The sequence below is a fragment of the Lemur catta genome, chromosome X (genome assembly GCF_020740605.2).
Source record: "Lemur catta isolate mLemCat1 chromosome X, mLemCat1.pri, whole genome shotgun sequence".
Lineage (NCBI taxonomy): Eukaryota > Metazoa > Chordata > Mammalia > Primates > Lemuridae > Lemur > Lemur catta.
This window is the reverse complement of record NC_059155.1, coordinates 5,917,885-5,989,973: the sequence shown is the minus strand read 5'-3', so window position 1 is coordinate 5,989,973 and position 72,089 is coordinate 5,917,885.

Here is a 72,089-nt window from a genome sequence, read left to right as displayed (position 1 = left end):
CTGGAGCACCGGCCAGTGGGTAGAGTGGCCCGAGGGGCTTCTGGGGCAAGCCTGGGAGCAGGCAGAGCTGCTGCCACCGCACCTGGGCAGGGGCAAGAACCCTGGGTGTCTGCGGACAGAGGGCCCTGGCCCCCGAGTGTTGAGAAAGCCCCCCCCTCACTGCTGCAGGTCACTTGGAGTCCCCCAAAGAGGAGGAAGAGAGAGGGAGGGAGAGGGAGGCGGGGAAGAGAGAGAGAGAGAACTCTTGAGCCAGCCTGCCCTCCCCGCACTGGGCCCCAGGCTGACCCTGGCTCCAGCAGGCCCAGGGATGAAATGCCTTCCAGCGGAGGGTCCAGGAGGCAGCAGGCGGGAGGGGTGTGTTCCTTCCGTTTGTTACCCACGAGGGGCCCTGGGCTTGCAAGGCCCCGTCCTCCAGGGGACGGGCAGGTGGTGAGCGGGGCTGGCGCTCCAGCCTCTTCACTGCCATCTCGGCTGGGCACACAGAGAGGGCACACAGAGGGGAAGGGGCCAGTGCCCGGGGCTCGGAGCCCACAGTCTCCCAGAGCAGGGGCAACGGAGGGCTCGCCATCACCCTGACACAAGTGGTGGTGGCAGGGACAACAGTGGCCGTTGTTGAGCACTGGCTACTTGCTGAGCACCTCCTTAGGACTTTGCACACATTGGTGCTTGCTTTACCTGTGGAGTCCTATGTGCTTTGGTGGGACGGGCACATGGCGCTCAGCTACATGTGTTTCGTGTGGGGTGGGCATGCGTGCACTGGGCCAGCCCGGGAGCAACTTGCAGACACAGAACTCAGTCTGGGGGGTCCATGGGGCTCCCTAGAGCAGATGCACTGTGAGTTTGGTTTTAAAGGCTAAAGGGAGGAGGACAGGGGAAGAAAGTGTCATCAATGTCAGCAGCAGGCTGCACTGGGAGAGCAGTAGTGATGGGGGAGGCTGGAGAATCACAGGTGGTCCCGCAGTGAAGGGTTTTCATAACAGGTAGGGCTGGCTTTAAATATGCTGTGGAAGTGCATTCTGTGGAAAAATACACAAGTGGTGTGCATCAGCCAAGAGCTTGCCGGCCCAGCTGTTGCTAAGGGAACCGCTGCAATTACCAGTCAATAGTGGCTAGAAAGCAATTTGGAAGGGTTGAGAGTTTTTGAGACTAGAGCAGAAAATAATCCTCTGGGAAATGAAAAATAGGGTCCCCAAAGATGGCCTCCAGAGAAACACCACACTGCCCTTTGTGGTAGGCAGGCTTCTGGGCCCCTAACCTTCACCTCCTGGTGTCCCACTTCTGAATCTCTAAGGTTACGTGGTGAAGGGGACTTTGCAGAAGTAACTGAGGTTCCTAATGAGTTGTCCTTAAAGCAGGGAGATTAGCTTGGGTTTTCTGGTGGGTCTGGTGCAAGTCATGCGAGGCTTTGCAAGCACAGCTTTCTCCCTGCTGAATGCAGACGGGGAACTCAGAGAGATTCGAAGCATGAAAAGGACTCAACAGCCGCTGCTGGCTTCCAGAATGTGGGGGAGGAGCATGCGCGGACCAGAGAGAGGCCTCTAGGAGCTGAGAACAAGTCCCAGGAGACAGCTGGCAAGGAAATGGACACCACAGGCCCACAAACTCAGGGAACTGAATTCTCCCAGCAACCCTAGTGAACCTGGCATCCGATTCTCCCCCAAGGCCTTCAGATAAGACCCCAGACAGCCAACACCCTGACTGCAGCCTTGTGAGCAGAGAATCCCTTTAACAAGGCCTGGTCTCCTGCCCGAGAGCAATTGTGTGATAATGAACGGGCGTTGTTTGAAGCTTCAGCATTAGTAGTAATCAATGTGAGGCTGGAGTAAGTAGGTGGCACAGCATGGTGGCTGTGGCCCTTCTCATCACTGCCAAGGCCATGAGGAATGCTGGGTGCTGGGCTCAGTGGCCCTCAGTCTCCTGGTTCCCTTTGGTCACCTTCCAACTAGGTTCCTGGCTCAACTCACTACTGTGGTTGCAACAGCGCAAAATCTGGCAGTGGTTTTTTCCTCATTTTGTCTTTCTTGACACAGTCTCATTCCCTAAATTAACACTTCTCATTACTGCAAGCTGCAGCTTTGAGTGGCTGTGAGGTCCCTGGTTATAGAAGATCTGATTTCTTCTTCTTTCTCCTCCTTTTCTGGACTTTTGGAGCAAGAGTCTTGGAATTGATTCTAAAACCTGTAGGACCAGATCATTCTCCCCACCTGCATCATCTGAACGGGCCTGTCTTAAAAGAATGTAAAATACCTCCCCCAGCTCTTCACATCTAAGGCCCAGTTCCTCCAGTAGCATTTTCATGCATGTGGTGAGAGAACACTACACAGCAAGAATTGTAAGGTTTTCCCCTGGAAACCTCCTCTAGTTCTTTATTACCATGGACCAAGATATCAAATTGACTTTCTTTATTTGAGACCCATAAATCTATCCCCTACCCTTCTCTTTTATCCTTTCTCCAACTTGTGTCATTGCCCATTGTTATGGGTTCAATTGTGTCCCCACCAAAAAAAGATGTTGAAATCCTAATCCCCGAAGTACCTCAGAATGTGAGCTTATTTGGGGATCAGGTCTTTACTGAGGCATTCAAGTTAAAATGAGGTTATTAGGGTAGGCCCTAGTTCCACATGACTGGTGTGCTTATAAGAGGAAATACAGAAACACACATGCACGCGTGCGTGCACACACACACACACACACACACACACACACACACACACACACACACACGGAATGCCGGGTGCAGTTTTGGAGTTAGGAGAGAGGCCTGGAACAGCTCCTTCCATAGAGTCTTCATAGAAAGCAGGGCCCTGCGAAGGCCTTATTTCAGACTGGCGGCCTTCAGCGCCGGGGGACCGTCAATTTCTGCCGCCGGAGCCCGCCACTCCGTGGGACTCTGTTACAGCCGCCGCAGCAAACTCACGCAACCCGGTCCTTGATCTCAGGCAGTTTCCAAGCCGAACCCATAATTCCTTATTTCTGTTGCATTTATAGACCCTTCTCATATAAAAACAAAGAAAGAGGATTTCAAAACTTAGGGCATAAAATTGTTAGTGTAACTCTCTGACGTTCTGTGGTACCTGCACCATCGTTGCAGAGGGAAAGCACAAAGGCATCTTTGAAAAGGTAAAGACCCCTCCAACCTAATTGCTGTGGAAAGCTTTCTTCCTTCATGCCGTTTGAGAGCATCCATGGAGCAATCCTAATTAGCAGTTCTCTAACACCAGCAGCTGTCAAACCTGTTGGCCTCGGGACCTATCTATATTCCGAAAGTTCGTTGAGGACCCCAAAGAGCCCTGTTTCTGTGGGAGACATTCATATCTGTACAGCTAGAGAGATATGCACACAGTGCACATCTGACTGGATAAAAAATTACAAGGAGAAATTTAACAAATAGTTATTCATTTATTTCAAGATAACAGTAATAAAAGCATTACATATTAACAGGAGCAACCTGTTACTTTGCTGGCTTTTCCTATCTGTTTCTGACGTCAGTGTGCCGTGATATCACACTCAGGCAGCCTCTGGAAACTCCACTGTACCCGTGGGAAAGAAGGAGACAGTAAAAGGCAAAAACAGCATCATATGGAAGCAGATTTGATCTTTTGGACCCTGCCTGAAAGGGCCTCAGGGAACCCCTCAAGGTTCCCCACACCCCACTTTGAGAACTGCAGTGCTATTCCATACTGCTTGGGTCCGGTGTCTTGCACCAACCCGGCTTGCTGTTAGCATTCATCGTGAGCTTTATGTCTGTGGCTGCTCTTACTGCTGGAAAGCAAGCGGGAGCAGCACGGCCGAGTCAACACGTACTGAAAGCTAAGAATACAACAGTGGCTGGGCCAAGGCTATGGAGGGACTTGAAAGTTAAACATTTCTGCGGGCTGTACTTGCTACTGGGCATAACAAAGATAAATAGGACAAGGTCACTTCCTTTGGAAAAGTAGGAACCCAGCTTGGATACAGATAAAGACAAAACTAAGTTGCACAATACACCGAGAGCCCAGCTCGGAGCGCAGATAAAGAGACACTAAGCATACACAATGCACCGAGGTCTTTGTTACTAGAGTAGCAACAGAATGTTGGGGTGGATTGCTGCAGGGGGAGGACGGGTGGCAGAGAGAGTCATCTCCTGCGTGTGAGCGTATCTGAAGGATTTCAGTAGGGTGACTAGGAGGGGGACATTCCAGGCAGGACAAAGGATGTGCCCAAAGCACACAGGCGGGACGGGGGTCTGCAGTATTGAGAGCGCAGTGGGAGATGAGGTGGAGATCTGGGGACAACAGCCTTAGTGTCTCCTTCAACTTTCAAAAATACAAAACTCTCTCCAAGTGGCTCTGATGTGGAAGAAAGTTCTAGAGTCACTGTAGCCCAACACTGGCTTAAGGGTGCAGAGTTTTGTGTGACTGGGTTCTAAGCCCAGTTCCACCACTTGTTAACCTTGTTACTCCGAGCCATGCTCTTTAACCTTTTGCAACCTGTTTCCTCATCTATAAAATGACCCTAATAAAGATATCCAACAGGAGTGCTGGGCCCATGAGCACCATGGGACCGGGGAGTCTGCTCTGGCCTGCCCTTCATCTCCACATGGCAGCCTTGGCTATGGAACTGGGCCAACCCAGGCATCCTCCAGTGCTCAGGTGACTTACTTTTTGGTGATTACACATTTCACCTCAATAAACACCATTCTCTTCCCCTTCCGGGGCCTCAGTTTCTTCATCTGTAGAATGGGAATCAAAAAATGTGCTCTCTGATGGAGTAACAGAAAAGTGAAATTATAAGAGGCAGTCTTTCCTGCACAGACATGGTCATCCCTCTCTTGGTCCTTTTCATTGATGCTGGGATTGTCCTTCCTCGTGTCCCTAGTTCTCACCCTCCTCCACACTCATACTCTACAGCATGCAGGGCAACCATGGGACGAAGCCATGCGGTTTTCCCGGAAAGGCCACGGCCCACAGCCCCACCCTGGCCCTGCCTCCAGGCACCCCAGCTGAGCTGCATTCCTTGTCCTGCCAGCTCCCCTACTGAGCAGGGGATACAGCCAGCGGGGATCCAAGTGGGCCAGGTGGCCTGTGACCATATGGGCAAAGGCCAGCCGGTGGGGTCTGGAGCCACTAAGCAGTCCGACCCCAGACCAAGGCTGTGCAGCCCTGGATTCTGATAGAGAGAGGTGCCCCCCATTCCCCTGGCCCCTCACAGCAGGGCTTCAGGGGCCTAGGAAAATGCAGGTGCCCGGGATTCGGCCCAGATCCCCGGAATCAGAATTGCAAAGGTGGGGCCTTAGAGTCTGCATTTAGTCACATGGTGAAGATGATGCTGCCATTCCAGGGGCAGGGGGCAGCCCAGGCAAGGTAAAGGCCATTGAAAGATCAGGCAATTTTGGAATTGACCAAGACTGCAAACTGTTGAGTATAATTCTGAGCATAATTTTGGTTTTTCATCATGTTCAAATCCTTCGGAATTACAAATCTGTAAGTGATGTGCTCCATGGTCAGGTAACCAGGCGTGCTTGTTAACTACAATGCAGGACACGTGGTATGGATGTACGACTTAGCATGGGCCTCAATGCCCGGGCTGTGAGATGAAGGGGCCAGTAACTATTCGCATATGTGCTAAGGGGAAACACCATGAAAGTGTCACGGGATGAGAGACTCATTGCTGAGTACGTGGAGGAAGATGGGAGAAGTTGGCCAGTTTGAGGTGGCATGGAGGCAAGGGCAGGCACAGGTGACATGGACTATGACTAAACCTCATAGTATCAATACTTACAATAACAGAAGCAAACACTGATCATGACTCATGTATTAAACATTCTGTTATATAATAGGTCATTTCATAGACACCTCACCAGAATCCAGAAGGACCATTTTTCAGATGAAGAAATGGAGACAGGTTGGGTGACTTGCCAAGGCCACGCAGTTGCTCTTTGGTAGGGCCAGGAATTCAAACCCACTTGATGTGTTGCATTGGCATAATTTTCCTTCCTGGACATTACTTCCTGAGCTAATTCACACTGCAGTCATTTGAGAACATATATGACTTAATAATAAGTTCAACTCCACGGGTGCCAATTTACTGAGTGCTTGTTCTGGCGCTCGGCACTGTGGGAGATGTCAGACTGACAGGTGATGCTGCCTGCTCACTCTCAATTATCAGCAAGTACTTGCTATTGAGCGCCACTGCGTGCCAGGCAGCATCAGCCTCCCAGGACACTGCAGTGAGCACGGCTGGCACAGTCCTTTGTCTCATGCAGTCTGCAGGCTGATGGCAGCGAGAGAGAGACATGACTCATAACTGCAGGATGTGAAATTGCTCAGGGCAATGGGGCGCATGAAGGGACCTGTCCTGGCATGGGCAGTCTGGAAGTCACCCCCCCCCGCCCCCCCCGGCAGATTTGGACACATACGTACAGTGTGTGCACGTAAAGCAAGGAACTAGCTTCTTTTTATCCATTCATTGAGCACCCCCGGGTCCTGACATCTCCACTCCTGGAGAAACATGATGGCTGCCCCCGAAGAGCCCACCACTCAGTAGGGAAGGCTGATGGGAAACCTGGACAGGGCTGTTTAGTTGGCCCGTTGGAACAAACAGGAAGAAACGGTTAACTTGAGGATGTTCAAGGATGACTTCGTAAGGCTATAACAACAGAGAAATGTGAAGGATGTCCTGGTTAGCTCCCTCTGCTTGTCCTTGTCCCCTTCTCTTCATTTGGCTCTCTGCTGAAGGCACACCTGTGACTTTGCTAGCCAAGGAGGGCCCTCTTGTTCCGTGCTCCCCTGCCACCCTGTCCTCGCCTGTGGAGCACTGCTTCCTCCATCAGATGGGAACTCTCAGGAGGGCACCTGGAACAGTGCCTTTCACATAGCAGGTGCTCAACAGCGCTTTGCAAAGTGAATGGATAGGACGAGGACAGCTCACTTGGAGATCCGGAGAGGTGACAGGGCATGACAGCTTCCGGGGGCAGCTACGGAGGAGCACTGGGCCAGATCACAAAGAACTATGGAGGCCACGTTCAAGACTTTGGACTTGTGTCCTGTAGGCAGTGAGAATGTTTGGAAGGCTTAGAAGCAGTCATGCATCAGCAAGATTTGCTGTCCTGAAAGCTCAGCTTGGTGGCCCGGTGGAAGATGGGGTAAGTGCTGCAGAGGGTGGATTCAGGGAAACATGTCGGGACTATTGCAAGAATGTATGCTGACGTGTTTGTGTCTGTCCTAAGGCAGTGCGCCTGAAGACCAGGGCATGTGTTCTAGACCCATTTAGGAGGCAAGATTGCCAGGACTTGCTCAGGATTGGATGGGGGGTGTGAGGGAGAAGAAGGAGTCAAAGATGATGTCCTGATGTCCCAGCATGTAACCTAATGATTATAGCCCTTATAACTACCCCTCAGGTTCCCAGTTATGCCCCCTGTTTAAGGACAAGTAAACTGAGGCTGGTGAGCCAAAGAGTGAGATTTCAGCAATTCTAACCAGGAGGCTTTGGAGGTAACATTATCACCCCTGCTGTCAGGCCTTCAGGCAACATGGCAAGCTTATGGGGAAGTAGCAAGGTCGGTTTTAAGTGTGTTCTGGTTCCAGGGGATATCCCGAAGGAAATGCCTTCTAGACAGCTGGACATGTACGACGAAGGGTCAGGAGAGAGTCTGAGGCTGAGGGAAAGATTCGAGAATCGCTGGAATATGAGCGATGGTGGAAACCTCAGTACCAGAGTATTTCCAGGGAAGGGCGGGGTGGGCCTGAGTGGGGCCAGGGCAGAGGCCAGCAGTGAGGAAGGGGCGCCGCCAGTGGAGACTCTTTCATTAGGAGTCTGGCTATGAAGAAGGTGGGGTGTTTGCTAGAGGAGACAGAACGGAGGGAAGGAGTATGGTGTGGTGTTTGTCCATCGGTCTGTTTCTAAAGCATGGGGAGCCTTGAGTGGCTTTATTGGCTGAGGAGAGCCAATGGCCAGGAGGCCATGGGTTGTCTTCTCATGTACATTTGAATTGATTAATTTCTCTCCAAATGACTGAACTGAATGGCTGTGTAGTGGAGCTTAGGAGGAGGTAGCGGTCACCTGCATGCATGCGTTGGCTCTTCTGCTCTCGTGTGTCTTTCTCAAGACAGTGAAGGACTTCATCATTCATGGATAATTAGGTAGCTTAGCTGTAACTCACAGCTTCCAAAGAGTGCAGGAGGCTGTAATCTCTAGAGACAGATTGCTTTAAAGTCAGCATGGAGGCTGGTCCCCAGGAACTTCTCTTGTTCTATTCCCACGTTAAAAATGCATGGCTTTTCATCCCCCGCAGCACAGGGGCACCCAGATCCTGGTTATACTCATTCTGTCACATTCATTCACCAAAACGTGCCAAGCTCCTTCTGCATGCCTGGCACGCCAGCCTAGGCTCTGGAGACCTGGTAGCCAACAAAACAGGCCACGATCTTTGCCTCACGGAGCTGACAGGAGGCAGGGGGGAGACAGACAATAAAAACTTAGCAAATCAATCAAAACTGGACATGTCAGGAGGGGGGAAGTGCTATGAAGCGACAGCTCGGCAGAGTAAGGGGCTGCTGGGAAGGTTGCTATTTTACTTCATAAATGGTGGTCAAGGAAGGCCCCCAGAATGTGGCATTTGAGCAGAGAGCTGAAGGAGGTGGGGACAGCTGGGCACATATTGAGAGAAGGGTGATCTAGGCCAGAGGGACAGCAAATGCCAAGCCCTGGAGGCCGGAGCTAACTAAAGCAAGAAGCCATTTGAAGGCCCGACAAATGTATGTGATCCTCTTGTCTCTTAGTCGCAGCGTGGCTCTGTTGTTCTTAAACTTCTCTCCAATTCTTGAATCCATAGGGCAGAGCTTTGGAGCAGACGAACCCGGTTCAAACCCCAGCTTTGCCTGTTCTTACTTATGTTGCCAATGGGGCCACCTGCTGGGGAGCATCGCAGATTCTTTGAGCACCTTTGAGTTGGAGGGGCTCTCAGGCATCTCCCTGGTACCCCCGTTTTATTTGCAAGGAAACCAAGACCCAGAGAGAGATGTTCCTTACCTAAGGTCACATGTGGTAGCCAAGTAACACATTTTCTTTGTTTTGTTAGGAGATAAGATATCTTAATTAGTTCCTTCATGATCTCCCTGGCTTCAGAACATCATTATATTTAGAAGTGATTCTTTTTGTGTCTCTTTGAACTCTGTCTTAGTCTATCCTGTCTTCTAGAATACAGTTTTATTTTTGTATTCTCTTTCTAGAGCAGATTCCAGAAGCGTTCTGGCCAAATGGTGAGAGTGAGGGCCATGGTGACTCCAGTCACCCCACTTTCTCACTTCTTTACTTGCCGTTATGGGTTGAATTGTGTCTTCCCAAAAAGATACATTAGAGTCCTCAGCCACATGCCTCAGGATGGGGCCTTATCTGGAAATTGTCTTTACAGAGGTGATAAAGTGAGACCGTTAGGGTGGGCCCTAATCCAATGTGACTGATGTCCTTATAAAAAGCGGCACTTTGGACACAGAGACAGACACAGAGAAGGCCACGTGGAGATGGAGGCAGAGAGTGGAGTGATGCGGCCACAAGCCAAGGACACCTGGGGCCTCCAGAAGCTGGAAGAGGCTGGAGTGATCCTCTCCTGGAGCCTCAGGGGGAGCACGGCTCTTTGGACACTGTGATTTCAGCCTCTGGCCTCCAGAACTGAGACAGAATCAAGCTCTGTTGTTTGAGCTATTCAGTTTGTGGTCCTCTGTAATGGCAGCTCTGGAAAGCTCACACACATGCTGTCCCTGCCGCCAGACTACACAGAGGGTTATCTTCTATACTGGAGGTCCAGAACTGTTTTGGATGCACAGTGCTCCTGAATAGTAGCCCTCTTGCTGGTAACCTTGAAGGCATTAAGTTGTATCCTCTGCCATAGTCTTCCTCACCTCCCCTTTGGACGAGAGTCAGTTACTCCCTGGCTGGTGGACACAAGGTGGAGTCCACCAGTGTGCCAGGGGGTGCCTGCCTTGCTCTGGTGTTGGTGTCATGTTCTTCTCCTTCTCACACCTCTTACTTTGAGCAAATCGTGTCCCTTCTACCCTGTGGAATCCATTCTCCCCCTGTGTTCAGTCAGGCAGATGTTGCTGTTCCGGGTCCCATCCTCAGCGGTGGTAAAAGTGCATTTGACAAATTTGTTCAACGTTTGTTGGCCCATCCAAGAAGAGGCTGACAGACACCACTGTCATGTGTTTAGCCCTATAGGAAAGTACCAGCGAGCCTTACTTATAGGTAACATACAAAACCTGACAGCTTATTTAGGTCTATACAAGCCTGCCCAACATTCTCCAAGGAATACAGAAACGACCTACAGAAGACCCCCGTTTATGGGACAGGCACACCACGGCTTACCAGCTGGTACCCATCTTCAGAGCGGATGGATGGGTTCAAATAATGAGGCAGAACACGCACTCCTTTAAAGCATCCAAAATCACCTCACTACTTTGTAAGACATCCAAACCAGAGGTCAGCACACTTTTTCTTAGGGGGAAGGTAGCATGGATTACGTGTCACTACCATTGGGCACTGCTCTTGTAGCATGAAAGCAGCCATTGACAATACACCACATTTCCAGAAGGGTGTGCAATTATAAAAAGGTAAGAATCATCGATTTCTGCTTTAAGTCTGAGGAAGTATTTCCCTGTACCATTTGGGAGGGCCAACCCTGGGGGGATCTACCAGGAATGTCATGGAAGCCTCTATTTGGATTACTTAACCATGCTGGTGAGACAGATGCCAAGTCTTTCCTTACAAAAAAATCTTATCTTGTATATCTCTCATTGAATCCTAGAATGAAAACTGAGTGTCTTTAAAAGCATCATGAAGATTTTTTTCTAACTTCCTTTCCCTAGGCTCGGCCGGGAGAGTCTGAGCCCCAGACCTGGCGTCCTGCCTTTCCTCTCTGCAGCGGACTCGAAGCTAGCCCCTCTCCTCAACCACTTCTGGGCACTGTGTTCCTGCCGATTCGAAACTTTTAATGAGGCTCCACCCTCTATTTGTTTATTTTTTAATGAAAACATTTTAATCAACACAATCATTATACATATTTGTGGAGTACATGGTGAGTTTCCGTACTTACAATGCACAGTGATCAGATCAGGGTAGTTAGCACATCTATCATTTCAAACATTTATCATTTCTTTGTGTTGGGAACATTCACAATCTTCTCTTCTAGCTACTTGAAAATACATAATTATTGTCGACTGCATATACCCTACAGTGCTATAGAACCCTAGAACTTATTCCTGCCTAGCTGTGGTTTTGTCCTTTAATCAATCCTATCACCCCCACCCTTCCTGGCCTCTAATAACCACTATTCTGCTCTCTACTTCTCTGTGAGATCAACTTTTTTAGCTTCCACATATGAGTGAGAACATGTGATGTTTAACTTTCTGTTCCTGGCTTATTTCACTTAACATAATTTTCTCCCACTTTGCAGGTTGTCTTTTAACTCTGTGGATTGTTTCTTTGGCTGTGCGGAAGCCTTTTGGTTTGATATAATCCCATTTTTTTTTTTGTTTTTTGTTTTTTTTTTTTTTTTTTGCTTTTGTTGCCTGTGCTTTTGAGGTCTTATTTATAAAATCTTAACCCAGATCAATGTCCTGAAGCTTCCTCCCCCTCCCCCCCGTGTTTTCTTCTAGTAGTTTTATAGTTCAGGTCTTACATTTAAGTCTTTAATCCACTTGCAGTTGAATTTTGTATAAGGTGAGAGAACAGGATCTTGTTTCATTCTTCTGCATATGAATATCCAGTTTTCCTGGCACCGTTTATTGAAGAGACTGTCCTTTCCCCAGTGAACGTTCTTGGCACCTTTTTAAAGAAACCACTTGGCTGTAAATATGTGGATTTATTTCTGGGTTCTCTATTCTGTAGCATTGTTCTATGTCTGTTTGCCAGTACCAGGCTATTTTGGTTACTGTAGCTTCGTAGTATGTTTTTAAGTCAGATAGTGTGATGTCTCCAGCTTTGTTCTTTTCATTCATGATTGTTTCAGGGTCTTTTGTGGTTCTGTAGAAATTTTAGAATTTATTTTTATTTTTTGTGATGAATGTCATTGTTCTTGACAGAGGTTGCATTGAATCTGTAGATCACTTTAGGTAGTATGGTCATTTTAACAATATTAATTCTTCCAATCCATGAACACAGGGTATCTTTCCATTTTTTTGTGTTCTCTTCAATTTCTTTCATCAGAATTTTATAGTTTTTCTTGTAGAAATCTTTTACCTCCTCAATTAAGTTTATTTCTAGATATTTTGTATGCTTTGTAGCTATTGTATATGGGATTGCTTTCTTCATTTGTTTTTCAGCTAGCTCATAGCTGGTGTGTAGAAATGCTACAGTTGAGTGAATTTGCAGCTGGTTAGGATAGTGGAGCCAAAAAAGAGGTGGAGGGGGAGAGGGAGAGAGAGCAAACACCAGTGAGCAAGGCCAATGGCAGAGCTAGGCTTGGGGGAGAGGCTTAGTTCTGCCACTTCCTAGCCATGTGAACTTTGGATATATTTCTTCACCCCTCTAAGCCTCAGTTTCCCTCCTTGTAAATGGAGACACTAATTGGGCCCTCCAGGGGCTACGGTTCTTGCCTTCAGGGATTTTACATGCTAGTGTGGATGAGTGAACAAGGATAGCATGTGATGGGATGGCATGAATGTTGTAAACTAATGTAAACACAGCACCGACTTTCTTTGAAACTTCATTTCTGGCATGCAGGGTATATTAAGTCAGTAAGTAAAATACACTTATAAAGAAATCTATTAGGAAAATTACTAATTAATCAATTTATTGCAATATACATTGATCTCGAACATACCAGGCACTAAGTTACATTGATCTGGAACATACTCATGCACTGGGAGAGCAGTACAGCCTGGCATGAAGTAATGTGCCTGAAGTCAGCCATGGTTATTGAGAGCATGACCAAGACCCTTAGGCAACCACCAACATAACAAGAAAACAAGTAAAAAATATTTACCAAAACAGAGTAGATCTTTATCGTACTCATTATGGAAAACCAAATGTCATCTATAGTCTTGAAACCTAACTTTAATGTTATTAGAATATTGTTTCTTTTCAGTCCATTTTTTTGAAGCGTGTGTGTGTGTGTGTGTGTGTGTGTGTGTGTGTGTGTGTGTGTTGTGTCCTTAAACATATTTGGGATCATACTGTATATTTGGTTTTGCTTTTTTCACTGAATGATATTTTCATGGCAATTAAAATTCTTTAAAAATTCTTTTTCATATCCAAATAATAATTCTTCCCATAGTTCTCTGACTTATTTAACCAGTGAGTCCCTTGTTGATCATTTTGGCTCAAAGAGGTAACACATTTTGAGGCTCTCTTTAAACATAGTCAGATTATTTTTTAGAAAACTTGTACCAGATTACATTCAGATGGGCAGTATCTGAGTAAGATTTCCTTCTAAACGTGCCCTGTCCAGCATTCTGTATTGCCTTCATACACTCTTTGCTAATAGGTGGAAAATGACATATCATTTGAATCTGAATTTGTGTTCAACTACTGGTGAATCTGGATATTGTTTGACATGTTAATTGGTAAATTAATCTTCTGTGAATTTCTTTTCTTTCTTTCTTGATATTTTTTTTGTTTGTTTGTTTTGCCTATTTTCCTTGTCAGGACTCAGTGGGCTTGTTCTTGACTCTTGTGAGTTCTGTACCTAGGAACAGCAGTAGGACATTTAGGTTGATTCCGTACCTTGTCTACTGTGAACAGTGCTGCAATGAACATGGGAGTGCAGACACCTCTTTGATATACTGATTTCACTTCCTTTGGATATATACCCACTAGTGGGACTGTTGGATCATATGGTAGTTCTACCTGTAGCTCTTTTCCATAATGGCTGTACTAATTTATGTTTTCACGAATAGGAGAAACACGGGTTTTGGTGCAGTGGTTCTCAGACCTGGCTGCACAGGAATGTGTGGGTGGGGCTTTAGATTTGTACCAATGCCTGGACCCCATCCCAGAGCCATTGCAATGGAATCTTGGGCTTTGTGCCTGGGGTTTTATAATTTTTTAGAGCTCCCAGGAGGCTGTGATGCATTTAGCTGGTGGAATACTGCACCTATTTCTCATGGAGATGGTCTCCAGGTTGCACTTGAGGAAACAAATGTGATAAACTGGAATTACCCAAGGGTACTTGGTCAAAATGCACATACTCAGGCCCTATGTCCAGAGAAACGCTGGGGCAATGACAGGCAAAGTGCAGCCCGGCAGGATCTCTCAGTAACTGGTTCCTTGGGCAACTTAGCCTCTGTAAGTCTCTCTCTGTCCCTATCTCTGTCCCTGTCTCTCCCTCTCTTGATTTGTAAAACAGGGACAGTTATACCTACCTTGTAGGTGAATGACATGAGGGCAGGTACTTAAAGCAGTGTATGAAAACTTCTAAGATATTGGGAAGTGGTAGATTTTGACACTCTGATTCATGGCTAACAGCTATGGACTATAGTTGTGTGTGTGTTTATTTTTGGAATATGATTTGAACTGTCAAAATCTCCATACAATTCCAAGTTTATACTGGTCTTGTACTTAGTCGTCAGCTTGAGAACCAACATAGGAAGGCTTCAGATTAAACACCTTTTGGTCTCTGACAGCCAGAGCCAGCTTTGTGCTTGGGAGTAATTGACCTCTACAACATGCAGGCACTGGGAATGTAAAGTGGCATGAGGCTGCCCACCAGCAGCTGAATGGATAAAATTGTGGTACATACATACAATGGGATTTTATGCAGCTGTGGAAAGCAGGGAATCTCCAACACATGCTACAACGTGGATGAACTTGGAAGGCATTATGATTAGCAAAATGCTGATCACAGAAGGATGAATACTGTATGATTCCACTTGTATGAGGGACCTAGAGTAGTCAAATCCATAGAGACAGACAGGGGAGTTGTTGTTTAATGGGGACAGAGTTTTAGCTTGGGAATTTGAAGATTTCTGGTGATGGATGGTGGGAATACTCACACAACACTGGGAATGTACTTAACACCACTGCAATGTAGAATTAAAAATTGTTAAAATGGTAAATTTTATGTTGTGTGTATTTTACTGCAATTGAAAAAAGACAAGGAAGCCAGTCACAAAAGTTCACACATTATATGAAGACATTTATATGAAATGTCCAGCTAGGCACATGCGTAGCGACAGAAGATTAGTGGTTGCCGGGGGCTGGGGGAGGAGTAAATGAGGAATGCCTGCTAATGGGAGAGGATTCTTTCTGGGGATGGTGAAATTCTTTTTGCAACTGGATAGAGGTGATGGTTGCACAACACTGCAAAATACTTAATGCCACTGAACTGTACACTTTAAAGTGGTTAAAATAGTAATTTTTTTATGTCAATTCCACCACAATAAAAAAGCAAGACCCCCCAATATTGTGCAGATGTACTTCTGCACAATATTGTCTAATGTCCATAAAACGTTCACAGGGTTTTGCACTAAAAAGACGCAAGGCACTGTCTCTGACCTCTTGGCCTCACACTCTTGCTGGAAGGACAAGCAGGCAGTCACCCTGTAGTGCAGATATTAATACATCCTGAAAGGTCGGTGAGCAACTTCCAGGCATTTCAAGGAGCAGGGACCACTCTTGCAGGGGCTGGAGAGTGCCTGGACTTCAGCAACCCTCTAGTAGTGCTTGTGCCAGGCGCCCAGGGTAGACATGAGGCTGGAGGGTTAGGTTGGTGGCAGGTGGCATATTAATTCCCTATTGGTGCTGTAACAAATTATCCCATATCTGCTGGCTTAAAACAACACAGATCTCTCATCTGACAGTTCTGAAGGTCAGAAGTCCGACATGGGAAGTTCTAGGGAAGATTCCTTTTCCTTGTCGTTCCTGCCTTCTAGAGGCTGCCCGAATTCCTTGGCTCATGGCTCTTCCATCTTCAAAGCCAGTGATGTCTGGTCTAGCTTTTCTCTTGCTGCATCACTCTGACACTAACTCTTCTGCCTTCCTCTTCCCCATACAAGGACCCTCGTGATGACATTTAAGGACCTGGATAATCCAGGATAATCTCCCCACCCATCTCACATCTGCCAGCTCCTTTTTGTCATGTAAGTTAACATATTCACAGCTTCTGGGGATTAGGATGTGGGGGTCTTTCGGGGCCATTGTTGTACTGCCTTGGGCGGTAAGGAGCCAGAGCCATGCCCAAGGGCTGGGTCCTGCAGACCGGGCAGGGAGATACTTCTGGGGTTCTTATGGCTCTCTCTCATTCAGGGAGCCACCAGGCAAAGACCAGACCCCACTAATCTGGGCCAGGAGCTGTCTCCTCTGCTTTCCCTGATTGCCGTACTCACTGGCCCTGCTTCCAGACTGCGAGCTCCTCGAGGGCAGGCCTGGGCTTCGTGTCCCTAATGCCTGTCATGGTGCTGTGTATGGGTGCTCAATACACTTTTGTTGAAGGAAGGGCAAGGGAGCTTTCTTCTAAGCTTAACACTTGCCTTATTTCATTCATGTGCGCTCTCTGTCTGTCTGTCTCTCTCTCCTTCCCTCCTCCTCCCTCTTCCTCCCATTTTGTTTTTCCTCATTGCAGCTTTGATGTTTTCTGCAGCATGGTTTTACCATGCCCTGATGGGTTCTAACCTATCAGGCTTAGTCAGGTGTCCTCTCTGAACTTGGCCTCTTTATATTACAGGTCTGTGATGCTGTTATTGCCTTGGTTCATTCACAATGATCTGAGTTTTGCAAATGACACTGAAGATCCATTCAAACGTGCAGATATGTTTTGTCAAAACACAGTGTTGTAAACAAGGAAATAACTAAATGTCTTTGTACCCTTCTCATGTTTCCTGCCTACTCTTAACCAGAGCTCCCTCAAACTCTTCACTTAGTGGTAGCCCATCCCAATTTCTCTCTGGTTTAGGGAATTACCTTAAGAGGTGTGAAAATTATAGATCTCAGAGCACAGATTTCTAGTTGGTTGATCCTCTTTAGACAGGTTCAGATGTATAATTTTCTCTCTCTTTAAAAAGGGAACAAGTGATATTTGTTTCCTTTTTTCATTTCCAATAGTCATTCTGAGAAGAAAAGCCAGGTGTCTATTGCAAAAGGGAAACTTGTAGAGAAGATAATCCCGTTTCCGGCTTCTCAAGGGCCTGTTTCTGGGCACCTGAGCTTGGGGAAGTGGAAGCGTGGTCAGGCCATTGGCACAGAGGGGAGGAAAGCACCATAGACAAGAGGCAGAAGCCACCTCCATCCCAGGAGAGAGGTTTCAGGGCTGTGACAACTGCAACCAGGGAATTACCCAGCAGGAGATGGTGTGTGGGATGTGAGCAAAGCTGAGATCTTAGCTCAAGCCCTGTTGTCTATCTGAGAGACAGCACTTCAGACACACAGTGGTGTCTGTCAACAGCGGGGCATTTCTGATGCAGAAAGTCCCCAGGAATGCAACTTGGGTGGGGGACTTTGGAGGGGAGGGCCCACCTGACTTACCATAGTGGGGAGAAGCCCTGCAAAGGTCATGAATGAAGAAAGGCTTCCACATGGTGCCCTCTCTGGGTCACTGTCGGAAGACTCACAGCACAGAAACAGTGCCCAAGTGTCACTGGTGTGGGCGCACCTTCCCACCTCATAGAGCAGCAAGCGAGAAAGGCTGCAGAGAAGCCTTTAGGCCAAGTGCAGTACTTGTTCAGGATAAGAGAGCTCACACTGAAGAGAAGCTGACACCTTAAAAACGTCAGAGACGTCACAGTGAAGAGAACCCTGGTGACTGCAATGAATGTAGAAAGTCCCTCACGAGATTTCAGGTCTTGTCAAACGTCAGAGACTTCATACAAGCAAAAGCTCCTGTGGATGTAATAAATGTTGGAAAAACCGTCCGAGAGCCGTCTGAAGAAATTCTGCACCTAGCATACAGAGTGGAGAGAGGCTGGTAAGTGCAGCGATCGGTGGAGGCTTTGGGGTAGTTGAGGTCTTAGCGCACCTCAGAGAATCCATACTGGAAAGAGACTTGCCCGTGGAAAGGATGTGGGAGCACTTTCCAGATGAGCTGAGAACCCACAAACGTCAGAGAACTCAGACCAAGGTGGTGGCCCGTGGATGCAGGGAGCATGGCTAAGTCTTCGGAGCCGTCGCAGGCCAGACTCCACATCAGAGGGCAACCCTCAGAAGCGTGGCCATGTGGAAGGCTTCTGCTCAGCTTGTGTGCATAAGCTGAGCGAGGGCCGGTGTCATGGTTGGATGGTGGCCCCGAAAAGACATGGCCTCCCCCTAACCTTCCAACCTCGAGAATGGGACCTTATTTGGAAAAAGAGTCTGAGGATATTGAGATGAGATTGTCCTGGATTACCTGGGTGGGCCTTAAATCCAACGACAGGTGTCCTTATATGAAGGAAAGAAGACACAGATACAAAGGAGAAGGCCATGTGGGGACGGAGGCAGAGAGTGGAGTGATGCAGCCATGAGCCAAGGAACGCCTGGGGCCACCAGAGCTGGGAGGGGCAGGAAGGAGCCTCCCCGGGAGCCTCTGGAGGGAGTGCCACCCTGCCCACACCTTGGTTTCAGACTTTTGGGCTCCAGAACTGGGACAGAACAAATTTCCATGTTTTCTTTTTAATATATTTTTTTGAGACAGAGTCTTACTCTGTTGCCCGGGCTAGAGTGCCGTGGCGTCAGCCTAGCTCACAGCAAACTCAAACTCCTGGGCTCAAGCAATCCTCCTGCCTCAGCCTCCTGAGTAGCTGGGACTACAGGCCTGTGCCACCATGCCTGGCTAATTTTTTCTATATGTATTTTTAGTTGGCCAGATAATTTCTTCCTATTTTTAGTAGAGACGGTGTCTCGCTCTTGCTCAGGCTGGTCTCGAACTCCTGAGCTCAAACGATCCACCCACCTCGGCCTCTCAGAGTGCTATGATTACAGGTGTGAGCCACCATGCCCAGCCAAATTTCTGTGTTTTAAGCCACCTGGTTTATGGTACTTTCTCATGGCAGCCATGGGAAAGTGACACAGGCAGGTATGTTAGCAAAAGGCCCCCGCTCTGCTGCAAGCATCATGAGGGCAGGGGCCATGTCATTGCATTGTGCTTGCTCTGTAACTAGGTGCTCAATCTACTGATGCTTGAAGGCAGATTTACCAGTTTTTAGATGGTTTCTTGTGGTGGCCAGCCAATTGTCCCTTTATGCTTCTTGGATTCCATCCTTCCTCCCCACTGCCCCCACCTTTGCCCAGTCCAACCACAGGCCTCGTTACTAACAGGTCTGTCTTGCACTTGCATGACAGTCACTCCTTCTTCCTCCACGGTGGGAGATAGCCTATCTCTTCCTTGCCAATAACTCTGCCTGCCACAAAGCATCCTCCTCAGCCTGGCCGAATTCCTACCTCTTCAGTGTTCCTGGCCATCGGTGGGCTCCTCCAAGGGGCAGTCTTTGCTCCTATTTCCCCTCTGGGTGGGCAGAGACCGACACTCCTGAGGCTCTCTTGGCCTCCCCACAGGATCCAACTGACATCTGCCTCTCGAATATGTGTATACTTAGCTATTTTTAAAGCATTCATGTTGCCACTGCAATATAGTATGTACTATATTATTAATATAAAACATCCATGAACTGGACACTTAAAAAGTGATGTCAGGGTAACAGACATACTATTGTCCCCTTGCTATCCTGCCTGCCACCCACCCATGGCCTGACACCCTGTTTTGCAGAGCACTGGCCTTGGAGACTGGACATGGAGTGAATGGGTGGCATTTGGAGCTGGGGGCTGTTGAGAAGAGCATTTATTCATTTGCTCATTCATTCTCCAGGCCCAACCTCGTGTGTGGGCCCATGCTGTTGCCTTCAGAGCTCTTGTCCTACCCTGGGCCATTGTTAATGACTTAGGTTTACCCTCACCTGGGTAGCTAAACAATTTTCTGAAGTATGTTTTTGGAGCCCGGCACTGTGCTAGATTCTAGGGATCCACATATGGCTGCACTATCATCCCTGTCCTTGGAAAGAGACACTGCACAGGCCACTGCCCTGGAGCACACAGGTGTAGCACTCAGCTCTGTATGGGGCTTAGGGAAAGAACTCATCATATCCCCCACACCCCAATGAAAGAAGGAAGGAAAAAAAAGCTCTTCTCTTCCTTCTACATTCCGTGTGGTCATTATTGGCATCCACACAGTGACCTGGCTGGGCAAACCCAAAGTCTGGAACCTTCCTTGACTGCATCCCCCATCAGGTAGCTCCACTCAGAAGTGCTTGCTGGCCCATCTTCTCATCCACACCCTGGTCCTGGCTACAGGGCTCTCCACCACCACTTAGAAAGTCTCTTCTATGACAGGAAGGTACGAAGCCAAACCAAACCTTGTGAGTGGCAAAATGAACTATCAGCAAAGTCAAAGGACAAATGACAAACTAGGAAAAAATATTTTTAATTCACATCTCAATGTGTAATGAACTCCTACAGAGAAAAAGTGAACCACCCAGTGGGAACAGTGGGTAAAGGATATGAACAGATTATCAACAAGAAAGGAAATAAAAGAAGCCATTGAACATATGAAAAGTTGCATATCCCAGAAATGCAAATCAAAACTGCACTGATCCAATGGGCAAAATTTTAAATGTCAGATTACACAGTATTGGTGAGGCGGAGAGGACACGGACACTCTGATTTGTTGTTGTCAGGAGCAGAAAAGATTCAAACCAGGTGTGGTGGAGTGCCTGTGGTGCTATGGGAGGCTGAGGTGGGAGGATCGCTTGAGCCCAGGAGTTGAAGCTGCAGTGAGCTATGGTGTCATCATAGCTCTTTAGCCTGGGTGACAGAGCTAAACCCTGTCTCTTAAAGAAAAATTCAAATGCACAGAACTTTTGATCAAACCATTGCAGTGATAGGAATACTCATTCTACAGTAAAACACTCGGGCTGAAAGAAGTATGTGTAAAATCTTCATTGCAGCATAGTTTGTAATAGCATAAGATTGGGAAAGTTCTAAATGTCCATCCATGGGAATTGCTTAAATAATTATGGCGTATCCATATAATGTATTACCGTGAAGTATAAAAAAAGATTGAGGACCTTCTGCATTCGTATGGCAAGCATTCCCAACACGTTGACATGTGAAAGCAGCAGGCTGCCATTTGTTTTGGTTTAAATGAACAAAATAAGGTATTTGCATAAAAAATCTGGAAGGCCACATGGAAAACTAAGAGCAGCAGTTACCTGTAAGGGGAGGGTTGGTAACTGGGCAGGTAAGGGCAAGGGTGGGAGGAAACATTTCGGCGCACATTTCTTTTATATTTTTTGATGTTTGAACCATGTAAATCTATTTCCTGTCTAAAGATTAAAGGAGATACAATAATTTTTTTAAAAAATGAATAAAGAACAAAAACAAAATCACTTTCTCCCCCCAGCCTCGTGCTTAGCACTCCTACTACTTGCAGCATCTTAGACGCAGATCCAACCCAACGCCTGTTTTTGTACGATCTTCGAACTAAGAATGGTTTTTACACTTTTTGAATGGTTGAAAAAAAGCAAAGGAAGAGTGGTGTCTACAGACACATGAAAATGATGTGAAATTCAAATTTCACTGTCCATGAATAAATTTCTGTTGGCGCACAGCCATATTCATTTATTTGCGTGTGGTCTGTGGCTGCTTTAGTGCAGCAACGGCAGAGTCCAGGTTACAAAGCTGAAAATATTTACCCTCTGGCCCTTTGCAGAAAAAGTTTGCCCTCTCCTGCCTGTGCTCCTTTTCCCCGTGTCACATTCCCTGCCCACACCTCCTTCTTGGCCTGGGCTGCTCACTCGAACAGTTCCCACTGAAAGCCATCCCTACCCACTCGGTAAGGGCGGCCACCCTTGCTGTTGCCTCCTGCCATCCCTTGGCTCCCCCCATTTGGGGTCTTAGCACACGTCCCACTGAGTCCCAACTGCGTATTCCAGTCTCTCCTCCACCAGACTGTCGTCCGTGGCCTTGACTGGGGGTGTTTCGTAATCCCAGCTCGCAGCCTAGTTATTGGCATAGCGTAGGTGTTCCAAAAGTGTCTGTTGAATGAATGAATGCGTCTCTGTGTTCAAATTAAACAGATTTGCAGTTACATAAACACCAGAACTCAACGTTGTGGCTAACTAGAATAACTCAGTTTACATTCCTGCTTCTTCATAGACTGGAAAAGAAATAGCAAACGCTCCTACTTACTTTAACTCCACTTTTTTTTTCCCAATCTAGAATGAGTCAATCTACGGGAAAAATACATTTTCGGGTTCCACGTGCGCGTGCATATTTTACTCAGCACAGAGCACTGTGTGAGGGGCTGGGGGATTTATTAGTGGCCCGGCCAATGAAAGGGCAGAGTGGAGTCCACGCAGGGGGGAGCCGCGCTGGGAAGAAGCAGTGGGTGTGAGCTGGGGCTGCTGAGGGAGCCAGTTGGCTTGTAGGTTCCAAATCCACACACTGGGGCCACGGGCTCGGCCAGATCAGGTCAGATTGCTCAGCAAGCATTCTGGGTACACTAGAGGAAAATACTTTTCTTTCAGTAATTGCCAAGGAATATATTTGCTTAAGTAACTCCTAGCAGATCAGTGATGCGCCTGTTTATAGAGCAGCAATAGCCGAGCTGTTTCTTGAGGCTCTTCCCCCTTCCTGGATGTTCTTCCTGTGCTTTCTGGAGGATGGCTGTGGGGCTGCTGGCAGAGCTGGCACCGGGGATCACCACCCTTCCCTCCCTGACAGGCCGCAGATCAGAAATGTTGGCACCAGGTCATTCTAACTGGTTGTCACTATCTTCAGTTTCTCAAATCCCTGGGGTTGAAATCACTCATCCTTACCTGTGCTCGTGTGCCAGAATTAAACTGCTTAGCCAGCTTTTCTTTTCCTTTTTAAAATTTTAATCGTGCTGACATACACATCACATAAGTGTGCCACGTTATCACATTTAAGTGCACAGTTCAGCGGTACATTAAGCACATTTCCCGTGCTGCGCAGCCATCCCCACCGTCCATCCACAGACCTTGTTCACCTTCCCAAACCCAAACTCTGTCCCCATGAACACCGACTCCCTGTGCCCCTCCCCAGCCCCTGGCACCCACCACCCCCTATCTGTCTCTGGGGATTGGACTGCTCTAGGGACCTCACAGAAGTGAAGTCGTACAGTTTTTGTCCTTTTGTGACTGGGTTACTTCACTGAGCTTAATGTCCTGAAGGCTCATCCGCGTTGTAGCCCGTGTCAGAATTCCCTCCTTTTGAAGGCTGAGTCATGTTCTGTTGTCTGCGTAGACAGTTTTCTTTATCCACTCCTCCGTCCGTGGACACTCGGGTCGCTTCCTCCTTTTGGCTGTTGTGAATAATGCTGCTATCAACATGGATGTACAGATGTCTGTTTGATCCTGCTTTAACTTTGTGGGGTGTATGCCCAGAAGTGGGATTGCTGGATCATATAGTAACTCTATGTTTAGTTTTTTGAGGCGCTCCTGCCGGAGGAGGTACCCTTCTGTGGGTGTGTGCATACCTGCCTGGTTCATGACCCCTCCAGGCTGAAGACATGCTGGGCCCCTCACATCTCAGCCAATTAGTGACCTTGTGTGTCCAGTCACTGCCGTTGAGAAACAACAGACTTCATTCTGCCCAAGTTCTGGGGAAAGGGAGTGCATTGGTTGGGAATTGAACTTGATTTCCAAGGGGGCAATAATCATATCACCACACTGCTGATGTAGTGATTACAGTCAGGAAGTGTTTGGGGGCTGCTCTGGGCTGAGTTGTGCTCCTCCAAAAGATATGTGGCCGGCATAACCACCAGGGCCTCGGAATGTGGGAACAAGAAATCTGAAATAAGAATGTGACCTTATCTAGAGCTAGGGTTGTTACAGGTGTGATTTGTTAAGATGAGGTCGTTAGGGTGGCCCCTAATCCAATACGACTGGTGTCCTTATAAAAAGGGAAAACTAGGACACAGAGACACATAGAGGGAAGATGACATAAAGAGACACAGGCATTGTGCCAGGCATTGGGAGGAGACCAGGACGATCTATTCTGTTCTGCTCTCAGGCAGCTGATAATTTAGAACATCTCGAGATAAGTAGAAGACAGATAATCACCTCTCTGAACAGACTCGTATCAGTTTCTTATTGCTGCTGTCACAAATGACCACAGATGGAGCGCCTTAAAATGACACACGTGTAGAATCTTCGCCGAGGTGTGGGCAGTGCTGTTCTGGAGGCCCTAGAGGAGAAGCCATCCTCGCCTTTTCCAGCCACCAGCTTCCTGCCAATGCCTCGGCTCAGGGCCTCACCCTCCACCTCTGCTTTTGCGCTCACATCTCCTCTGACTGAGCTTCCTGCCTCTGTCTTCACCAGTTAAGGACCCTTGTGATGACACTGGGCTCACCTGGATGCTCCAGGATAAGCTCGCATCTCATGATCTTTAATTTAATCACACCTGCAAAGTCCCTTTTGCTATGTGAGGTAACGTACTGACAGGTTGCAGGGGTGGGGACATGGACATCTTTGGGAGTGAGAACAGTATTCTGCCAGCAAAGACCCCTACCATGCTTCCCATAAAGGAAAGCAGAGCAGTGAGACTTTAGGCTGCTGTTCGGTCAGGAGCCTTGAAGTGTTGGACTCTGAATAATCTTTGTTTTTCTTGAACCAAGAGACATGAAACCTGTCATTCTCTCAGATCTAACTATTTCAGCAGATTAGAATTCTGCCCACTCATGTATTGATGGGCACTTGGGTTGTTTCCACATCTTTGCAATTGTGAATTGTGCTGCTATAAACATTCGAGTGCAGATGTCTTTTTTATAGAATGTCTTTTATTCCTTTGGGTAGATGCCCAGTAGTGGGATTGCTGGATCAAATGGTAGTTCTACATTTAGCTCTTTGAGGTATCTCCATAGTACTTTCCACAGAGGTAGCACTAGTTTGCAGTCTCACCACCAGTGTAGGAGTGTTCCTATCTCTCCACATCCACACCAGATTTCATTGTTTTGAAACTCGTCTGGGGGATGGACATGCTTCAAGCTCTGACTTGGGCAGGGCAAAGACAATATATGTGACCTAAACATTTGTACCCCTGTAATATGCTGAAATAAAAAATAAAAAAAAGAATTATGCCTTTGGACAGCAGCACCAAGGATGGCTTTTGAGTAAAGGGAGTGGTTTTCCAATTGAAATAAAATGGAAACCAGCATTGAACCTTTATGTCAGCTACATTAGGAAGTTTAGGATTGTCCAGACTTGTACCAAACTCCACTCTTTAGCCTTGTAAGGCCAAGTCTAAAAGTAATATACTTTAATAAGGTGGCAAGGCAGTCACTGAACGCTGGGCAGGAATAAGCCCAGATCAAGACCCTGAGAAAGAGTGTCCCACTTCCTATCACAGGGGTGGGAACCTTTTCACATTGGAAGGCTGCATTTAATTTAGCTGTAATCGAATAAAGCCACATTCAAAAAACTTCAATTTGATATACTCAAAAATGTACATTTTGTAAAAATCTAACTACTATTTACTTAATTTCAAAAAATGAAATGTTCATTTTAAAGTTAACTAACGTTTTAATGGCTTTGTTGTATCTGCTTTTTGTTCGAAAGCATTTGAATATTTGGTTGCAGCATGGAGGTCTGCAGTTTCAGTTGATCCCCCAGATGGGTATCAGTCATTTGTGATCTTAAGGGCGTCTTGATCTGGGTTAGGTAGGAGAATGCAAATTCACAGCAATAAATGGTTGAAAAACAAGAAAGCATTTTTGGGGCATTTGTCGAAGGCGTGGGTATTCTACTGCAGTTTTTCATATTTCAATTGGACCTCTCTTAGCATCAATGACTTTAAAATGTCATTTACTGAGAGCCTAACCAGTTCCATCTGTAGTTCCTTAGGTGCCTTGGTGATATCAACCAGGTGAGGCTGAAATGCTCATTTGAGTGTGATGTCATCATTCTCAAACTCAGTGAACGTTTCATCATATTCTCCAATTAATAGGTCTACAACAGCTGCACATTCTTCAAATGATTCACATACATCATCCTGCTCATCGGTGACCTTTGCTAACTGGGGAAAATGTTCATCTGAAATTTCCTTTTGAAGAGTAAGTGTTTTGAAAAACATAGCTTTTTTTTTCAAAATGCTTGGATGTTTTGCCACACATCATATATAGACTTACTTTACCTTGCAAAAAAATGTTCACATCATTTTGATTTGATATATCATACGGAAATGCTGATTCCTATAGAAATTGTCTTTCAATAATTCCCATTTCTGATTCTATTGTTCATAAAATTTAACTATCTGTTCTCGAAGAGATAAAATTTTGGCTAACACCTAACCCAGCAATAACCAATGCTCTTTAGAATGGTATGGCAAATCCACACTGAATATTCATCATTCAACTCTAGCATGTCATGAAACTCCAGTGGAGCCCCCAACACATTGGCTCTACCATCTGTTCACTATCCATTAACCCCCATGTCCTCTGTCCTGTGATGACCCAGCCTGAACCTCCTGCTCAATCATAATCGCCACGTCCTTGCTCACACTGCCACCGCCCTAGCTCCTCTCGCTGCGTCCTAGCCCCTCTGCCGCCATCTGCACCCACCACGTACTCTGCGTCTCCAGTTGCCACACTGAGGAGCTACATTCGGTCTAAGGTCCGTGCCACCACTTGGACGCGGATCCCACTCACCTTTCCCTACTCAGAGATCGTTCCAGTATCTCTTCCTTCTCCTCCCCACAGTATCCCTTTCACTGGCGAATTTCCTTCTGCACACAAACATGTTGTTATTTTTCACATCTAAAAACAAGAAAAACAATTTTTTTTCTTGGTCCAACTTCCCTTTCTGGCGACTGTCCTCTTTTTTCCCTTTACTGTTAAACTCCTCAGTATACTCACTGTCTCCAACCCCTCTCTTTCTGTTTTTACTTAAAAACCCTTTTCATTGTTAAAATAATACAAGCACAGAAAACATCATAAAATAAATGTATAGCTTAGAAAAGATTTCAAGCCAAAGGCCCCTGGAAACATCCATGGAAGGAGCTAGAGCCTTGCCAGTCACCCCAGAAGTCCTCTGGGCCCCTCCCAAGCACAGCTCCTTCTGCATCGCTCCCCCACTCCGGGACAGCCACTACCCTGATTCTGATGACATTCTCTTTCTTACTTTCCTTTAGACTTTTAGCTGTGCCTCCTTCTCACTTTAGTTGGGTTTTTGCTTTTTTAGCCTAAATCTTTTGCCTAACCAAGGTGGCTTGAGGCATAAACTAGCCACTGATTCTTAATGCTTAGATCCTTAATTTACTAGAGGTTGCAAATGGTAATAATTCTAGATTTTCCTTTTCATCATTTATTTGTTGGAATAATTCTATAACGAGGCTCTTCCCTCATCTACAGTTTGTACAGAAAAAGTCTGTACTGTGGTCTGAATGTTTGCATCCTCCCAAATTCCTATGCTGAAATCTTGATCCCCAAAGAGATGTATGAAGAGGTGGGACCTTTGGGAGGTGAGCAGGTCAGGAGGGCCCCATCTGATGAAAGAGACACAGAGAGGGAGCTAGTCCCTTCCACCATGTGAGGACACAGCAAGAAGGCGCCATCTGTGGGAAAGCAGGCCCTCACTGGACACTGAATTTGCCGGCACATATCTTGGCTGGAGCAGTCCTTGATCTTGGACTTCTCAGCCTCCAGACTGTGAGAAACACATTTCTGCTGTTATAGGCTACCCAGTTCGTGGTATTTTGTTATAGCAGCCAGAACTGCCATGCTTGAGTCTTTTCCTTTATTCACCAATTTGCAAACTGAAGAGGTGATTCCCTAGCATTCTCCAAAAGTGGCCATATTTTATTTTGTATCATTTTGAATTTGTGGATTTAAACATATTTATGTGTTTTAATCAATTGCAGTTTCATTCCTACTGATGCTGAAGTGGCCTCGTCCGTGGCCAGTGGACCCCCCTCAGGTTGGCCCCCCAGACCTTTCAACACAGGCCCAGCAGTCTTCGAGCTTCCTCATCTTGTGGCATGCTCACCTGTCATGCTTCTTGCCACACACCTGGAATCGGCCATTTTCCCAAGGACCCTTGTTAGTTTTTTAAAAAAAATTGTTCCTTTTGAAGTGGGGGATGGAATTTCAAGAACAATCTGGTTGCTATGGAGGCTCATTGCTGCTGGTTTGATCACTGTTGCTAGGTCTCTTTAGTGTTCAGCACTAGGAATCACACACACATTAAAGATAAAATATCTCATAACTTATAGAGATAGTTCCAATTCATATTCAAGACTACAGGGTAAGTTTGACTATTTTACATATATATATATATGTGGATTAGAATATAACATACTCATTTGTTTTATCCCACACCATACATAAATCATACGCAGAATAGCAAAATGTAAGACCTGAAACTATAAAACTACTAAAGGAAAACATATGGGAAACATTTCACGACATTGATCTGGGAAAAGATTTTATGGAGCTCAAAAGCACAGGCAACAAAGGCAAAATAGGCGGATGGGATTACATTGAACTGGAAAGCCGCTTCGCAGCCAATGAAACAATCTACCGAGTGAAAAGACAATCTACAGACTGGGAGAAAATATATGCAAACTACTCATCTGACAGAGGATTAATATCCAGAACATACAAGGAACTCAAATATCTCAACAGCAAAAAATCAAGCAATCCAATTAAAAAATGGATAAATGACCTGAACAGACATTTCTCAAAAGAAGACATACAGATAGCCAACAAATATATGAAAAATGCTCAGCATCACTAATCATCAGGGAAATGTAAATCAAAACAACAATGAAGTATCATCTTACCCCAATTAGCATGGCTATTATCAAAAAGGCAAAAAAATAACAAATGCTGGTGAGGATGAGGAGAAAAGGGAACTCTTATACACTGTTGGTGGGAGTGTCAACCAGCAGAGCCGCTATAGAGAACATTATGGAGGTTCCTCAAAAACTACAATTAGAATTACCATATGACCCAGCTATCCCACTACTGGGCATTTATCCCAAAGAAAGGAAATCAGTATTTAGAAGAGACATCTGCACTGCCATGTTCATTGCAGCACTATTCACAATAGCCAGGATATGGAATTAACCTAGGTGTCCAATAACAGAAGAATGGATAAAGAAAATGTGGTATCTATACACAATGGAATATTATTCAGCCATAAAAAGAATGAAACCCTGTCATTCTAGGAAACACGGATGGAGCTGGAGCATGTTATGCTAAGGAAAATAGGGCAGGAACAGAAAGTTAAACGATGTATGTTCTCACTCATATGTGGAAGCTAAAAAAAGTTTGATCCCATAGAAGTAAAAAGTTGAACAGAGAATACTAGAGGCTGGGAAGGGCAAGGGGAAGTGGGGATAGGGAGAGATTTGTTAAAGGATACAAAATTACAGCTAGATAGGAGGAATAAGTTCTGGTGTTCTGTACCACCATACAATGGCTATAGTTAACAATATATAATAGAGTTTCAAATAGCTAGAAGGAGGATATTGCATGTTTCCAATACACAAAAATAATAACTGAGGTGCTAATTATCTTGAGCTACACATTATGTGTATTGACACATCACTATGTATGCCATAAATGTGTATAATTATTATATGTCAATTAAAGAAAAGAATAACAAGTCCAGCCTTTCACCAACATGATTACAGAAAACAGTTTGAAAAAAAAAAGTTTGTGTATCTGCTCTTTCCACTGCCCCTGTTCATCCTCCGGTTTCACTCTGGAGCTGGCCTGAGGCATGGACAGCCACTGTGCTCTCCCTGCTCCACCTTCTAGCCCTCTGTCACCCTTGATCCTGCATGGAAACACATATTTACTATTCCCCACCAGCCTTTCCCAATATACCTGCAGTCATTTTGCTACAGTAGATTCCTAAGGAAGGAGTCACGGCAATATCATTCTTCAAGTTTTTGCGTGTCAGTGAGAATTTGCTGCATTTACAGTTTGAACATGAGCTTGATTGCACATAAAATCCTTTGCTCAGATTTTCTTTCCTTCATTACCTTAAATTTTCTTCTAGCATTGGCTGTTGAAATTTTGAGAATAATCTAGATTTTTTTCCCTACTATACACTTATTCTCTTTGGCTGAGTATCCAAAGACTTTCTTTCTTTAAAGTTCAATAATTTTACTAGAATATGTTTTGGTTTTGCTTGTTCTGGGCTGGTTTTCCCAGGTACGTGGTATGCTCTTTCAATTGGCAGTTTTCTTTTACGAGGGAAGATTTTCTTGAATTATACATTTTAGTATTGTTCTCTTCTTTTGCTTTGGTTTGTGTCTTTGGGGACTCCTTTTATAGGCATATGAGATTTTTTGTGCCTGTATCCCGTATTTCTCACTGTCTCTCAAATCCTCATCCCTTTATTCATCTTTTCATTTAAAAATGTGTCTTTATTTTCCTCTGTTTCTCTTAAGGCATTATATGTTGTGTTTGTTCACTCTTGGGGTCCTTTCAATCTAGTCTTAATTTCTGAAATTTTAAAAAAAATCTTTAAACTTTTATTTATAAATTCTTTCTTGAGTCTATTAATTCATTTCTGAGTTTTTGTAATTATGATTTCCGTTGCTCTTGTCTTGGATCATTTTCTGAATGTCTAGCTTATTTAAAATAAAGGGTTATAGCTTCATCTGTTTTGTGCAGATGTCTTTCTGGAATGTTTTCATTGTCTAGATGGATGTTACTCTGCTCCTTATTCTCTTCTTTTTAAAAAAAAAATTTTTAGTGACTTTGTATGATATATACCTTTGATTCTCTTCTGTTAACTCATTTTCACACGAAATTAGATTTCCTGCACTTGTGGAAGGGAGCTGTAGGATACATTTTCTGATTTGACATGTGAGGAGCGCCCTCTTCTGTTGAATTTGGGAACTGTGAAAATATGTCGCTTACTTCCTGTGCTCTCCGTCCCTTCTCCTTCACTTTGATTGGGACCGTCTCTTCCCTTTGCCCGATTGCTCCTGTCTTGCTTTATTTGTATTACATTCCCAGAAGTTTCTGCTGTGGGGGTGGTCTATGTCCTGGAAAGAAGTTTTGGGAGTTAATTGGGTCCAGTCTGTTCCAGCCCCTTTAGACCTTCAGGGTGATGGCGAGCCCTCCGTTGCCCCTGCTCTGGGAGACTGTGGGCTCCGAGCCCTGGGCACTGGCCCCTTCCCCTCTGTGTGCCCTCTCTGTGTGCCCAGCCGAGATGGCAGTGAAGAGGCTGGAGCGCCAGCCCCGCTCACCACCTGCCCGTCCCCTGGAGGACCGGGCCTTGCAAGCCCAGGGCCCCTCGTGGGTAACAAACGGAAGGAACACACCCCTCCCGCCTGCTGCCTCCTGGACCCTCCGCTGGAAGGCATTTCATCCCTGGGCCTGCTGGAGCCAGGGTCAGCCTGGGGCCCAGTGCGGGGAGGGCAGGCTGGCTCAAGAGTTCTCTCTCTCTCTCTTCCCCACCTCCCTCTCCCTCCCTCTCTCTTCCTCCTCTTTGGGGGACTCCAAGTGACCTGCAGCAGTGAGGGGGGGGCTTTCTCAACACTCGGGGGCCAGGGCCCTCTGTCCGCAGACACCCAGGGTTCTTGCCCCTGCCCAGGTGCGGTGGTGGCGGCAGCTCTGCCTGCTCCCAGGCTTGCCCCAGAAGCCCCTCGGGCCACTCTACCCACTGGCCGGTGCTCCAGCTGGGCCAGGGTATTTGCCCTGTGGTTGCAGAGAGCCCCCGGGTGGGAGGGAGCCGGGCACGGGGGAGAGGGAGGCCCCCGCACCTCCTGCCCCCTCTCAGGGGCCCTTTCCTACTTGGCCAGGCTGCTTCTGTGTCCCTGTCCCCGAGGTCTCCCCTGCCAGCGTCATAGCTCATCTCTGGGGCTGCCAGGTGCCGCCCTGTCACTGTGGCTGCCCCTGCCATGTGCCACCCTGGGAAGCCGACACCTGCTGGGGAGCGCCAGCCTTTGAAGGCCTGGCTGCCTCCGTCCCCAGTGGGATGGGCCCCTGGACCTCTGGGGGCCTCTGCCAGGGTCCTGTGCAGGAGAAGGCGGGCATGTGGCCTCACAGGGCCCGGACTGCCCCCAGGGCAGGGGTCTGCCATGGCTTGGAGCGGGAGACTGGGGCCTGCCCTCCCTCTGGTGCCCTCTCAACCTGGGGATGGCCGCCCGATCCCAGTCCCAGTCCGCAGCGCCTCACAGCAGTTGTGGCCGTGGCTCCGGATCACTGACCGTGCCGGCAGCATTTCCCGGAATGTTTTCACAATTGTCCTCAGGGAGGCATAAGAGGGTGACAGACCTGAAGGACAAAAGCAGGGGGCTGCATTGATTGAAGGTCCCTCTTACTGGTCAGAACTCAACCTCCAGAATCTGTCTTCCCTTGTCTCTTCCAAAAGAGTAGTTTTAGGCTTTGCTCGGGCAGGTCTGGAGTAGTCCTTCCTCAAAGCCGTGGTCCTCACTGCTGAGACTGATCTTTCTGGTGTCTAGCTGGATGTCTGGGTTTGACGTGGGTACAGGCATTCTCTGCACCGGGCTGGCTTGCAGTGGCCGCTGTTATGCCTTGGCAGCCTCCGCTCCGCTCTCAGCCTGGTGTCTGCTCACCCTGGGGACTCATAGGGACCCCCATACAGACTTCAGGGCCCTCAGCCCTGCACAGCTCCCTCCTCAAGTGCCCTTCCCTGCAGATTGCAGCCACTTCCACTGCCCCAGACTCCACTCTCTGCCTTCTCAGGTCGTGTGGGGTGATGGGCAGCAGTCTTGGGCACATATGACTGTTTCCCTTCTCTCCAGGGTGCAGTCTGGGCTGCCACTTCTCCAGTGAGGAAGAGTCTCTTCGCCTCTTTGGTCCTGTTTTTTGGTGTTGTGTGACATCAGGGCCAGTTGTTGTGTCACAGTTGGGAGCAGAAGTCCAGCTCTCCTCTTTTGAGTTACACCCAGCTGGCCACCATGTCTCCTGCTTCTGCTCTTCCAGATAAACATCCTTTGGCTTTTTTGTGACTCTATTTCGAGTTCCTTTCCCATTCCAGGCACTCTCTTATAGGAATTGATTTTTGCCCATATTTTTTTAAAAATGTTGTCCCCGACCTGAGATGTAGCATTCCAGGTCTGGTGTGATCAGAGCCCAGGAGAGTAGGACAGCACTCTCTTCTTCTTTGTTTATGGCCTGCGCTTCTACTCACACAGCCTCAGAAAACGTTCTCGTGTTAGTGGTGACGTCAGACTGTTGGCTTATGGAATTAACCATAATCAAACCCTCAAGGTCATTGTTTTGCAGCTCCTGCTAAACTACAACTCTTTCATCCTCTATTTGTTCCATTTTTAAAAATTCAAGTGTAGAACTGATACTTACCCATCTTAAATTTTATCTTATCATTCTAGGCTGTTAGGACCTGGAAAGGATGCTGACTTCTCGGCCCAGTGTATGAGCTCTCATCCATTCATTCATTCATTTCTTCAACAAATATTTATTGAGCACTAATTATGTGCAAGGCTCAGGACTAGGCACTGCAGAGAGACCCCAAACAGACACGGTCTGGCTTAGCCTTCGCCCTGGGGGCCAGAGCGTGCTTCCGGCTGCGCACTGTGCTTGGGGCGTTTAGGGGCATCTGCTTATGAGCAGGAGCTGCTCCCTCTCCCCGAGTCTCGCTTTCCCTGTCTCGTCAAGTCTCCTTCCTGTTGTGTGACAGTCTCTTCTTCGGTTCCTACATGTCACATTCTTCTCAGCCTCTGTATCAGTTCTGTGGAGCAAACTCTACAGTCCCCAATCATCTTCTGTGAAAAGACGCAGGAGTTTTCTGCAGATTTTTTGTGACTCAGTTTGTCTCCATTCTCTACTCCTGTGCGTCACGTCCTGCAACTTTCTGCAGTCTGGACTCAGCTTTTGAGTCATTTCCACCTTATCGGAAACAGCCAATTGCCCAGAGTCCCCTCTTGTACTCCATGACTTCCTTTTTGTACCCTTGCCTTCATTAGGTCTGGAGCATCATTCTTCCTCTAACTAGCGGGCCGTGCCCTCACCCCTTTCAGCCTGCACCCGCCAGCCTGCCTCTCATGAACACTGCACTCAGCTTCGCTTGCCAAGGAAGTTGGGACCCACCCTTTTCAACCCACAAGCTTTGCTGAGTGTTCCAGGTTCTGGTGCGTTGCCTGTTTGTCCTGGTCACACTTCCACCCTCTTCCAGGTTAGGAGCCCCTTGGAGAGCTGCCGAGGCCGGCAGTCATCAGTTCATCTGCTAATCCCACCCCTCAGCAAACTGGGCTGTTCTCCCACTCATATAGGTAGCACCGGCATTTTTTTCTGTACTCTTGTGGGTTACTTACACCCAGTATCTTGTTTAATGCCCTTTGGCCCTTTGTGTTTGTTACAAATCTGTGAAGTATACAGGTCCTGCTTCCTGCTGCTTCCCAAACCACAGAGATGAGGAAATGGACATGCAAAGAGGCCAACAGCAGAGGAACAGCTAGTTAGCAGCATGTTCACTAGACGATAGCTCTCCTTACTTGTGACATATCCTTGAGAGTTTAGAAAGGATACCAGTAAGACTTCATTGTAGAGGACATAATGCATAGCCAGGCTGGCACCCATGAGAATGCACCTCTCAGATTTCTGACTACCAGGCACACCCCTGACCAAGGGCCCCAGCAGCCACACTCTGAGGTCTATTACCATGTTGGCACTGCTCCCCATTAATGACTGAGTGCTGCTGGGGTACTAAAGACATAGTTCTCCTCTGACAGCTGACTCCAGCTTGCAGACCGCCCAACAGCCTTATCCAGCTGGCCTCAGAATGGCACTGCAGTCTAAGATGCTTGCTCCTAACTTTTCTTCCTTCCTCCCCTTTCTTCTCCACTGGGAGTCTGATCCACTTTACAGTCTGACAGCTTGCCAAGCTCTTTGGGCTCCCTCTTCACTTTCTCTTGCAGGTGTTTCCTCTGATAAATGTCTTGCACGTCTAATCCATTGGGTGCCTGCTTCTTGGAGGACCCAGATCAGGCTAAGAGCTTTACGTGCATTCTCTCCTTTCGTCCTCATAGCCAACCTATGAGGTAGGGAGTAGTGTAATTTCCATTTAAAGAAGAGGAAACCATGAATTATTTTTAACAGCATCTTTTCGGATGGCAGGTTGAGGCAGAGCCGGGCCTGGAGAGGTGGAATACCATAGCGCCTGCTCAGCAGGGCCTCACAGGGCGGCCCACAGGACTGTCGCATAGAAAAGCAGCAGGGGCAGGTTAGAGAGGGGGCAGAGGCACCTGAAAGAGGATGACTGTGCCACCACCTTGCACAGGAGACAAGTTAAAAACAAGTGATTGGCATATAGGAACGTGTCTGCCATATGGAGCTGCCGTCACTGAGGTGAATGTGAAGAAGGCTCAAACCTGCCACAGTGCGGAGAAATCCCAGCTCTCTGATCTGCCCACCCTCAGCCGAGGGACAGCTGGGGCTTCCTAAGACAGGGAAGATGCAAACTGCATTCCATCAGTCAGCCCTTGTGGACCGAGCACTTCTATGCACCCGGCATGGAGATCTGGGGGTAAAGACACAGCAGACCACAAATAAGTAAGGAAACCAATATTTACTATAACTTCAGATGGTAACAAATGCTCCAACGAGGAAAGAACAGGGTGATGTGACACAGTGTTGAAAGAGCCAGGGATTATTATAGGCAGGGTCATCAAGGAAACTTTCTTGTTGGGTTTGCTGTCGCTGGCAGCCAAGTGCAATTCCAACTGCAACAGATGCTATTTGAAGCCACAGGATTGACTGAGATGGCCTAGGGCAGTGGTTCTCAAACTTGAGGGTGTATTAGAACCACCAAAAGGGCTTACTAAACCCAGGCTGCTGTGCCCCGCCCCAGGGGTTCTGATTCAGCAGGTCTGGGACAGGGCCCAGGGGTTTCCTTTCCTGTCAAGCTCCCAGGGGATGCTGCCACTCCTGGTCCCACACATGGAGAGCCCCTACCCTCGGGGGTGAGCACAGCTAGTAATAGAAGGTGGTTGAAGACTAAGCCTAGTTTCCAAGGTCAGGAGTATGAGGAGGGGCAGACGAGGTAGAAGGAAAAAGAGGAGGATGTGATGTCCCTGAAACCAGGGGAAGATAGTTTGAAAAAGCAGGAGTGATTAATTCCCTCAGATGTTACTGAAGGATTTGACAGCTGACGACTGGGAAATCATACTGGATTTAGAGAAAAAAAGTCATCGGTAATTTTGGCAAGAGCCACTGCAGTGGTAGGTATGCATGGAAACCTTAATGCAAGTGGCTTAAAGAAAGATCTCGAGGGGAGGTGGAGCCAGGGAGAGGAAAAAGCCCTTCCAGGGAGCCTCGGTTAGCAGGGACAGAGATGGGGTGGCAGCTTGCGAGGCATGCGGCTGGAGAGAGGCTCCCACTGTTTGGCGGTGGGCGATACCAGCATGCACTGCTATGATCTGCCATGGTGAGGAGGAGAGGGTGGTGAGTTTGCAGAGAGGAGACCATGAGAATTAGCCGAGCGGGAGAGTGAACTGAGCAGGAAAATAGAGCAGGGTTGCTGGGTGGCTCTAGGAGTGCCTTGAGAGGAGTGGTGATGCATTTGAAGGGGAACAAGTCAGCTTGGTTGCATTGGGTCCAGCCAGGTGGGTGTGATGGGAACAGAGCAGAGTGAGGACTGATCATAATGCTGTGGTGGTTGGGGACGAGAAGGTGGGAGATCCCATGGGGGGAATCGAGTGGGTGCACAGGAGAGACAGGGGCTGCAGGAAGAGACTGGGGTGCTTGGTGTCAGTTATTGGTCATGGGAAGCAGGGGTATGACCTTGGCTGAGGTCACACAGCTGAAAATGTCTTAGGAGTTGAGAAAGACAGTGAATGAAGAGAGGTACTGGGAAGGGTATTGGATGCGGTGTTCATGAGGATTCTGGAGTCCTGAAGAGCCAAGACGGAAATAGTGGTGGAGAAGATAAGGGATGGGACGTGATGGGAGGTGTGCAGATGACTGCAATGGGGAAGGGTCGTCTAGGCCCACGGTAGGTGCTCAAAGAGGGTGGTGCTTGGGAGTCTGGCGGGCACCGACTCCCCCAGCTGGGTATGAGTGGTGTGGGAGAGGAATCTGTCTCTGCCTGAGAGGGGTTCAGGGGAAACATGGCTGTCAGGGCATGGTGGCAGGTGACGGGCATGGCAGGAGGTGAGGATACAGTGTTTTGTAGCTGGCAGACCCCCAACTTCCCCAGCACATGCATGCTCAAGTGGCAGTGGCAGTTTAAGGCAGACTAGGGGCTGGGTATGCAGAACCTTATGCAGATGAGAGTCTGCATGGTGAGGAGCAGCCTGGGAGTGCTGGGCTTTTATGGTGTCTAGGCATTGAAAACACAGTGGCCTTAGCCTTGACCTTCTCTTGGAAGAGGTGGACAACCAGTTGGAAGTATCACTTCCTTCTGTCGACAGAGTCAAAGACAGGGAGAAGGGAGGTCCCTATGATTTACATGGTTTTAAAAAGGAAGAATGGTTGTATTATACTGACTTCATAGCAGTTTGCAGACAGCATCCAGATAGATGGCTCACAACACAGGGTGCAACAGAAAGTGGGTCCCATTTTAAACACTTCTTCAATGCTGCATTGTGTCTGCAAGGTTGAGGTGGAGCTAAAAGGAGAGTGGCAAGAGCCACTGATACTCTGGGTCAACAAGCCTATCCTGGGTGAGGAGGGGTGGCCCGTACGCAAACAGTTGCCAGATGAGATGCAGAACACCCAGTTAGATTTGGAAACGCATGGGACCTATTACACTAAAACTAGTCATCATTAATGGGAAATTCAAGTTTAAGTGGGCTTCCAGTATTTGTTTTTGCTAAATTTTGTATTATCATCTTAGTCACACAGTCTGATAGCATGCACTTCAAAGGAATTGGGTATTTTTTAGGGAGGATGAAGGGAGAATGATCTGGAAGCAGCAACGAGAAGCAAAGAAGGCACCTATGCCACCTCCAGGCACTGTGGTATCAGGAGAATGGAATGAATAGCTCTGCTAGAAAGGGCTCAGAGGATGCAGTATCCTGGGGTGGGGTTAGGGGAGCCCTGTTTCTGTGACAGCAAGCAAGAGAAGCACAGAAGGACATTTTCACCAATATCATAGGGCAGCAAGGCTGGGGGGCAATCTGTGGCAGGACAGGGGATTCCAGGTATGCACACTCGTCCTGCTCATCACCTTTGCAGGTCTCAGGCTCTGCTCTTTCCTTGTCAGCGCCTCACGTGGATGCAGAGGCCCGCGAGTGCTGTGCGTGCCACCTCTGTACGGTCCTGCCAACCCACAATTGGGACCAGGGCCTGATGTTCAGCAGTCTGCCTTAGGACTGGAGAAGAGGAGAGTGCCTTAATCTAGTGGGTCAGGGTAGGTGGCGAGCTGGGCTTTCCCATCAGACGGACAGACAGACAGACAGACAGACACACACACACACACACACACACACACACACACACGCACACAGCCCTGTGATAGAGATCTGGGTTAGGGCACTCACAGAGTGGCCCTAGCAACTGCTTCTACTGCAAGGGAACTCAGAGTCCACACAGCCATCAATCCCCTCCAAATGCCTTTCAATGACCCTGATTCCAAAAGGAGGTGAACAGATGCTCGTGCGAGGCATGTCTGCCTCTCTTCAGTAAATGACGTCCGAGAGAGACAGGGTCCCCTTCCTTCACCCCAAAGCAACAGATACGTATGATGTCACAAATATAGGAAGAGCCGGGAGTGTGGCTTCAAATACAGGCAGTCGGCCCATGACGCTGATAAGCATTTCTCGCCAACGGGATGAAGCAGTACATCCTTGTCATGTCAGAAATCAGATTGTCACATGGGTCACAAGATTTCTGTGTCTTTCTATGGTACCTGAGGTTTATCTTCTGAGCAGAGCCTTAAGCCACACCTCACTTGCTCTCCTGACCTATAATGCTATGAACGAACGAATGAATGAGATAGTGAAGAAAACACTGGAACCGAGAGGTAAACACGGCCCCATGAGAAAGCTGGAGTTGGGTGATGCACCGGACTCAGAGGGACACAGGGAGACAGAGTGGCTAGAGCCTGTTTCCTCGTGGGAGGCCCATGCGGAGCATGGCAGTGGTCTGTTCCCAGACACTTGCCAGCACCCCGAGATGTCACGGGGATGGCCGAGGTGGTGTGTCCCAGGGGTCACGCTCTCGCTCAGGCAGAGTCGGGGGGGGGGTGGCGGCGGTCTGTCATGCCCGACGCGGATACAGCTGGGAAGGCCCTCTCCTAAAGCCAGAGCCCCGGGTTTCCCCACAGACAAAGTCAAGCATGAAAGTGAATATTTATTTAGAATGAGAAGAAAATTGACAACAGTCACAGCATCATTTCCCCAAACTGCTATTTCTTTGGAAGTGTGTTCATATATTTTCTTAGCCACGCCACCTATGTAGTCGTACAATCTCAAGTGTGATGGAGCAGAAGTTCAAGGTGAGGGATGTGATGGTTTTATTGTGAATCCAAACAGGTATTTGGCAAATTTTACTCAAACACACGGCCACGTGAACACGTAACGTGGGCGAACAGTTCACTGCCTCTCAGAACGAAAAACGCACTTGGGTTCGTGTTTATTTTCACATCGAGTTGGAAAAACAAACTAGATTTTCTAACATTTATCCTCAGAAACCCTCTCGTTGCAAGGTAGTCTAATCATTCATGAGCTTTACAACTTATCTCTTCATGGCGTCTGCTGAATTCTATTCCGACGAGGGCCACCTTCAGCCAAACGGGGGCTGCTTCTATAACCCATTTTCCAATCGGCAGCCCTGGGGCACCGACTGCTCTAGCAGCCTGGGATGCCTGGACAGTCTGCACTTATACCATCGGGAGCCGTCGAAGCTGGCCGATGAGTAAGTCGGAAGATAAAGCTCGGCTGGTTTGAGGCAAATGAGTAAGTTTTAGGGGCCAGGGGGATTCAGGACAAGGTGCTTGCTTTCCTACAATTTAGACCGGAGTAGACAGGCCCCTGGGCAGCGGGCCCGGGCTCTCCAGAGTAGAGCAGCCGGCCTGCAGGTACGATGACTCTAGCTGCCCTCCCCTTGGGGACAAACAGCAACAAGAGGAGGGTCCGGTCACTGTCAGCTGTGAAGACATCCTGAAGCCCATTTTAGGAAATCGTCTAGCCATGGGAGAAGAACTACTGCCATAAACGGAATTTCAGGGAAACACAGGGTCAACAGTCTTGCACAGGGCTGACAAAATGCTTACCGCACGCTGAGATCTCATCCGCTGACACGTGGGCCGCATGCAGGTAGGTGACCCAGTAACTTTGCGTTTGACTTTCAGCTTGCTTTTCGAAGAGGTATTGGAAGGTCATGATAATATACAGGAAAACATGTCTGTCATCGGATTTAACCCTCAGGGCTAGTTTTCAAAAGGCATTGCAGGGAAAATTCAGGCATCACCTTAAAAAGGAATCGCATAGTTGATATCCGTGTGTCTCCCAAAGAATGGAAACTCCAACTGATGTCCCTGTAAAAGTATACATCGGGTTTTAAAAACTATTGTGACTTCATAGCCGGCATCAGTGGCTTTTCGTGTAAAAAAAGGAAAAGAGTGTGTGTCCCGTGCGAGAATGTCAAGTAGGGTCACAAGAAATGGTATGAAAATCAACGGTATTTTCCTGTGGAACTATCTGGGCAACCACACGTCCAAAAAAGGTCGAGGGAAATACAACTGTTTGCAGTTTTTTCACAAAAAAGCTTGAGGAGGGTTTGGGAAGAAGGAATGACGGTGAACGTGCCACCCACAAACGCTAGAGATGGATCCAAAACGAGTTATGCATATTCCCAAAGTCTCGAATTTCCAGAACATATTTACACGGCACAGAGAAGGGGTCACGCATTTCATACAGACGGGTTTTCGAATGAATTCTAGGAAGGAGGAGGCTCCCCGCTAACGCCTGCTGTGCATGGGAAGACACCTGAGGGCTTCCCTGGCGACTGCGGGTTTCCTTCTCGCTTTCTTTAGGATATTTTTGTCAAACAGCTCTTTCTCGCGGTAGTGCACGGGTGGTCCTCGCAGGTACTTCTCTTCTGCTCCCTTGTAGTCCAGCCCCTCAAGCGTGGCAATGGAACAGATGATGGCTTCTGGCAGAAGAACTTCCAGAAGAAGGTCGATTTTGTCACGTCTTACCAGAGCCAGCATGGTGTCGTCTATGTGTTTGTAGACTTCTTGTAGGTGCTTTACCACGAGGTCCAGCTGGTCCTCATCCTCCAGGTAGGTTTCAACGCAGAACAGGCGCCTATTTGAGTTCAGAAACGACGTCAGCCAGCTGGACTGTTTCCTGCCTTTCAAGATGTCCAGAAGGTGGTGGTCGGCCCCCTTTCTCTTCACGATGAAGTCCACCAGCTTCTGGTTGGCTCGGTCCCGGGTGGCCTTCATCCGGTCGGGGAGGATTTTCTTGCAGGGCCGCTTCCCCCACAGGGCCGCCTCCTCCTCCCAGTCTTCCAGGTCGGCGTAGTTCACCTTGGGAAAGTCGAAGTCCAGGTCGCCCTCTTGGACGGCTTTCCTCATCGGGTAACTGACGTCGGCGGCATAGTAGTCGAGGAAGGAGCCCGAGAAAGAGCCGCGGCTGAGGCCTTCCCGGTAGTGGGCGATGAGGGAGAAGCACCAGTTGACGCTGTGCTTGTACACCTTGCTGGCTCTCTGCAGCAGCCTGTCTTTCCCTTTGCACTCCAGGGGCTTCAGTCTCCGAAGGGGCACGCGGATGCCTCTCCTCTCGCGGCGCAGGTTGGCCTCAATCAAGAGGACCCTGGCCGTCTTGTCTGCCTTGCTGACACTCTTTACCACGGCCGGCCAGAATGGATGATCCTGAAATTTAAACCACACCATCATCCCCCTTTCAATGGGGCATGGCTCCTTCGGAAGAGCGGAGCTGGCGCGTCGCCCTGCTCCTTTACCGCCAGCCGCTCCTTTACCGCCAGCCGCTCCTTTACTACCAGCCACTCGTTTACTGCCAGCCGCTCGTTTACCGCCAGTGCGGATGGGATTCTTGGCCTTTGAGCCAGCGAGAGGCTGAGGTTCTTGCAGTCCCTTCTCAAAGGGTGGGACTGGAAGCTTCCTCTTCCTACCTGCAAGACGGAGTGAGGACCGCTGCCTCGGGGGAGGGGACCTGCAGGCCGCTGCCCTGCCTTCCAAGTCTGGCTTCCAGGCACCCTCTGCAGGGAGCTCAACATTCCCTGCCGAGGTGGGGCACTCAGAAGCAGCGGCCGGGGTCTGCAGGCAGGTGTCCTGTGCCTCTTCGTTCAGACCTGTGGGCACAGCGGGCATGAGCCCCAGTGGCCGAGATGGAGCCGCCTGTTGGTCCTTAGCACGTGCAGCCTCCTCCATGACAGTGGGACCCGAGGAGGTGACCGTGGAGCTGTCTGCCTTTTCCTTGTCCTCTTTCTCACCGCCATCCTCCGAAAGCGTCAGGGAATGTTGGCACACACTGGAGCTTGACGATGCCTTCGTGTGCACTTCACCTGGGGTAGGGGCGGTGGCTGTGTGCCCCTCTGACTTAGCACCGCACAGGGCATCCTCGCCTTCTGAACGCGACAGCAGTGATCCCGGCTCTTTACTCTTGCCAAGACGGCTCCGTAAGTCCCCTTTGCGTTTCTGATACCTTTTACGAGGTAAGACCCCTTTGCGTTTCCGATACCTTTTACGAGGTGGTGGCCTGGCTCGCTTTTCCGGCACCTTGTGGGACGGCGTCGTGGTCTCCTCCTCGTCTGGTTTTCTTCCTTGACCCGAATTTGTTCTGTCATTCAGAATCTCCAGGGCCACTTTAAGGGCTCTTCTGTAGTGCACTCCCTGTCCTGCTGGGGCTCTGACCCTCGCCCGCGGCGCCACCGGCGAGGTGATGGCTTCCATCGCAGACTCAGTTAGGGCCTTTATGTCTGTGCTTTTTGCTTTAATTTTTTCATCTATCGAGAGGATTTGAACTTCTACAGAAAGGGCCCTCTTCCTCTTACTTTTCGGTGAAGTCCCAGATCTGGACAAAACCTTTGCTGGCCACAAGTGGCCTCTCCACTTGCATAGGACATACTCAGAGTCCATTGTGATCTGAGTCGCGTGTGAAGAGGCCACTAAGAGAGGCTGAGGTGCGTGGCCGTCATACCCACTGCTACTGCAGGTCTTCCCCAAAGCACGGTGCTTTCCGACGCCTCCTTTGTCTTCACACCGCAAGGGCTTTCCCTCCACCTGGATCTCCCTGAGACGCTTGAACTCGCGCCTCGGACGGAGGACACTGGCGTGCACTGGAACATGGAAAAGGAACAGAAGAAACGTGTCAGAAAGAATTCCTTTGGTCAAAGCAGAAGCACCCTGCTCAATGGCATTGATAAGAGGTCCAATAAGGAAACATGAAAAGTGTGTCTTACAGGGGCTGATAAGTGCAAGTATTTGGGGAAAAAACGCAGAGGGTGCCCCTGGACTTTTGGAGCACTCCAAACCCGGCGTCTTGCCCTGGGTGTACCGAGTGAACACCGAGGAGCATCTGCGTGAGGGACGTGGGTGTCCTGTCAGGGACCCCGTTTTTCTTACAGGACACTCAGTGACTTTTGAGTTCCTTGGGCTTCAGCCTATGGAAATGCTTCCGCTTTTTCTTTTCTAGGGTGCCAGTGCTGCTCCGTGCCCCCCAGGAAGCCTGAGACGATCTCCTATGCACGGACGCTGGCTGTCAGCACGGCGTCATGTGCAAGGGCGTGAACTTAGAAGCTAGAGGTCCACGAGGGTCATGCTGACGATGACTGGCTGTCATGGCCAACAAGCATGGCCGTAGCATCGGTCATTCGCTGCGACCTGCACCTCTCTATTGTGGTTTAAAACATTCGTCTCCCAACACCAAATCTGTGATTCTTATCTTGAAAACAAGCGTCAGTAGAGCAAGGTGCAAAAGAACATTGCACCCCAAAATGTCAACATGACATGGCTGCAAATGAACGTTTAGTAAATGAGAAAGTCTTACCCAACATCAGGCAGGTCGCTTGGTTCTCACACTCCAACTGCTCGTGTGCACGCCCTCAAGTGGTGCCAAACGAAGATACCCAGGGCCTGTGCACCGCTAACGTCAACCTGGAAAATCCAAAACGGATAAGAAATCAAGCCAAGTCAGTGGGGATTGATTTATCAAGTTCCCTTTGCCGACTCCCTCGTGCATGCCTTTTGGAAACAGAACTGAGATCTCAATCTCATCCATAACTTAGATGTTGTATATATTTTCTTCCTTCTTTTGCATTTGAAAATACTTCCACGTTATGCTACTTTGTGGACGCTAGTCTCCTCCTATTTCAGAACAGCGGGAACTATGTGCTTTCGTGATAGCATCGGCCTCGGACGTATGGGTTCAATATTGGCAGTCTTTGTGTGTGTGTGCCCACGCGTACGAAGGTGTGTGTGAAAGAAGAATGGAGTTTTTAATGTCACTGTGTTTTTCCCATTCTCAAATAACATTAAATGGGCTTTCAGGGAATATGAAACGCATAGAAAGATATATAAAAAGGACAGCATGTTCCAGATGCTCACTCCTCACAGGATGACGCGTGTCCTTCCAACACGCTACCTATGCATGCGTGCGCACACACACGCACTGGTTATGTTCAACTAGAGTTCCTACCGTAAGAGCACATTTGGACACATTGTCTCGTGAAGGCCCATTTTCCTGCGTCGTTTTTTGTGGCTCTCTTTACAACAAGGCTGCCCTGATATTTCCAAACTTTATTTAATGAGATGTCCAACATTATAGAAGCATTTCTGCAGAAGGTGCTACCATTCTCTCAGTCCTTCTCTCCCCACCTTCTCCCCTCAAATACTCTGTTACCTTGCTGTAGTTTTCTCTATATCTTGTACGATATATATTATAGCTCATTAACATATTTTAGCCATGACTAGCTGTTCTTTGGAGCTTCTGTTCAGCTGTTCAGCCCTCCCTTTCCCTCTGCTTACTAACCTCCACGGGGGCGAACCAGGTGTGTCTTTCAGAACCCGTGGATGGCCCTCCATTCTGCATAAGGACAAAAAGTTGCCTGGTTCACAAGGTAAGTCATTGCATCGTAGCTCATCATAGCAAAACAACAAAACTGCACAAACCCAGGTGATATCCGCGGGGAGAGGCTAATAAACCTATCGACCGAGCCAAAGATCTTACGTTATGTGCCCAACAGAAGGCTGATGCAGACCTGAATGTACTGACAGGGGGAAAATTCAGTGGAAAAGTCTGGTTAGCGACCGATTAAGTACAGATCATAGAGTTTAGGTCAAATGCACGCTCACCTGGACAACAACGCTATCTTTCTTGTTATAGGGTAAGGAAGACATTTAAAAGGAAGAGAAAAGTCTGGAAAGATAAACAGAGATCTCATGCCCTGGTTACACAGCAAAAAGGAGAGGAAGGAGGCTTGTGAGGGTAGATGCTATTTTTCAAGTCACGTTTAAAATGCTACACGGAGGACACATGTATCTGTATGTTCACGTGCCCCAACGTATTACAGCAAAGACGCTAAGGAGATATGGAATGAAATATCGGACAGAAGGAAAGCAAAGGAAGCAAGTTTGGCGAAACCGTGCCATCCAAAATAGAATTCAGGGAGAATAGATTTGAAATGTTCTCGGAGGGATATTTTTAATTGAGCAAAGGCTATATTCGTTGTTAAAGTTTGTATACGCAGGCACATAAGACATAGTCACTGGGAGTCCGAAAAGAGAGAGAGGAAGCCACAGTGGGGAAGTTTGCACAAGAAGGGAAAGTATCGAGCGGCACATGCACACGTGCCGACCCCCAAGTGTAATGCACTCTCTCACGCACGCCCGAACACACACACACACACACACACACACACACACACACACACTCCAAAACGGGCCGAGGTTAATCGTGTAAAACTACCAGAAACCAAAGTGAAAGGGGCACCTTCAAGGGAAAGAGAAAAACAAACGTCATTATTAAGCAGGGTCCTCTGTTTTTTCTTTCTTTCTTTCTTTTTTTTTAATAAAGGAGAAGTTGGTAAAATGATGTGGAGACCAAAGAAACGGTAAAAGGGAACGAGGTGCTACCGAAGAGAGCACCACGGTGCGAAGCCGCAGGCCCTCCCAGGTGCGGGGAAAGCAAGCGACCGCCTGGGGCCTGCGAACCCACGTGCCGGGAGCAGGCCCTCAGAGCCAGGGCCTGGACTTCGGTGGAAATCGGGCTGCCCTCTCCTCTCTAGAAAGAGCTTTCTAGAGAAGGTCAGGGAAGGGACCCGTGGAACCTGAGACCCCTGGTGATGGCGCCTGCTGGGGAGATGAGCAGCTCCTGCCGCAGTGGCAGGATCCCAGAGGCAGCCTCCCATGGCCCCATCTCTCCGGAGAGAGCGCACCAGAAATGACCCCGCCGGCACTGGTCTTTCCACAGGGACACGACCAAGGGCGTGCTTGGAGTTTGAGGACAATCTACATTATGAACCGCCTCTCCCTACGGCAAAGACACGTCCCTATTGTGTGAAGGAACTCTGTCGGGGTGACACCGAGAGGAATGGCTGCAGAGCGGAAGGCACAGCCAGTCCTCCTCCCTCTTGACCGCCTGCCCCCCGTGAAGACCCCAGCCGGCCGACCCACACAAGGAGCCAGGTGGGGAAGGGACAGTGGGGCGGGCAGGTCCCAGTCCCACAACCACGGAGCAGCACCGAGGACTACAGTCAAGAGACGTAGATACCCTGGACACGGCACCTGCTTCTGCCTAGACGCAACAGCACGGCCCGTAGAGGCTGGGCCGCTCTTCACAAGCACAGTAGACACAGACAGAGCCATGGCAGCAGCGTCCACTTCCAAACACGCAGCCACACGTCTCAGAACCTTGGTGAAAGGCCTTGCGTTTTCTGCTCATGTAATAACGAGGGGGCCCTTGCCGGGTTTAACTTCATTTACCCAGCTCTTATTAGTGGCTCGATAACAGGAATTTGTCTTCCAGAGAAAATGCTTCTTAGCTCATGTGTCAGCTGCCCGGATGAACACATCACCCCCCACCCCCCACCCCGCCTTGCTCGAGGTTACATCGGCCCTTCCAGTCCTACCCGTCTTGTCTCTTTGTCTACTGACCGCGAGTTTCTCGCTCCCAATGGACACGTAATAACGGTTTACGATGAGGAGGGGTAAAGGAGTAAATTTACATCATTCAGGGAACATGTGACAACCGTTTCAGTTCAGGAATACTTGAGGACTGGTGCCTTACAGAGCTTAGATGACAGTCCTGTCACCAAACAGGTGTCACCTCGGGACAATGAGCTGGGGCTGGCGGACGACGCGCCACTCAACCTCCTCAGCCTCCCTTTCATCAGCAGCTCCCAGCCTCGCTAATAAACACGAGGGATTAGAGCCCTGAATGGCCGACTAAAAGCCATGCACTCCCAACATACACACACACACACACACACACACACACACACGCACACACACACACACTCACACACACAGATTGATCGCGGACACCTACTAGTCCTGATGTTTCTACAGTTACTCCATCCCTCCGGTCTGAAAATATCCTTGTGAAATGTGTCTGCCGCCGGGAAAGAATGGCTTACTCCAGTTGTCATGGAGACCAGAATGTCATCAAAAACGTTCTCCTTGACGTTAGCTTTCTATGGAAACCAGGAAGTACAAATGCATCCTCGGAGGCACAGTGTTGATCTCCATCTCAGTCAGTTACACCCCGCCCCATCCAAGGCGTGAATGAACGAGTGACGTACCAGGGACCTCGCTTGAAATCCTCTACGGAATAGGAGTTGGGGGCAGGGGGACTGTCACAAAATGGGCTATGGGGGAAGGCAAGTAAAAGGATGACAGGAGCTGTTCCCCCTCGAGACACACAGGCTCGGGATGCAGGTCCCGTGAAGGACCACCCTCCACGCTGCCAGAACACACAGGGGCAGGGACATTTGTGCAGGTGGGAGCAGGGATCCTTGCTCACTTCAAAATGACCTGCACAGGACAAAGCCTGTGAGGATAAGGCACCCGCAGGCCAGAGGAAGGCAAAGCCAAACCTCAGGCTGTGGCAGGAACAAAGGACCCTGGGTCTACACTTGGCTTGGCAGCACACAAAGGTGCCTGTGAAGAATAATGACCCCACGAAGTGCCCGTGACCTGGGACGACAGGGAGGTAGGGATGACCTGTCACATAGTGGGATCCGTGCTCGGCATGTACTGCTCAAACCACAGGCCAATGCTTAATACGCTCAGAGGCACGTCTCTTACCGCCGGGGACACAGCACATACGTCCTGTCTCACAGCCAGCCACTCCGAGCAGAGAGACGGAGCTGCCCTCTGACACAGCTCTGCCTCCCGCTGAGGAGCTAGAGCCGACCCTGCCATGGTCAGTCCTGGGCAGTGATGAGCTGGAAACGGGCCCTCGCGGGGCGGCGAGGGGGGAGAGGTTCGGTTCTGATTTCCAAGTTTTCCCCATTTCCGTGGTGAAAATGCTCCCCTCATGGCCGGTTTCAGGCCCACAACGTCAGGTCCCTGAGTGCTGAGTTGGCAAGTGGTGCCCAGAATCAGCTCTCTCGAGATGAAGCCTGAGACAGCCCAGCACAGCACGGGACCCGGGGACTCCAGTCTAGAGCAAGCACAGCCATGCCAGTCCACGCGCCACAAGGGAAGGGCCAAGCCAGACTCCATTTGTACCTGCGCGCCAGCCGAATGAAGGGTTCCACCAGGTTCTTAGTGCGGGGGAAACACGGATACCTCTCCAGACCTGCCATCCGGCCTATCTACTTCCCCAGGCAGGGCAAACAGTGGGCTGCATTCACCGAGATCTTTTCAAATCAGAGAGACTCTCTGAAAGACAGATGTCGGTTTGACTCTGAGCTCTGCCACTCACCAGCCTTGTGACTTTCACAATGTGCGCTAGCGTCTCTGGTCCCTAGCTTCCACTTTGGTCGAATGAACTGTTAATGTCTCTACCCTCAAAGGGTTGATTAAAGATCACCAAAGAAAACTGGTTCAGGAACCCCGTTGGGGGATCAGCGAGGTCTTCCTTTCCCAACTTAGTATCTGTGAGTCCAGAGGGCCTCACACACTTCATCAGCACACGCGACACATTGCAAGAGGTTGAATGAGGAAGCAGGTGGGAAAATCCAGCTCTTTCCACTGCTGGCACACATTAAAGAGACGTGCCAAAATGTCACACAATGTCACGCTTTTCAATATTTGTTTTGTTTTCAAAAGATAGATTTATTTTTCACGTACTATCTTTATATGTAAGCATCAATGGGCTAAATATTGTTTTTAAGTGAAAAAGTTTAAAAATTGGTTGCTTAGGTTTTTTTTTCAAAACACTGGACGATTCCATTACATTGGTCTAACAACTGTTATGTGCCTCTTAAATTAAACACTGTTTATTGAAGTGAAATTCACATAATATGAAACGAACCATTTAAAGCACAGCACTCAGCGGCATTAAGGAAATTCAGAATATTGTGCAATCATCACCTCTGTCTACTCACCCAACATATGCACCTGTCCCAAAGGAAGCCCTGTGCCCACCAACCAGTCACTCCTGAGTCCTGCCTTCCCCACAGTCCCCGGCAACCACCGATCTGGATACTTGGGTTGTTCTCATCTTTTGCTGTTGTGAGTAGGCATGCCAACAACATTCGTGCACATGTATTTTTTGAGTACCTGTTTGTCATTTATTGAGGAACACAGTGAGGAGTGGAATGACTTTGTCATGTGTTAACTATATACTTAACTTTTTGAGGACCCACCAATGTGCTTTCCACACTGGCTGTACTCCCTTAAATTCCCACCAGCAATGTACAAGGCTTCCAATTTCCCTACATTCTCGACAACAATTATTATTTTTCTGTTTACTTTTAGAAATTATACACATGCTAGTTGAGGGTAACTACTACTCCTGATATTGATTTGCATTTCCCTAATGACTAGTGACGGTGAACATATGAGCATGTGATCGTCGGCCATTCGTGTGTCTTCTTCGGAGCAATGTTGAGTCAGATCCTTTACCCACTCTCATTGGTTTTTTTTATTGTGCTTTGCTTTGGAATTGTCAGAGCTCTTTTTATCTTCTGCATACTAGACCCTCACCAGACATGTATATCACTTGCCTTCGTGTCCTCCCATTCTCTAGGGTACCTTTTCTTTCTCCTGATAGTGTCGCTTGACGCACAACCTGTTTTAACGTAGTCAAATTGATGAAGTCAGAAAGCAAGGTGGTGGCTGTCAGGGGATGGGGAGGAGGGAATGGAGAGTCAGTGTTTCATGGGTACAGAGCTTCCATTAGTCAAGGTGAAAAAGTTCTGCAGAAGGTTGGTGGTGATGGTGGCACAAGAATTGGAATATACTTAGTGCCAATTAAATACACCCCTAAAAATGGTAGCTTGTATTCTATGTATATCTTATTACAACAAAAAAGCACCAGAAAACACAAGCATAAATATTGTTATTCAGCATATATAAAGCACTTCAAAAATCTGTAAGAAAGTCATCCAAAACCATTGAAAACCCTCAAGACACTCACAAAGATATTTCAACGCAAAGGAAAAGCAAATGGCCATTATGAAAGAACTCTGCCTTATTAGTAATTGGAGAAATGCAAAGGAAGACCCCACGTGAATGTTAATTTGCACCCACTAAAATGGCAGCGTTAAGAAATCTACTAAAGCAAGTGTTGGTCAGTGTACCTAACAACGGGAACTCAAGCTGCCCTTGGGGCTGTAACTTGGAAATAATAGGGAAATAGGGAATGTTGCCCTGGCCCATGATGGAGCAACCGCACTCCATCATACTGTGTAAAGCCTTGGGAACCTATGCCAGACATTAGAATACTCACAGCATCATTGCTTAGAAACGGTCTAAACTTCAAACAATCGAGACATCCATGGACGAAAACTGGATGCCTATTTTGTGGACTGGGCCCACAATGGCACACCATCCAGTAGGGAAAGTGAAAGCCCTATGTCTACAGGTAGCGACATTTGCTCTGACCGAGAGCGGCCCCTGCTCTGCAAGAGCCCTGCCCAGAGGTCAGCGGGCCAGGAACCGCCGCATGCCGGCTGGAGGAGCCCCAGGGTGGTCCACGCCAGGGCAGGGGAAGGAAAGCAGGCTCTGTGGGGGACACACTGTGGAGTCAGCCAGCAAGTGGCGGAATCCTACCTAGAACAGGAGACCGTCTCCAGCGAGGTCCGGACCCGTGGGACACCAAGCTACAGCGGGCAACGGTACAGGCGCGTGTGCAGAACGCACACGGCCACGGGAGGGGCTGACTGAGCCGCCACCTTCAGGGTGATGGCTGCTCCTCGGGCAGGGCCAGGGCCGGCTGGCAGGAGCCTGGAGGCGAGGCACTGGGGAGCGGCCCCTTGTCGTCCAGGGATGACAGGACCAGGACCTGGGGAGCCCCTGCTCAGGGCCCAGCTACCCTGAGCATCCCGCAGGTGGCGCGCTTCCCTGCAGGGGCGTGGTTCCTCACGGCTCCGCCTCCTGAACACGTGCCATGCCGGCCAATCAGCGAAGCCGGCTGCTATCGCGTGGACACAGGCCCTCGGTGGAGCGTCCTCGCGGTGCCCGGGTCGCCGGCGTCCTCTGAGGGGGTGCTGTTGGGATCGCTCAGGTGAGGTGCGACTGGGTGGGGAGGTGGGGAGGCGTGGCCCCGTGGACCTTGGGGACGTGGGTGTGGAGCCCGGCAGGGCCGGGGGTTGGCCTCTGACAGAATGTGCCGTGTGTCGCCTGGGACGCGGATCAGGGCGAGGCCCCTGAGGGCGGTCCGGGGGGTGGGCCTGAGGGTCCCCAGGTCCTCTGAGGCTCAATGCGGGGCTCTGCGTGTGTGAGGGGGGTAAAGGACGTGGCAGGGGTGGCGGGGCCCAACCCGATGTGTCCCTCCTGCCCGGCTACCGTCATACGGGACACTGGGATCACGTGGGGTGGCCCTGGCGTCTGCGATGGGGAGTGGGCAGGGCCCTCACCTGAGTGACCCGGACAGGTGCAGATGGGTTCATTACCCATCCAGAGGGCTGCAAGGGTACGGAGTCACTCCACCACGGTCTGTGCCCCCAGACCGACCGGCCGACGGGGCGTCCCTGAGGCCCTGAGGGCCAGGGCCCCACTTTGTCCCAAGGGCGTGGTGAGGGGCGGGCAGAGGGGAGTGAAGTTGGGGTGTGCGGGGCAGGGGCGCGCTCTGTGGCCACAGCCCGGGACCGGTACGGAAGGGATGGGGCGGGGTGGGACTGGACGGGACCGGGCGCTGGCACCATCTACCTCGTCCCCTCCTGCTGTGACAAGAGGCACGAGGGCGAGCCAGCCCCAGCCTCACCCGCGGGCTCTCACTGAACCGGTCACGTTTCTGTTGCGTGTCTTTGCGCTCGCAGGGGTCAGGAGTCATCTCTAGCGTCTGAAGACAGCCAGCCATGGCACCCCCGGGAAGGAAGCACGTTAGGAGGAGGGCTGCCAAGGCAGCCTGTGACGTTCAGCATGGAGGTAAAAGCGCACCGAGGGGCGGCGGGCTGGGCGAGGGGCTCCCCGAAGCGTGTGCCTGTCCGAGGGCACGGTCTGTCTCGTCTCTTGGCAGGCCGAGCACGTGGGCGGCCCGGGGCCCCGGCATTGCTTTGGATTCCGCCATGCAAACGCACCAGAGCCTAGGATGTGTCTAAAGCAGGCTCATGCTCCCACCCCCTAGCAGAGCTACAGGAGCTCTTAGCCCAGCTCTTCCGGACGGGTGCAGCCCTTGCTTCCAACGTGTCTGATAGGCAGTACACGGTTTGCTGTGACTGTAACGCCCAAAGGCTTGCAGAAGTGCCTCGGTGAAATGGTCTCAGACCCTGGCCTCATTTCACGCAACCTGCACCTAAACGGTTCCACCCCTAGGTCTGCTTTGCAGCTCTTGGTGGCCAAGAGCCCAGGAATTCCACCAATACGACATGCCTCCCCCGTCCTTCCTTTAAACATCTTTGTCTTTTTTGCTTTCAATGCAGCAGACTCTCCAGGAATTGGTGACAGTGGAGAAAACTGCCCCTGTTCAGGCACTCTTGACCAAGATATGCGGTAATGTGTTCAGAGTCATTTTTGCCTGGTAGTAAAGTAATTAAGGAAAATCAGCTTCCACTCATGTGGCAGGCGTTGTATGTAAAGCACTTGGCAGAAGGCATTTCTTCTAATGCACACATGGTATTTCACTGACCAACAATGTAAAAGTGAATGTAATGTCTTCACAGGAATGAGATCCAGGATATGCTGGAGAGATTTGAAGGTATGTTTTAGGAGATATTTGTAGGTGAAGACACTTTTCATAAACCATATAACTTTTACAGCAGGCACTGTCAGTCAGTGTGTGGCACTCCTGTTGTTTACTGCCTTGTTCTCAGGTACAGGATGTTACCTAAGTCGTGAGTGTGATTCAGCTCCATATAGATTACTTGCCCCTTCGAATTGTTGACGTGAAGAGAATGGCACTGACAATGGTACCATCACTGGTGAGAGGTGATGCTTTTATCTGATGCACTGTGGAATAGTGGAAGAAACCGATGAAATAATCTCTTCCACATCGTGCCACGTAGCGAGTCATAGGTCCAGTTTTAACACCAATGTTTCATTTTCCCGTGTCGGTTATTCCCATAACTTCCCAATTCCTTTTCCATGGGTGTCAGCAGTGCCGGTCGAGACCCCTAAAATACCTGCTTATCGTTATATTCACCTTAATAACCCCTGTAGTGGAGAACGAAACACAGCGTGGCTAGCGATGGAGTGATGTATGACCAGAGCCAGTGGCAAGTTTTAAATGAACATGTCCGATATCAGTTACCTTAACTGTGTTAAAGGACATAGTCCTAAGTGTCAGAGTCAATTTTTGACTCCTCTGTGTGGATAATTCATAGGAACAGGTGAGTTTTGATACCATTGCTCAATTGGGTGGCGACAACGTGCTTGATTTATGAAGCTGTCTTATAATTGCATTAATGTCCATGATAAACTATAGTTTCAAATTATTTGCAGAATGATGCAGTTCATTCATGATTACTGGAAAATAAGTATTGACAGTAGGTCCATTACAGAGAGTCAGTCGTAGGCTTAGGAAAGCATTATGTGAAGTATTAAAAATGTTTATAAGTTCAGTAAATTTGAATTTTCCAAAATGCAAACTTTTGGTGACAATGATATGCAAACCCTCCATGAAACGATGTGGAAACTGTTCTTGAATAAATTTTCTCATTTCCTTGTCTTTTAGTCTAATTTATTTAAAAAGCTCACTGGCTAAATTAAATCTTTTTATTCATTTTTTCATGAAATTTTCTGTATCTTTTTGAAGCCCTGTTAATTGGAAGAATTTTCTGTGTCTCATGTAACAAATTCTAACAATCATTCATCTCACTCTGTCCTTTCAGTTGGCGAATATTTCATAAAATGTGACGAACCAACCTTTATAGCTGTTATCATGACAAAATAAAGGGGTCATTGTCACCCTTTGCTCACATTTTGGAAAACAGAAACTTTCGATCTTTAGCTGTATTTTCATCCTAAATTAAAAAGTGATGTGCCATTAAGGCACACTGAATTAAAGGAGTAGTAGCTGGAAGCTTTCACAAAAAATAAAATAAAATAAAGCGAAAAGGAAGCAAAGTATCTTGCCTTTTGAAATGATGCCTATGGGTTAATGCTAAGTGTCTTCCCAAATACTGCGGAACCAACATTGCCCGAATTGACTTGAACTTGTAGGAAGAGAATAGTTTCCAAGAGTATATTTCAATGGGTATCTATTTGCAATGCAGGGAAAATGAAAAAGGTTCTTTATGAAAAGAGAAAACGTTTCAAAATGAACACCGATGCTTCTCTCAACACCATGCAGCGGAAAGTTGAGCATGCTTGGAAAACCCATCAAGAGCAATGGTAAGCTGGTTGGAAATTTAGAGCAAAACCATTTGTCTCATTTCTTAGTATACTTCATGAGTAGAAACTACGTAAGAAACACACTATGTGCTGTATTTGGAGGATGCTCAAGTTGAAAATATATCTGGCTTGATTTTCCCCGAAGGAATTAATTCCTTTAGTCCTCTGACCTCACCCCATACCCCACAATTGAAAGGAGATGTATTTCCTCAAGGTCAATAAAGGTGACCTATTTTGCTCTTGCCAATCACAGTTGATGTGCTTAACCTAAAGAAGTTTTTATTCCTTCCATGAATATGCTTCCTGAATTAGAGTTAAGTGTCTTTAACATTTAGGACTGTGTTCGAGCATATAGAAAAAGGTTAGTCTTATGTTGTCAATAATTTGTAAGTTTTACTGAATTAGTCTCACTACTTTTCTTGTACAAAATCGTTCCTGCGACAACACGGGGAAAAATGAAGTGTTCTTGGTGGGAGGTCACAGATGACAAGTGGGTACAACATCCTCATGGAATTTATTTGTGGCATCACAACCTGCGTGTTATTCAGGAAGAGAAAAGGAAAAAAGAAACCCGTGTCGATAAAATGCATTTTCCTGGAAAATTTACAACACAGTAAATCTTCCGTGGTTTTGAAGAGCTAAGGCACATTAGGTAGCTTCTCTCTTAGCCGGTAACAAACAAAGATTCTTGTCGTGAGAGTAAATCCTCTGCTGTATCTTCCCATCAGAGGATTGCAGCTGATGTCATCACCTTCTCCCTTCACGGTACAAGTCGTGACAAAATAATTTTGTTTCAAAAGTGTTTTCCCTTTTGCTTATTGGTAGGAATTGTCACAGCATCCATTATTCTGTTCTGCAGGCAGAAGCTTTGTCTGGAGTATTCTCAGCAGTTCCAGGCTTTGATTCAGGAGTGGGATCTGGGTGCGAAGAAACTCAAAGAAGAGGAAGAAAAACTAGCTGTTGGTATCAGGCTTAGCTTTCTAATTAATCAATCTCTTGTCTCAAACTGTCAGGGATGAATCATTCATGCAAAACTTCCAGGGAGAAGGTAGCGTCCATGAGTACAGATGGACAAGGTGGGTGGGAGATGTGGCGACCGGAGCCTGGACGTGCTCTTTGGATTGGTCCTGTCCCTTTAGAGAGACACTAAGGTCATCAGTTAGAGGTAGGGGCAGGAGAGGAGGTGTTGCCTTTAGGGCAGGGGAGAAGGCCTGGAACTGTGTCCTGAGAGTGGGCCAGTGAATGGACTAGGGGACTCTAACTGCCAAGTGGCATTAGGGGGTCCATCCTTAGGTTAGGGTCCTAGCGATCGTGAATTGACAATGAGACCAGTCAGCTTGGTTGAGTCAGAGCTTGCTGTGCAAGTGGGTTTTTCTGGGCTGGGGTCTAGCTGAGCACGTTGGCCCAGGGAGAGGGGTCCAGGGTGTAGAAGCAAGGACAGAGGTTCGATGACTGACCGTGGAATTGAAGCTGGAACTGAGGAAAGTGAGGACGCAGGGGTGGGGTGCTGGACAGTGAAAAGCGCTCACCCAGTGGATGTTAGGTCCTAGGGACTACTGGGCTGTAGTACTGAAGTGAGTGACCTGCCAAGGGTGGGAAGTAGTGGCTGGATGTTGGGAAAAATGGAGAAACAGCACAGTACAGTGGTCCAGGGAGTGGCCTCTGGAACCACGGTGCTTGAGGTCCAGCTCTGATTTGACCATTGGTAGCTGTGAAGCCTGAGCACATTGTGTGCCTCAGTTCCCTCAGCTATGGTGGGGACATCATAAGAGAACCTATGTCGTGGAGCTGCTTTGAGCATCAAGTGAGTTACTACATAATAAGTTTGTTTAACATGGTTCAGCAGTATGTCCACGACCTGGTTCCTCCGTGAGATTTTGGTATCTTTTATATTGTGTGGATGTTGCAGTTACTGGGACTGACCAAATGTAGCGTGTGACCTTGCGAGTGGCCAAGTTCAGGGGTGTGTTCTGTGGAGGAACAGAAAGTCCAGCCTTGTTGAAAAGAACGTGGGTGTGGATTTTAAAATCATCAAGAATAAGACATACATATATACCATTGTTAAAAGAGAAAATTTTCTATTCTACTGAAATTTATAGAATCATTTTTTCCTAAATCTTAAATTTTACTCAGAGCACTATTACAACTTTTCCCTTTTATATTTGCAGAGTATACTTCTACAGCTACAAAAGTCTTGTGACGACGCTAGACTTGTTGAGAGACGGAGAATGAGAGAATTAGAAGAGTTACATGTGGAATTCCTAAAGGTCTGTTGTATTTGGCAACACAATATAGCTTCATAACACGTAATTTGTATATTTAAGATAAAAATACTGTTTGTCTTTGCTAAGTTATATTAACGTGATTCTATCTTTAAAATTCCTTTTTTTTTACTTCTTTTCATTTATTCAGGATATTATGGGGGTGCAAACATTTTGGTTACATGTAATGCTGTTTGCCCCGCCCAAGCCGAACAACCCAAATGCCCTTCGGTACCTGAGTGGATTAGTAAAATGTGGTATATGCATACCATGCAGTACTGCTCAACTACGAGACACAATGGTGATCTAGCACCTCTTATATTATTCTGGATAGAGATTGAGCCCATCCTTTGAAGTGAGGTATCACAAGGATGGGCAAACATTCTCTCTCTTTAAAATTCTTAAGCATTTTCCACTTTGGTATCATTGGTCCCGTTTTAAGAAAAGTAATACACGTATTTTTTACTTTTAGGGATTTATTAGTGGTAGTGGGTGATAGTCACGCCAGGAAGTGGTAAATCGGCAGTTTCACCCAAGATATACATATGGTGCAGGACATTCATAGTTTACTAAGAGTCTTCATGGCTCTTTGTTGCACAGTGAGTTTTGTAGCAGAGTAGCTATAGCTGAACGCGGGAGGAGTAGGTCATTGCTACACGTGACTGCATTGTCTGTCTACTGCCCATGTTTCTCAAAGAGCAAGGACCCAATGGTAAGGAATGAGTATTTCTTTTATTTCAAATTGATTTCCTGAGTAGTTTGTGGCATATTTGCTTGTATTATTGCAGTAGTATTGCAGTACTGCAGTATTACTGATGTGATGACAAATTGCTTTTAAAGTTTTTTATGGGTACCTAATAGTTGTCTATATTGATGAGGTACATGTGATGTCTTCATACAAGCATGCAGTGTGCAGTCATCAAATCAGGGTGACTGCGCTACCCGTCACCTCAAGCATTTCTCGTTTCTCTGTGTTAGGAGCATTCCAATTTCACCCTTCTAGTTAATTTGAAGTATAGGATAACTTGTTGACTCTAGGCGCCCTGTTGTGCTGTCTTATGCTAGATCTTGTGCATTCTGTCTAGCTATATATTTGCACCCGTTAGCCACTGCCACTGTATCCCCGCTCTCTGCTGCCCTTCCCAGCCTGTAGTACTACCATTCTACTCTCTAGCACCATGAGAGCAATGGTTTTAATGTTTAGCTCCCACGTGGGAGTGAGAACATGGGAAGTCTGTCTTTCACTGCTTGGCTTATTTCACTTAACATAACATCCTCCAGTTCCATCCGTGTGGCTGCAAATGGCAGGGTTTCATTCTTTTTATGGCTGAGTAATATTCCATTGTGTGTGTGTACCACATTTCCTTTATCCATTCCTCAGTTGATGGACACTTAGGTTGATCCCAAATCCCGGCTATTGTGACTAGTGCTGCAGTCAGTGCGGGAGTGCAGGGATCTTTTCCACATACCGATTTCCTTTCTTTGGATACATGCCTAGCAGTGGGATGGCTGGGTCATAGGGTAGCTCCATTTTTAGTTTATCTTCGTAACATATAACCCTTGATTCTTCCCAGCCTGCCAGTAGCTTCCCCTCCTGAATTCTTAGACATTCACAGACCGGCTCTGCCCGCCCCCTGGTTAGATGACCCCTTTTGAAAGCTTCATTGGCTGTGTTCTTTCTTTCGTCCCACAGAAGGACATCGCCCTCTGACGCAGCTCACCATCACCCCGTGCTTTCCTGTGCTCTTCCTCCACAGTAGCTACGACTCGTTTTTCTTTTCCTGTCGAAATCTCATGCCTTTTCCGACTAAGCACCTATTAACCTCCACATTTTTGCTGCATGGTTCCAGAAAGTTGACCTTCGATTCCTATTATGCAAATTTTATAGGATTTCTATTTATGTGTTTGCTGCTGACCCCGGAATATGGAAGAGATCGTGTATTTATCTTTTAATCCCTCCACAGCACTCGACACACTTTGTTTTACGTAGGATGCGCTATGTCACTGTTTGTGGAATGAAGAGTAAGGATTTAAATCACAAATTTTTTTTTTTTTTAATAACTTGAAGAGGTCGTACTACAGGTCAGAATATTCCGTTTAAGGAAATCATGTTGTGTTGACCAGTAGGGATGATAAATGTTTTCATACCCGGTGTTTTGGAAACTTACTCAGGGATTTCACAATTATGGCATTGATCGATAGGGAACTTAGCTCTTTTTCTGTTCTTTGCTCCACCTTGGCCTCAAAAGTTCATTGTCTTATTGTTTCATGTAAGGTGTGTTAGCGATGTACCTCCTATTATAATATTTCGCTCAAGTCACACATTTCTTTGTTTATGCAGTGGGTATGATCGTGCTCATGCAGTACTCAGTACGTCTTTTATTTGGAATAAATAATGACCATCATTTGAATTTTAAACTCTACTTCTTTTGAAATGTGTCTGTACGTATTTATAACGTAATGAAACGTGATGGTTTAGAAGTGAACTAGGCTTGTTGTTTTAGAGTATCGAGGACCTGGAGGAGGATCATGGAAATCTTGTTGGTGAAGGAAGTGAACTTAGAAAAGAACTGGCCGCGTTGCAGTCAAAACTGATGATGCAAAATGTAAGTAATGTGCATTTGAAACTCAAAACTAAGGATTGATTAAGCACTAAGGTATTGTATTGGCTGAACTTTTCATAATACACAAAGATGAAACAAATGTTTAATATCTCTTCCTGTAACAGCAGCGGGAAGAAGTGGCCAACGTTGAGATGTTTCTACGGTCCCTGCTATTCTGATGACACTTCGAAGAACGAAGCTGAACCTGTGTGATACGATACAGGCGTAAAATGAGCTACATGAAGCCAATGTGGCCTAAAAAGTCTAGTTTCAGTTATTACATGTTCTTTGTTCACGTGTTTGTTCAGCGCCAGACCCCCTTTCTGTTAAAACTCAAGTAAAAGCTAAAGAGTTCTATGAGTAGCAGACGTTCCAAAGTTGTGTGTTTCAGGCTTTCAGCCCCTTGATAGTACTGGCGACTTTGTTTCCCTAGCACTGTCAACTAACTTTTAGCAATAAAGATGATTCAACTTTACGTTTGGCCTCAGTGGATCTGCGTCAGTCTCAAATAGCAGAAATCACAGGTATGGAAGGTGACACTGTTCTTCCTTAGGAAAAAAGTTAAAGAAGATAAAATCTAATCTATGTATACCCTTTTGTGCAAAATCAGTAAGTTACAAAACCGATTCTAATGCCATAAAACTCCAGAGGAAATATGTTCTGCGGATTTACAGGCCTTAATAAAAGCCATACAAGTTTGTGCCCCAGAATAAGTTACACTGCCAAAAATCATTAAGACCACAGAATAAGATATATAAATGTCACCTGTGAGACATAGATTTGTGAAAAATGTCACTTTCACAAAAACATGAAAATTTCATTTAACTGATTTGTGTCCACTGTTCTTGATAAATGACACCTGCCCCTAGAATGAGTAAAAGTATTTAATTAATATGTATATGCCTAATAACCTATGGTTCTATATTTTATGCCTTTCTGTAGAGACAGAATTGTTTTTAAAATGTAATGTTCAGTTAGCATATGCAAAGTTGATTTTATATTCCTCTAAATGTGGGAAAAATTAATTCTCTCCCGTTGTCTTTTATTATGTGATTGATGGTTTTACACATGAAACACGAAATCTTCAATCGTACGTCTTGCATTTAATGAACCCGATGTTGTTTTCCGAATTTGATGTGAATAAGTCAGTTAAATGCGATCTTTTGCTGAGTTACTCAAATTGCTTTCATGCCGTTCAAAAATCCACTCCCACTTAGAGAAGAGGAGTGACTTTCTCCTGAGTTTCTGCATGTTGGCAATTTTTATTCTGGCCCCTGAACACATTCTTCACTTCGTTTAAATTTTTTTCCAAATTTTTAAAAGCAAGTGCACTCATATTCTACTTTCCAAACTCTGATATCCTATATAGGAAGAAGTGAGGCCTCCACCATGAATAAATATTTAATACTCAGGGTCAATTTACTTCCTGACTTTTGTAAAAGATTTTCCCCTTAATCTAAAGTATGTGTTGGAATATATGTCTTCAGTATGATGTCAAAGTCCTAAGACGTCCCTCATTTGAGGACTTTTGCCAATAGGTACAGATGTGAAATAAATTACTCCAGGGTGTTTTCTGTGCACGTAATTCTCATGAGTATATTCTTTTCCCTTTGAGGAATAGAACCCATCGCTATTTTGTATTTCGTTCAACCTTTCTTTTACTGAAGGTGGATCTAGTACATGTTAATTAGTCTCGGAGTTTTCTCATTATTTCATTACGTATCGTATATGCTTGCTCTATATACCTAGGAGTCAGTGTCCGAGAACACAACCTTCACTCACATCGCAGTCTCACAGTGTCCGTGGAGCACAGGGAGCTGACCATTATCCTGTGACGGCACCGCAGAGGAAAACCAGCCATTGGATGAGGAGTTGGCAGCCCCGGGTGGGAGGATTAACTCCTTTCTTGACACCAAGGGCTCCTCAATTAAAAGAATGCCTTACCACTAATTGCGTGAGACTTTAGCAGAGACAAACTCAGACATTGGGGTGTAAAGGCAAGAAGGCTTTGCAAACACAGTGGTTGCTGACTGCTTGTAGCTTCTTTCATAGGCAGAAGGATCCTTAATCCTACGTGGATGAAGGTGACACGACACTGGGGCCCCAGGGGATACAGCAGAAAGCATCACGTTGTCACATTGCATCTATCACGCAACACACTGGGGACCTGAGGAAGGGTACGCAATAATAGCTCATGGCCCAAAGGAGAGTCCAGAGCAGGGCTGTGCTCTTCAAACGCTCACAGGGCCTAGGGTTACTCGAAGGTGATACAGTGCCACCGAGGTTTGACTCCAATTTTTATACACCTGATGTTATACGCTGGTGACCAGCTGACAGATACCCGTGAGATTTCTTCTATGGAAAATTTACTGTGTTGAAATCCGTCAACATTAAATGGCCAGGTTAATAGTTTTGTGCAGACATCTAAATAAAGCTTATCCGTCTGAAGCTGCAAAACACCTTCATCACTGCCTAAGCACTTGAGAGGAGCTCAAGGCTGCCCTGGCGTCTGTGCACACACCCCCTTTATTGCACCCAGACTGCAAATGCTTTGAGATGCCAGGTTGAACCAGGCAGCCAGCTGCATTTTTGCCCAGATGAATGAGGATCCTCTCAGTGCTGCTCATCCAAACACATTGACACCAACTGGGTAGTAAGGCTTCTCAATCTGGAAACCCTCTATTCACACATCTGTCCCTTAAAACAGATTTGTTCTCATTTCATTGTAAAACAGAGTGATGACACTGCCTGCGTCACAGGACCATCCTGAGGGTCAGTGCGGCAGAAATGGGAGGCGTCGGGCTCCTGTCTCCCCAGTCTTCCTCCACACACCAAGGCCATGCAGCTGGGAGTCACTGAGCCAGGCCTGTGACCTCAGTATGCCTTGTGTCTTCCTGAGATTTCCTACTGTGCTAAGCTTGAATTGAAGACAGTGACCTCCCAAGAACCAACTTCTGTCAAAATACCGAGAGGGTCCCCAACCAAGCAGACAGTAAAAAACACTCCTCAAGGTGAGAATCTCCGCCTCCCTGTAGTCTACAAAATACGCAAGTTAGCAACTGTCTGTCCTAATCTTGAATTACAAGTCTCAAGTGCAGAATATCGTGCGCATTTGTTTGTTTAAATGTCTAACGTAGCAGATAAATTTTGACCCCCAAAAGGTACCAACTGATATGTTTACCTTTTGTGAGGAAAATAGGATCATTTACGTCTAAGGAATGATATGATCGTGCATAGTGGGAAATGCCATAATATCAGCTATGGGATAAGAAAATGAAGAGTATACTCACACAATGGCATGAACATATAAAATGAATAAAAAAAGGGGAAGAGGTAAACTTAACATTAAATCCAGGGCAAGGGTTTTTGAAAATACCGACAGTGCAGTATTGTCTTTCTGAATTATTGGAAATGGGCTTAAGTGAAATATTAATTTCAATACCTACACTTTACCGTATAGTGCCGCATTGTTGCTCCTCAAAATTAAGACTTTGCAAAGGTGATCGTGGAGCTACCTGAATTTCAGTGACATCAGGTGTAAAGAGGAAGGACAGCCGGCAGGTAAGGGTTTATGCACGAGATTCCTGAATGGGGAGGACTGCTAGTGCTGCCTCAAGCACCGAAGGTGTAGACATGCCTATGGGCTTAGTTTATTCTTACTGTCAGTCCTCATCTGGCTACGCGCTTAAGTGAACAAGGCTAGAGAGCAACATATAAGCTCCCTCATGTGGTCACGAGGTGCACATTAGCGTGTAGACTGGGGGGAAAGGGACCCACTGATACCATATATTAAATTGCTGATAAAAGTTATCAGTGAGGTGACAGAGACCATTACTCTCTACATCACATGCCTCTATAAGGTTGGAATATTTTTTACACAATCTTGGATCACTCTTGTAATTAGGAAAAAATTATAATATTGAAAACGATATGACTTGAGGCACATTCTCAAAAGACAAACAAGCCAAATTCACTTAAAAAGTCAAGTATTTGCTTTCAAATAATCGAGTGGGCCCGGGCAACACATCAGATTTGGAGAAGGCAATACATAAAACAGAATGAGCTGCCTTTGGACAGTTGTTGAAGCTAGGTGATCAATACATGGGGCCCATTATATTCATCTCTGCAACGTGTACCTTTCACAAGTTTCAAGAACCTCTCAGGTTGTGGGACTGTCAGAAAACACTCCTACACCGTGGCTGGATTTGACCATATCGTGCTAGGTGAAACAAACCCTTTACAGGTCCAGAAGGAGACATACTGCATGCTTCCACTTTTATGAGGTATCAAAATAGTCACATTCATACAAGCAGAAAGTAGAATGGGGACTGCCAGGGCCTGGGGGAGGGGTATATGGGGAGGCAAGGTGCAAGGGGCATAGAGTTTCAGCCATAGAAGATGAGAAAGCTCCAGCGGTCTGCTGAAAGTCAATGTGCATATACCTAGCAATACTGCATAGTACACCTGAAAATTTGTTAACAGCGTGCCTTTCATGTTATGTGTTGTCGACCACAATAAAAAAAAAAACACACCTAATTTTCTCATTCTGTGTACTCAAAGCCTCACATTACCTCTCACGGCTTCCCTCCTATTTAGGCTGCACAGTGTACTGGGGAATGTGTGGGCTTTGGAGTCACACAGACTCAAACTCCTGCTCAAATACTAGGTCATCCGGAACTGATTACTTAAGCAGGCTGGTCCTCAGTGTCATCTTTTGTAAAGTGAGGATAAAATAAGATAACCCCATCTATCTCGCACAATCCTTGCCAGGATTAGATATTGCCCAATAAGGACAGACATTATTATTCTTTAATTATCACCTAGGGTAATGCCTGAGCATGGAAGGTTCTCAACAAATATTTGTTGAGTGAATTAACTCATCTTGAACGAATTCTTATTGAAATAACACTGAATTCACACTTTCCTCTCCACTTTTTGGCGCTATTACTTGAACTTTGGATTACTTCTCAAGTTCTCGGTCTAGATACAATTATCTGTCAGTTTATGAATCTAGCACCTTTTCATACTACTTGCCCCAAAGGATCCTCAACTCTGTTCCTCTTCCTATTGTAAGCTCATAAAGCACTTCCCCGGACCTGTGTCTGCCCTCCATCCCAAAGGCCCTTCCTCTCCCTAATCCCCAGGACAATTCCTCCATTCAGCCAATAATTGTCCTTTATTTCTCTAGGAATTGGCTAAAGACTCACAGTTCCCATAAAAATCTTCCCTGTATTAATGGAATCGAATTACCTTGCTCTTACTTAGGATTTCTTCGGTGCTGAGGGCAAACCTGAAACAAGCCAATCCATACTTAGTTACTCGTGTTCTTCTCCAAAACTTGGGTGTTGAAACTTAACGGGCAATGCGATGATGGTAGGAGGTGGGGCCTTTAAGAGGTGCTTTGGCCATGAGAGCTACTCCCTCATGAATGGGATTAAGCCCCTCGGATTATACAAGAAGCTTTACGCAGTGTTCACTGAGGTTGCCCTTCAGCCTTCTGCCACATGAGGATATGGCATTCATTCCCTCTACAGGATGCTGCCCCAGGTGCCATCCTGGAAGCAGAGAGCAGCCCTTGCCAGACAACCGAACCTGCCAGTGCCTTCCTCTGGGACCTCCCAGCCTCCAGAACTGTGAGAACATAAATTACTATTACCTAGAAACTACGCAGTCTCATTTATTTTGTTATAGCAGCAGAAAGCCGACTAAAACGGGGTGTGCTAGTAGAGTCAAAGAAATATGTCTCCTGTCTTTAACACACACGGGGTAGGATCTGGTTGCCAATGTGGGGGATATTACGAAATGTCCTTTGCATCCTTTGTAGGGGCCGCCCCTGGACAGGAAATTGGCTTTTGCCCAGAGTCAGCGAAACTGGACGTGCTTCTTGAGGGCAGAGATCAATAGGTTTGGATATGTCTTGTTGTCGATCAATGGGTCCAGATACGGCCTGTTGAACATACAAACCGTTCCCTATGGCAGATAGCCAAGGGCCTGGGGTCTTGCACGCAAGCCAAGGTGTCTCATTGTCTGCAGGCGGTGATGAGATCAAGAGGTTGAGATGCAAACATTCACCTCCCTTGAGCAATCGCCCACAACGAATGTAACAGGTCACCTCAAGGCATCACAGAAAGTCACGTACCAGGAAGTAGCTGCGGGGCACAAAGTATAAAAATAAAACGACTGGTGTTTTCAGCGCTGCAGTCTTGTACCGTCTTTGTGTGTTTGTGTGTTTCTTTCCGTGTTCATCCTCCGTTCTGTAATAGGGCCGCAACATCCTTCCACAGTATCCAGTAGAGTTCTGTTTCCCCAGCATGGAGCAACAGTCCTTAGGAGGGTGGTGTGTGCAGTTTGATGTTTGGAGATTTGAGTTTTAATCCCGACTCGATAAGCTGTAAGTATGGTAAGAAAGTTGCCAACACTCCCTGCTTCCCTTGGAAAATGTAGATATAGAGTTACCCGCTTTTATAGGGGTAATGTGAAGAAGAAAATCGATAATACAAGAGAAGTGTTTACCATGGAGCCCCAGACAGTCCATGTCCACTAGGCTGCAGCTGCAATTATTCTAGAATTTAGAATCAATGTTAAAAGTGGTCTAGGCCTTCCCGCTGATTACTGTCTTTGATTTTGAGCTTCTCCTCTCATTTATAAATTCCGGACATTTTTGTTGAGAGCCACTCTTTGCCCTATGGAAACCTGACATGGGGCTCAAAAGATTCAGTGGGCATGGGAAGCCAAAGGTGGGAATGAGGAAAAGGCAGAAAGTTCTTAAGGAATGAGGAGCAGAGGAAGCTACATGAGCAAGGGAAATAGAGATTAGTCTTCCTACCATGTGTGCTGTTTCCTGAGGCGTAATCTAACACACACACACACACACACACACACACACACACACACACACGCTCACACTCACTCACGCACATATCTGTATATGATTAAAGAGTAATGATTGCTCTTTAATATTTATAAGGTGTTTCCATATTGTCTCACCAATACTCCATGACAGCTGACAGCCTCACAATTACTTGTCCTTTGTGATCTTTATCAAGGGGGTCCTCCCTTTTGGGACACAGGAAGGTTTGCCTAAAAAGATCATGAAGCTTTGATATCCACTATTTCATTTTAAAAGTCAACTCCTGCTTATTTAAGCACCCCATGCCCTTTTGTTCTACGTTATTTCAGGGCCTTACTTTCTCATTCTGCTGTTCATTTTAAGCTTGAGCTTGTGGATAAGTCGGATATGGAGAGCAATAATTAAAACTCCTATCAACTAATTTTACCATGTATATAACATGTAGAATAAAGACTTAATGAAGGTGCAGCATTTATGCATGCTCTGATAAATTAAAAAATATTAATAGATTTTGGATCACAGTGTTCCCCCCTTTATTATCAAGAATGGAGTGCAACAGATTGTACAAGTATGTTCAGTTACATGTCTCCGTGTACAATTTCAACAGCACAGTACCATTGCAAATCTGAACAGGCCCAAACACGAGTCTGCCAATCATCAGAATGAAACACAAAACCCGTCGGAAAGAGCTGAAATCAGCCAGTCAGCATGGCATCCATGAACAGAAGTTTTTCAGAAGAAGATAGACGAATGGCCAGCATATATATGAAAAAATGTTCATGTCTTTTGCCCCCTTTTTAATGGTGCTGTTTGTTTTCTTCTTGCCGATTTGTTTGAGTTCTTTAGTTGGTGAATATCTTCTCCCATTCTGCAGGTTGTCTATTTACTCTGCTGGTTATTTCCTTTGCTCTGCAGAAGCTTTGTAATTCAATTAAGTCCAGTTTATTTATTCATTTTTGTTATTGCTGTATTTCCCTTTCGGGTCTTAGTCATAAATGTTTTGCCTAGGCTGATATCCAGAAGAGTTTTTCTCATATTTTCTGCCAGAATTTGTATGCTTTCATGCCTTGCATTTAAGTCTTTTGCCCATTTTAAATTAAGTTTTGTATATGGGGAGAGATAGTGGTCCTGTTCCATCCTTCTGCATGGGGCTGTCATATCCTCAGCGAACAGGGATACCCGATTGACATAGCCTTTATTTCCTGCTCTGTCCTGAGTACTCTGGCTAGGAATGCCAGTACTGTGTGTGTTGAATAGAAGTGGTGACAGTGGGCACCCTTGTCTTGTTCCAGTTCTTAAGGGGAGTGCTGTCAACTCCTGCCCATTCAGTGTGATGTTGGCTGCGCATTTGTCAAGTATCGCTTTAATAATTTAGTGGTATGTTCGCCCTGTGTGTACTTTGCTGAGGGTTTTTCTCAAGAAAGAGTGCTGGATTTTATGGAATGCTTTTTCTGCATCTATTCAGATGATCATGTGGTCTTTGTTTTTGCTTCTCTTTATGTGGTGAATGATGTTTATTGATTTGCTTATCTCAAGCCATCCTTGCATCCCTGTGATGAAACCGACTTGTACATGGTGAATTATCTTTTTCACGTGCTGTTGGATTCGGTTTGCCGGTATTCTGTTGAGGATTTTTGCATCTATGTTCATAAGGGATATTGGTCTGTAGTTTTCATATTTTGTGGTGTCCTTTCCTGTCTTTGGTATCAAGGTGACAGTGGCTTCATGGAGTCAGTTAGGGAGGATTCCCTCCTTCTCCGTGCCATGGAGTAAGTTCTGCAGCATGGGCACCAGTTCTTCTTAGCAGGTCTAGTAGAATTCGGCTGTGAATCTGTCTGGTCCAGGGTTTTGTTGTTTTTCTTGTTGGGAGATTTTTATTACTGCTTTAATATGGCTGTCCTTATTGATCTCTTCGGGACTTCTGTTTCTCCTGATTCAGGCTTGGGAGGTTGTGTTTTTCCAGGACTGTATCCACTTCCTCTACGTTTTCTACTTTGGGTGCATAGAGATTTTCTTAGTATCCATGGATGATATTTTGTATTTCTGTGGTATCAGTTGTAATGTCTCCTTTTTCATTTCTGATTGAGCTTATTTGGGTCCTTTCTCTTCCATTTCCGCTTCATCTAGATAGAGATCCATGGATTTTGTGTATCTTTTCAAAGAACCGACTTTTTGTTTCATTGATCCTTTGTGTTGCTCTTTTGGTTTCCATTTCCTTTAGTTCTTCTCTGAGCTTTGTTCTTTCTTTCCTTCTGTTCGCTTTGGGTTTTGTTTGTTCTTCTTTTTCTAGTTGCTCGAGGTGTGACATAAGCTTGTTAATTTTTTATTCTTCTGTCTTTTCGGTGGAAGCATTGACAGCTACAAATTTCCCTCTTAACACTGCTTTTACTGTATCCCATAGATTTGGGGATGCTTGTGTCATGGATTGATGTTCGGGTCACAAAAATCTTTGGATTTCCAATTTAATTTCATCCTTGATGCAAGGATCATTCAGCAGCCATTCGTTTAATTCCCACGGCTTTGTGTAGATTTGAGAGTTCCTCTTCAAGTTGATTTCTAGTTTTATTCTACTGTGATCTGAGAAGATAGGTGGAATGATTTCGATTTCTCTGAATTTGCTGAGACCTGTTTTGTGGGCTAACATATGTTCTATCTTGGAAAATGTCCCAGGTGCTGATGAGAAGAATGTATATTCTGCAGTTTGGGGGTGGAATGTTCTGCAGATGTCTGTTAGGTCCACTTTTCCTGGAGTCCCGTTTACGTCCGGTGCTTCTGTTTTGATCTTCTGCCTCAATGATCTGTACTGTTCTGACAGGGAAGTGCTGAAGTCTCCAGCAATTATGGTGTTGCTGGTTATTTCTTTGCTTAGATCAAGTAGTATTGTATTTGTGAACCTGGGAGCTCCTGTGTCAGGTGCATATATATTTAGCATTGTTTAGGTGTTATATCCTCTTTCTGAATTGTCACTGTATAATGACCATTTCTGTCTTTTTTTGTTTTTTACTGTTACTGATTTAAAGTCTATTTATTCTGATATATTAATAGCTACTCCTGCTCACTTTTTGTTTCCTCAAGTGGGATGTTTTTTTTTCCATCCTTTTACCTTGAGACTGTGAGTATCCTCGGGAGTGCGATGGGTTTCTTGGAGACAGCGGATACTTGGGGTGGGATTTCTCATCCATTCAGCCAGTCTGTGTCTTTTAAAAAGAGCATTAAGAACATTTACGTTCAATGTTGGTATGGGCATGTGAGATACTGTTCTGTTCTTCGTGTTGAATGATACCTAGTTGCTTTGTTTTCTCCCTCATGCTACTGCTTTATAAGAGTGGTGAGCTTTATCTTTCAGGTGCTTTTACATTGGTGGGTATCACCTATTCTTTTCCATTATCCGTGGTTCCTAGACCGTGATGCTATCATCATTTATGGCAAGTTGGAGCTTCAACTGCTGCTTCCTTGGGACGCCATGCTGACTGGCTGATTTCAGCTCTTTCCGACGGGTTTTGTGTTTCATTCTGATGATTGGCAGACTCGTGTTTGGGCCTGTTCAGATTTGCAACGGTACTGTGCTGTTGAAATTGTACACGGAGACATGTAACTGAACATACTTGTACAATCTGTTGCACTCCATTCTTGATAATAAAGGGGGGAACACTGTGATCCAAAATCTATTAATATTTTTTAATTTATCAGAGCATGCATAAATGCTGCACCTTCATTAAGTCTTTATTCTACATGTTATATACATGGTAAAATTAGTTGATAGGAGTTTTAATTATTGCTCTCCATATCCGACTTATCCACAAGCTCAAGCTTAAAATGAACAGCAGAATGAGAAAGTAAGGCCCTGAAATAACGTAGAACAAAAGGGCATGGGGTGCTTAAATAAGCAGGAGTTGACTTTTAAAATGAAATAGTGGATATCAAAGCTTCATGATCTTTTTAGGCAAACCTTCCTGTGTCCCAAAAGGGAGGACCCCCTTGATAAAGATCACAAAGGACAAGTAATTGTGAGGCTGTCAGCTGTCATGGAGTATTGGTGAGACAATATGGAAACACCTTATAAATATTAAAGAGCAATCATTACTCTTTAATCATATACAGATATGTGCGTGAGTGAGTGTGAGCGTGTGTGTGTGTGTGTGTGTGTGTGTGTGTGTGTGTGTGTGTTAGATTACGCCTCAGGAAACAGCACACATGGTAGGAAGACTAATCTCTATTTCCCTTGCTCATGTAGCTTCCTCTGCTCCTCATTCCTTAAGAACTTTCTGCCTTTTCCTCATTCCCACCTTTGGCTTCCCATGCCCACTGAATCTTTTGAGCCCCATGTCAGGTTTCCATAGGGCAAAGAGTGGCTCTCAACAAAAATGTCCGGAATTTATAAATGAGAGGAGAAGCTCAAAATCAAAGACAGTAATCAGCGGGAAGGCCTAGACCACTTTTAACATTGATTCTAAATTCTAGAATAATTGCAGCTGCAGCCTAGTGGACATGGACTGTCTGGGGCTCCATGGTAAACACTTCTCTTGTATTATCGATTTTCTTCTTCACATTACCCCTATAAAAGCGGGTAACTCTATATCTACATTTTCCAAGGGAAGCAGGGAGTGTTGGCAACTTTCTTACCATACTTACAGCTTATCGAGTCGGGATTAAAACTCAAATCTCCAAACATCAAACTGCACACACCACCCTCCTAAGGACTGTTGCTCCATGCTGGGGAAACAGAACTCTACTGGATACTGTGGAAGGATGTTGCGGCCCTATTACAGAACGGAGGATGAACACGGAAAGAAACACACAAACACACAAAGACGGTACAAGACTGCAGCGCTGAAAACACCAGTCGTTTTATTTTTATACTTTGTGCCCCGCAGCTACTTCCTGGTACGTGACTTTCTGTGATGCCTTGAGGTGACCTGTTACATTCGTTGTGGGCGATTGCTCAAGGGAGGTGAATGTTTGCATCTCAACCTCTTGATCTCATCACCGCCTGCAGACAATGAGACACCTTGGCTTGCGTGCAAGACCCCAGGCCCTTGGCTATCTGCCATAGGGAACGGTTTGTATGTTCAACAGGCCGTATCTGGACCCATTGATCGACAACAAGACATATCCAAACCTATTGATCTCTGCCCTCAAGAAGCACGTCCAGTTTCGCTGACTCTGGGCAAAAGCCAATTTCCTGTCCAGGGGCGGCCCCTACAAAGGATGCAAAGGACATTTCGTAATATCCCCCACATTGGCAACCAGATCCTACCCCGTGTGTGTTAAAGACAGGAGACATATTTCTTTGACTCTACTAGCACACCCCGTTTTAGTCGGCTTTCTGCTGCTATAACAAAATAAATGAGACTGCGTAGTTTCTAGGTAATAGTAATTTATGTTCTCACAGTTCTGGAGGCTGGGAGGTCCCAGAGGAAGGCACTGGCAGGTTCGGTTGTCTGGCAAGGGCTGCTCTCTGCTTCCAGGATGGCACCTGGGGCAGCATCCTGTAGAGGGAATGAATGCCATATCCTCATGTGGCAGAAGGCTGAAGGGCAACCTCAGTGAACACTGCGTAAAGCTTCTTGTATAATCCGAGGGGCTTAATCCCATTCATGAGGGAGTAGCTCTCATGGCCAAAGCACCTCTT